At 36.7% G+C, this 66112-nt stretch overlaps 5 protein-coding genes and 1 pseudogene across 6 annotated transcripts; 4 read left to right on the top strand and 2 right to left on the bottom strand.

Annotated features, from left to right (window-relative positions):
- Positions 1–2597: 2597 nt before the first annotated feature.
- Positions 2598–6161, bottom strand: LOC121245829 (LOB domain-containing protein 31-like). The gene is made up of 2 exons (XM_041143702.1): positions 5755–6161; positions 2598–3099 (listed from the first exon to the last, which is right to left on the bottom strand). Exons 1-2 carry the CDS (start codon positions 6037–6039, stop codon positions 2776–2778), a joined length of 609 nt encoding a protein of 202 aa, XP_040999636.1. The 5' UTR covers positions 6040–6161; the 3' UTR covers positions 2598–2775.
- A 5240-nt stretch (positions 6162–11401) lies between these two features.
- LOC121247476 lies at positions 11402–14132 on the top strand (annotated as a pseudogene).
- A 3062-nt stretch (positions 14133–17194) lies between these two features.
- Positions 17195–27728, top strand: LOC121246661 (brefeldin A-inhibited guanine nucleotide-exchange protein 2-like). 2 transcript variants are annotated; one of them, XM_041144887.1, is made up of 12 exons: positions 17195–18643; positions 20335–20652; positions 20837–21182; positions 21283–21705; positions 21798–22087; positions 22765–23038; positions 23556–24055; positions 24166–24487; positions 24803–25184; positions 25420–26081; positions 26780–27388; positions 27431–27728. In XM_041144887.1, exons 1-12 carry the CDS (start codon positions 17472–17474, stop codon positions 27431–27433), a joined length of 5301 nt encoding a protein of 1766 aa, XP_041000821.1. In that variant the 5' UTR covers positions 17195–17471; the 3' UTR covers positions 27434–27728. The 2 variants fall into 2 exon arrangements, with proteins under 2 accessions (XP_041000821.1, XP_041000820.1); XM_041144886.1 differs by having other exon boundaries at positions 26780–27392; positions 27435–27728.
- A 9536-nt stretch (positions 27729–37264) lies between these two features.
- LOC121245760 (AT-hook motif nuclear-localized protein 22-like) lies at positions 37265–38796 on the top strand. The gene is given in 2 exon segments (XM_041143616.1): positions 37265–38129; positions 38132–38796. Coding segments are annotated over 2 exon segments (903 nt in total). The 5' UTR covers positions 37265–37717; the 3' UTR covers positions 38623–38796.
- A 4664-nt stretch (positions 38797–43460) lies between these two features.
- Positions 43461–53338, bottom strand: LOC121247893 (kinesin-like protein KIN-UB). Its single transcript, XM_041146358.1, is given in 20 exon segments — positions 43461–43885; positions 43965–44093; positions 44559–44702; positions 45256–45381; positions 45531–45656; positions 46330–46422; positions 46512–46650; positions 47055–47186; positions 47296–47430; positions 47867–47989; positions 48502–48705; positions 49117–49205; positions 49362–49511; positions 50327–50480; positions 50632–50853; positions 51007–51192; positions 51443–51544; positions 51546–51566; positions 51733–51833; positions 52997–53338. Coding segments are annotated over 20 exon segments (2724 nt in total). The 5' UTR covers positions 53184–53338; the 3' UTR covers positions 43461–43724.
- Positions 53339–58888: 5550 nt separating this feature from the next.
- On the top strand, positions 58889–61839 carry LOC121247475 (4-hydroxy-tetrahydrodipicolinate synthase, chloroplastic-like). Its single transcript, XM_041145814.1, is given in 5 exon segments — positions 58889–58941; positions 59303–59425; positions 60238–60318; positions 60796–61184; positions 61187–61839. Coding segments are annotated over 5 exon segments (1182 nt in total). The 3' UTR covers positions 61723–61839.
- The last annotated feature ends 4273 nt before the right edge of the window (positions 61840–66112 follow it).

The following is a 66112-nucleotide window of genomic DNA, read 5'->3' as shown; positions in this document are numbered from 1 at the left end:
TCGATTAATACGCTCGGTCACTTCCAGAATGTTTGGTGTTAATTCTTCAACTAGATCATTATGCCGCAAGTCTTGTTGAACTCTTCTAATATCCATGAATATTTTTTCTTTATCTTCTATTTCTACCATTCCTTTGTTCTAGACAAAAATTTTGGTTCTTTATGGTCTGGCTAGGGGTGAGCAAATTTTCGGACACCAAAGATGACCAGTTGGCGGGAGCCAGCCAGTGATGAGCTGCAGGCAGCTGGGGAACTTTGCTTTACAAAGTGTTTGACACTGGACGGCGTCCTTGGGGTGGTGTTGTGCACGTTTATGTAATTCATCAAGAAGGTCAGACATAACTTCCTGTCTTGCCCGAATCCTCAGAATTTGGATGTAACTGGCGCTTCTGTCATTTTACTCAATGGATCTAGTCTTCATGACTTTCTTGTATCATTTTCTAGCTCCTAACTTATAATAGGTGTTATCTTTTGTTACTACTTGTATACTTGGGCAGAGCCTTTTTACTTCTTTTAATAAAATTTTATCTTAAAAAAAAAATTTGGATGTTACTTTATCCAGTCATCTTAGATCATTGTAAGACATAAATAAGGCAAGACTGATTCACTTCCAAAACTTGGGGATCAGATCTTTCTGGAAACACTAGTCCCTGACTCATGTTGTGAACTCTATTCCACACAAGATTATAGCTTAGCAATCAGGTACTGCTAGAAGCCTATATTAATGGTTTTGTTTTTATATTTTCTGGGGTATTTCATATAGGTGTCTCTTCTTTTTGTATTAATTGTTGATAGCAAAACATTAATTGGGGTGATTGGATTGGATGCACCAAGAAGTATTTGAAAAGATTAAGTATGCCCTGTGACCCTGTCACCGAGAGTTATGTAAGCGGAATAAGTGCAAGGCGAAAGTAGTTGGAACCATATGTTTCTCTGCTGTGTCAAACTATTCCGATCCAGCTGCCTCAGTGCTTGACAGTAGCCGGCCATCCTAACAGCTTCTTTGTTTTAACATGCAGCAAGGGGCCTTTGAAGTGGGGTATTTATAACTGCATGATGTTGCCTAGGTATCACGATACTTGCTTTATTACCTCAATCAAACTCGGTCATTTCAGTTTGTGTACGAATGTTTCAAAGATGACATCATGATATTAAACTATATTTTGATGCAAGGATGATTTTTTGGTTGCTATCAATGTGGCATGTTCCTGCTAAAGCGTGCCATTGAACTCTTGCCGGACAGCCATTGTGAGTAGAAAGTAACTGTGGAAGTGTTTCACGGTTTCACCGGGAGGTAACGCATTCATTTTGCCCTGTGCTTTGATGTTATTGTACTGGTCTTTAGCCTGAAGTTTTTGTGTCTTGAACTGTGAAACAAAGGAGTGTTCTCTACATTGACAGAATGCAACTCTGTATTCACCGTTCGGTGAAGTGCATTTCAAAATATGTAATTGTCAAAGGTCAACATTTGGCAAGTATCTTCCTCCCCACCCGAAATAATTTAGGTCTAAATAGAAAACTATGTAGAGAAATTTGTGCACCACTTTATTAATGTTTCTAATACGAATGTCTCCCCCTATTATCCTCTTTTTTTAGAACATGCTTTCTACGTGAGGCCCATTTATTATGCATTTATGGCTGCCGGAAATGACAATAATTGCAGTGATTATTCACGTGAGTATATGAACACAACACTTTTTTTTGGATGAAAAATGATTTATACGCAATATTTAACACAACAACGTGTTAAATGAAGGATAATTTTGTAAAACACTATAAAATTAACATTACTTTACAAAATATCCTTATCTTATAATATTGTTGTGAAATATGTTGTGTATCAATACTCAACAAAGTCGGGACGTTGTTTCCGAACTCTTGGTATCAATAAGAAGAGAAATGATTTGTACAAATTTTAAATAGACAAGCCTTATGAAAGCCTTCGTAAAAAAGTAGATTTCACCTTAAAAAAATGTAAAAAAAAAATATTATTTATTAGTGACTCACTTTTTAAAAAAAAATATTTGTATGAGATTTGTCTATTTGGAGCATTACTCCAATAAAAATAAAAAAATTTATTAATTTCGATTTTCGTTCCATTGAGAGCTACTACACACGGCTAAAGGCTGGCAAGCCATCATCCAGGCACAGAACAATAATGTGGAAGTGGTTGTAGAATCCAAACCCAGTATAGGTACAACTGTCACAGGCATGAAGCAAGCCCATGAAGGATCGTGTAAAGTCCATTTTCGGGGGCTCGAGGAATTATACCATTTAAGTAAATCGTGGTAAAGTGAGGCCAATAATGAAGAAAGCACAGCTCATAAGCTCAATTATGCTTGCTTCATTGAATTAGGTACTGCAGTTAAAAGCAGTGCTCTTAATTATAATACATGCAGCGATAAGTGAGAACTCATTTTCATAGGAAACAAACAGGACCTTTTAACCTTTTTCTAGTCTTTGAGACGAAAGAAAAGCAGTCTTGCATTGTAACTGGTCTCAGCCTACCTATATGATTCAAGTTTTGCACTCTGGCTGAACTTTACACTTTGTTACAAGTTTTCTTTTGGATAGATCTAAATGCGGAATTAATGGTTGCAAATTTTGGTCATAAAATTGACAATGATAGCTACTTTGGCTGGGAAAGGGAGTGGATATAAGTTGAAATTAAACTTGTGGAAAAAAAGTAGGTACGATTTTCCAGAGACATTGCCAGCCAAAATGCCCAAAATGCATGTTGCCATTAATACATACATGCAAGAAGCTAGGATTTAATTTAATTAGGACTTGAAGGCCGGAATCTTACTCCGGGCAAGTACCTAGAGATGATTTCCCGAGCCAATACTTGGGCATTCCCAGCCTCCAGATCTCCATCCAATGAATTGAGAAAACTTGTTAGTTCTGTGGGAATTGGATGTGGTTGTACAGGATCAAAATGCATGGCTGAGTTAGAGTTAGATTGCAGGTCTGAAGTTGAACCCAAATCTGAGGAGGAATGGTGATTTGTAGGTGACGGGCTCTGAGAGTGCGGCGGAGGAAGGCGATGCAATGTGGCTAGGCGGGCTTGAACGAACGCCAACTCTGCCTGCAAATTCACTACCTACAAACATGAAATAATTAAGTTCTTTCTATATAATATATATATATTAGCATGTTAATTTGCAAAAAAAATTAGTTGTTTTCGCTTCAAAGCTAGCTGCTATGATCTAAAGCTTTAGCTAAGCTTTACCATGACAATATCTGGATGATATATGCCCTAGCAATTGAAACTAAAACAGAAAGTCTTTTCAGATTTTTTTTTTCGTGTTAGCTAGGCCCGTTTGGAACTTGATTCAGTTCAGTCTAAGTCTAACATACAAACACTTAACTTTCAAATTACTAAATTCATATCAACTTAAAACCTCTTTACACATGGGACCCACTATCTTTTTGAATTCAACACCTCTTTACACACGGAACTTACAGTTTTTTTCAACTTTCTATAAATACATCTAAACTCATCTTAACATTGAAACATATCTTAACTTATCTTAGGTGACTACACAAAACTCACTACTATGCATAAAGAACTTAACTTATCTCAACTTAACTCAATATCTAAATAGGGTCTAACTGATCAAGAACCATATATATGCTCCGTTTAGTGAAGAACAGACAAGTAATTCCATGGGACTATAAACATATTCATTGCATCGTTCTGCATCATGTTACTAAGAAAATCTCGAGGAGTACAAGATCCTAAGGGATCACCAGCTCTTTTTTCTTTCAGAAACAGAAACCGAAAGAAACAGAAGAAAATACCATATTTTTATTTGCTAGCTAGGTACGTAACATTAAGAGAGAACTAACATACAGAACAGCTTAAGAGAGAACAAACAAAAAAACTCCAACAAACAGAACAGATAGGTGAGACCACATTAATAGTTCATTGTTAAAAAATATATGATATCTATATATACATGTTTACGTCATATGATACACACATAAAGTACACTGATCGATTTAAAGGCAAAACTTTAGACTTTTACCACTTATTTGTAACCACGTGATCTTGAAGAAGAAGAAAAAACGACCCCTTTCTCTGATCTCGGTTAGTGCTTAATTGGGGAGATAATGTTCATAAAATATTCGATTCTACGCACCTAAACATCTGACATCAGAGGGTGATGGAATTCTACCTAATTAAAGCTAAGACGATGGACGGTGGTTATGTTCCCAATTAAATTGACCACAAAAAGGGTAATGGAAGATCAAATCAACAGTAAAAGCAATACGTATTTTCTATTTCACGATATCACTACTGACTGCATGCGCGCATGGGTAACCATGCTACCGTACATAGTTGTGGGTAAAACTCCAATCCAATAAAAGTTATGCTACCTCAATGATCGCCAGTAGTGCTTGCCTTATAACCGCAACTGCAAACAAAAGATTTCGATGCATCTTCACAAGCAGCAGTAATAACTCGCACAGCATCTGATAAAGGGGAAAAAAAAAAAGGTTTTCCCCTCGAGAAAACTCATACAGAATAATAATTAATTTTACCAAATTGAGACCAACCTATGGTAGTACTCCTTTCGTGCCAGCAATAATTGAAAATGGTGTCGTTCAAAACATGTTTATATTTATATATCATGCAATGAAATGTTATTATAAATTAAAAAATTATTCTCATCAATCACTATTCATTACTTCATAGCGTAGAGTGTGAAAGTGAATAGTAATTTATATATAGAATTCTCTTATAAATAATATACAGTTTCCTATTTCTTTGGTCGCTCGATATTGAAAGATTGTGAATCTATTATTAAAGATTACTAGATAAAATATGCCCTAGCTAGCGCTACAATACTGATTACCGAGAGAGAAAGTCAAAACGCAGGTATTTGTATAATCCTCGAGCTGCTAAGTTTGCAATTGGTAGCTTCGGAAAGCAACGCGAACCCATACTCGATCTGTCGATCAACCACCCAGTTCATGCAGGCGGCCGCCACCTCTCTCTCTCTCTCACACACGCGCGCACGCACTTCAGCGCGAAAGCTGTTATTCGAGAGATCATACGAGGAAAAACCCTAATATGATCTCTCTTCCTAAGGAAAGATAGCATGAGTTTCACGCACTTTTTATGGGTAATCCAAAACTACTTACACCTCAAAAGGAAACTGGCCTGCTTAACAGTACCTAGATAACAAGTTAACCCACACACACTCAAATATATATTATATATAGGCTCACGTACGTACGTTATCATGTTTATCTTAGAAAATGCAACTAAGAATGAAAAAACGTGTCAAGCTAACAGTCATATAGATGCATAATCTTATGATCATGTGAAAACCTTGACCAACTAGTGCATTTTTGTAGAAACCGATGGCACCGCCGCACTTTAGCATATTGCCCTGGACCATTCAATTCAACTTGGATTTTAGACAAACCCAGCAAAACTACGCACATTTCAAAATCTTCTAAAGCAAGAAAAACATGAAGCATAGCCCCTAACGGGTTACTTCTTCCACAGGAGCTACCAGTCTGCACATAATCCTTGACCAATTTCCCTTGCTTAAAAAAAATCAAGGAGAATATGCCACATGCAATTTATATTAAAAATACTTAAAAAAACGGGGGCAAAATAAAGCAAGTGATCAAGAAGAGAGCTGGCTGATCTCGAAAACCTAACCACCAAAATCTCCGACATGGAAAACGCTCTTTCAATTTTGGAACTACGTCAGACTTGCCCAAAGAAGGCAAAGCTCACCTGCTGTTGGAGAGTAAAGATGTGACCAACGCAGCCATACACGGGGTCTCTAACCCTAGACTCAGCCTCATAGCAAAGCGTAACGACGGCATCGAGCCGCTTATGTGCCGGAATGCGCAAGAGCAGTTTGGAAGCATTGCTAGCACCAAACACCTTGTGCACCGCAGCGAAGTGAGCTGTGCCTTGGTCCGAGTCAAAATAGGGCGCAAACACGCATCCGTTTATGCACTTGCGCCTAAGGAACTTGCAGGCGCCACAAGGCCCGCCTCCGTTGCTGGCACTCATCACTCTCTCCCTTTCGATCTTCTAATTTACAGAGTTATATCTTCTCTTCTCGGTGTTTAAGTTTGTGGGGTATATATATATATATATATATATAGAGAGAGAGAGAGAGAGAGAGAGAGAGAGAGAGGGCCAGCTATTTAGAGAGAAAAGGAGTTGGATTATATTGTTGCTGTGTTTGATTAGATAATTTGCGAGTTTTGGTGGTAGGTCATTTGAAAAGGACTGGTTGTTCTGTTCTAGTTTTTGCTCCATTTCCTTTCGTTCGATTTATATTTATATTTCTTTTTTTAAGGGATTAGGGGGTTTTTATTTTGGTTCAAACTTTAAAGCCACGGCAAGGGAGAGGGCAATTGGGAGCTGCTGCTGCTTGCGTGAAGCAAACATATATACGTGCGGGGACAGTATAAATCAACTTCCAACCGCCGCAGTTGATGCCACGTGCTAAACCCGGCCACCCCACTTGGGACAAACATCCTATCTTTTCCATCTATCTATTGATCTCTTGTCATTTCCATTTCAGCTAGCTCTCAGTCAGAGGGACTAGTACAGAGCTTCTATTGGTATACTTTTCTGGCTATGGATGTGGCCCCCTTAGTTCTTTGCTTCACCTCATGTATATTTGTGGTCAATTATATAGTACATTCAATGCTATTATCTTTCAGAACATTTTGGTTTACCTATTGCAACGTACTGGGTTATAAGTTGCAGCACTTCAAAACATGGGTTTTTTTTAGGACGTTCCTACGTCCACAGATGATTTCTACCGAAATTCTCTACCGATCATTTACAATCTTTTTTTTTTTTTACTTTTTCTTTTACTATTTTTTTAAACTATTTAAATATTTTTTAAAAATAAAAAAATCACATATTTATTTAAAAATACTTACTTAATTAGAAAAAACTAAAACAAATTCAATAAAAATCTTCTGTAGGCATAGTATTTTCCTTTTCTTTAACCCAAATATAGGAGTTGTACGTGATAGCAACTCTTGAATTGACGCGCCTTTTGCCAAAATGGCAAACGTTGTGGATACACCGGGTGGGTCTACGCCCACCGCTCCCAGCTCCCACCATTAGTTCTAATTTGAGGTTTTTTTTTTCAGTTTTTTTTTTTTTTTTTTTTTATGTAGTAATTAAGAAAATATTATTTAATAATATTGTAATTTTTTAAAAAAATATATTTAAAAATGTTAAAAAATGATGTGAAAAAAAATTTAATATTTATTTCACATCATTTTTAACACTTTTAAATATTTTTAAAATAAGAAAAAAAATCACAATATTATTAAACAACATTTTCTTAATTACTATGTAAAAAAACTAAGAAAAGATAAATAAATTGGAACGGGATCCCCGCCAGTAAGATCCCTATCATTTTCCCATTTTTCTTACATGTATTTTTTAATATTAAAAAAATATAATATTATTAAAAAATACTTCCTTCATCAATACTAAATAAAAAGAAGAAGTAAAAAATAAAATAAAAAATTCAAACGATAACAACGAGCGACAAGTTAATTGAGTGGTGAGAGTAGACCTAATTCAAGATAAGTTGCCTACAAATAAATTTTGGATCCAATAATCATTCAATTGTAACAAATTGAATAACACTCTACTACGTTTGTTCAATTTGTATAGCATTCAATATCACTCATCTCTTTTTTATTCGATAAATATATATTTATGTAAAAGTAAACTTTTTTTTTAAATTTTATGTATAATTATTTTTGTGTATTTTTTTATACATTTTATTAATGTGATTAATTGTAATATTTTTTAATATAAAATAATTATTTTAACCAATTATATTAATAAAATATGTAAAAAAATACATAAAAATATTATAAGTAGCAAAAATCAACCTTTATAATACGAAGGTTAAAAAGGGGGGATGGGTGGGGAAACCTTATAAATCGTTTTCATCATCACCCCTTTCCACAACTCCGGGCCCCGGGGAGTTCTGTCATTTTGTACGTGTACGCTATGAAAGTGAAGTGTACGGTCAATATGGATCCAAATGAAACTGATGGGGGTGGGGGGAACGGGGGAGATGGACAGGTAGCCTAGTCAAGCCCACACTGACTAGCACAAAAAACCATGCCTTGATGTAATTACAACACAACAAATCGTGACGCGTGTCAGTCTAAGGCATGGTCCCACTTACCGTCTCTATGAAGGAAGACGCGGTGAACAGCATAGACATGGCAGAATGCAACAGTCTCCCTGTCCCTCCCCAATCCCTCTCTTTGCTTAATTATTTGGACATTGACAAGTGACAACTCCTAATCATCGGCTGTTTGGCTTCATGGCTACTACTGACTGCGCAAAGAGAGAATAATACTCAAATTTAATAACATTATCAATTCGATATAATTTATTCGTACAAGAAAGGGAGTCTGATCTGGGAGAGTAGTTTTTTCTTTCCCTCAACATTGTAGCCAGAGATAGAAGAATTCGATTTCAAGTGGGTGTTGGGAAACAGATTGATCAAAGAAGCTTTGTAGTCTGAAAATACAAAACATTCTTGAAACTCTCTCTTTAAACAGATTGTTTTTGTCTCACTGAGTTATTTTTTTGTCTAAGCTCAGACACCAAATGATTAATGTGTTTTAACCATGAGAAGTAGTTATACTAGACAGTACGTGCACAAATCGCCCAACGCGCGCGCACGAAAGAAATTTACGACTTCGATGGTAAATGTTGTCATTGATGAGGCAACATGCACAAGTGCTAGAGGGTCCAACGTCCTGATTATGAGCTGGGCCGTTACGTACTTTCGTAGTCACCGACTCACACGTGGCGCTCCCACATTCGAGTAGCTCATGATGCTGCCCTGGCGCTTTGATTGCCGATCTTCGGATCGAGTTTGACCTTCATTAACTCAGATCGCCCATTTACGAATTGAATATGCAACTATCAGACAATACTGAATGGAATGAAAAAAATAGGGATCTCATGTCTCCTGTTAATCATGATTTGATCTTCTTCTATTCTTTTTTCCCCTTCCAAAGAAAACTTATGAAAATTACAATAAATTTGATCAGTTATATATATATATATATATTATATATATATATATATATATAATTAGGTGGTGTGTATATATATGAACGAAAGCCAAAAAAAAAAAAAAAAAACTGATTAATTATCATGTGGTTAAGATATCTCATATTTTAGGAGAGATCTGTTGTAGCAGAAGGCCAGCTCGATCTCACCTGTCAAAGGTCTCCAAATTATCTCAAAGAATGTTAGTACAATCTGTATAATGCCATTAGAAAAATTCTATACATCATACTTTCATCTCACTAAGTATGATCAATTATCACTATTAAATGATCATTTATTGCATGCTTCTTTATCATTTAATGGTGATAAATGTACTATATACTACTTAGTATGATTAAAATAAGATAAAAGTGTAGTATATATCATTGCTCATAGCTTGGCTCCTTAGAGCTATCTACTAGAATATTTGTCATCGTACGTTGCTATTTATTTGAGGATATAACCTGACAGATAATCGCTGATTGAACATATATATATTTGACATAATTACTCTTTAGATCACACGGTTTCATGAGTTTCCAACTTCTACAACTTCTGTTGCTAGACACCTCACATTACCAGTATACATATCATAGCAATGTACCTCCCACTCACTACTAGGGCCTCGTGATTGCTTGAGCTTGATTGACACTACTGTTATATAAGTTTTGCTATGTACAAGCAAGTTTATATACTAATCTGCGTATGAATATTGTTGTCTTTATATTCTAAATTCAAATTAATATTGTTTTCAATAAAATCTACTTTCTGATCAATCATATCGAATGAGTATGCATATTAGTACGCAGAATCACTTACAATTAGATTTTTTTCTTTTATATTGATTATTTGGAAATGTATGATCATTAGAAACATTAGCCACTACAATATATATATATATATATATATATATATATATATATATATATAGTTAACACAAATAATCTTAGAGTCGACCATTTGAAAATCCAATGGGGTCTTTTTGAAAGCCAGTTAATTAGCTTTTCTTTGGGTTTCCATATTTAAGAAAAGGAAAGGGAATGAAAAATCGTGTCATTTTCAACGTCGAGAGAGAGAATAAAAGAAGTGTTATTGACGTGTTTCATACTCATGCAAATAGCCTCTAGCAACCTGCACCAAAGAGATAAGAGGGATTCGGTGTGTTTTATATAGACCGAGTGGTCAATTGGTAAGTTTTGTCTTACGGTCCGACGCTCTCTAATCCTTGCTGGACTGCAGACCATTAGGATTTCAAATATGCTTGTATGGCAAATCTTGTGTTGAAAGGAATTAATATATCGGGCGAATATCATAGATGAGTATGACGCTAGATATTATTAATATTACTACTGGCCCGTTACATCATTAAATCATTATTAATGAAGGTTGGATTCAAATTCCGCATCATTACATTTTGACAGCCATGGCCTTGGTTCTGCTGGGTAGGCTTATGACTTTGAGTTATTTGTGATGTGAGATTCGGCTCATTTCCTTCGACGGAAAATTTGACCCAGAAAGAAGCTGGTGGCGTGTGTCTTTTGCCCTCCTCGCTTCTTAAAAACATGCAATGCTAGCCCATTGGGAGATTTGAATATTAAGTTGCGTTGAGTTAAAATGAGATGAGAGTTGAAAATTAAATAAAATATTGTTAAAATAAAATTTTTTTAATATTATTTTGTTTTGAGATTTAAAAAATTTGAATTATTTATAATATTTTGTTTGAAAGTTTAAAAATATTGTAATGATTAGATGAGATGAGTTAAGATCAACTCATTATATAAGCCGATAATTTAACTTCTAAAAATCCAATTAATTGTTTTCGTTTGCAAAGCAATTAAGATGATATAACCAACGTGCATGGCCTGGTGCTTCTATACACATGCCCTCATTCTTAACACAACTAGACACAGTTTAAGAGTGGAAGAGAGAGAGAGCGCAAGAGAGACGAATTTTGTTGAATAAATTCATGAGAGGAAGGAATACAAAAGAGAAAAAGAAATTAGTTGATCATAACAATAGCAAGGGTTTATTGCATGTTTGCTTAAAGCAATTAGTAGCTAAATGTAGTTAAGCCTTTGCTCTCTCGCATGGCTTTATAGACTTCTTCTATATCCTTTTTTATATCATTTATAAATTTCATTGAAAAAAAAAAACTAGGCAAAAAACCCACCCACCAAACCCTAAAACATCACCACCTCCTCTTGTTCTTGTTCTTCTTCCGTTTCTCAAGTACCAACCCAAAAATCCTAATTATTTGAGAGTCATATATCACATATTAGAGAGAGAGAGAATATCCTCTCCCAAAAGAAAAAAAAAAATGATTGCAAACCCTACGTATACTAGTTGTGGTGGTGGAGGCAGTGCTAGCGGTGGTGGTGGAGGTCCATACGATGCGCGCAAGACGTTCTTCTAGAGAAAGTGGGTGCCCGCATGTATATTTGTACCTTACTTCGACTCAGAGCAAGGGGCATCCTATTTCACAACTGTCCACAAGGTGTTTGGGGCTAGATTGCTAGTAATGTTTCCAAGCTTCCTTTGCATATTCCGGTGCATAAGCGGCTCCATGTGGTAGTTACAATATGTTATGAGGCAAAGGCAAAGGCAAATGCAAAGGCTTAGAGTCTTACAGATCCAATATATGGTTGTGTTGCTCACATCTTTTCTCTTCAACATCAGGTAGGTACAAGTTCCAATATTATATTGATGAAAAACTCTATGGATTAGCAATTAATCCCACACCCCACACTTGACGTGTGGGGTTTTATTTTTTTTTTCTTCTCTTCCATTTTTTTATTTTTCTTTTATTCATGTTTTCTTTTCTTCCCATTCTTTTTTACGTCCCATCCCATGAGCCGACGAAGCGCCCTCAGATGCAGAGTAGATTACCTCTTGAGTCGAAACCCCCTCAGACCCCATCTCCCTAGCAATTCCCTCCCAAAGCCTATGAATAGTGCCTTGCTCGTTCCCTCATGAAGGGCGGCGAAACAGAACTAGGAGTCATGGATGTTGGGTGGCGATGGGCAGAGGGAAGGCCGACGAGTCGTGGGTGATGGGCGACGAGTCGAGGGTGCATCGCGGGGTGGTGCTGGTGGAGGGAGGGCGACGCGAGTGCTGGGCGACGAAGGATTCCTGTGAATAGGTGGGTGGCGAAATGGTCCATGGGAAAAACAGGTGTGTGGCAATGGACAGAGGTCTTCCAATGAGTCGCTGGTGCTGGGCGACGGTTGGGACGGCAAAGCTCGTGGGTGCTATGCGACGAGAGGGAAGGGGACGCGGGATGCATGCAAAATTTATGGGAAGAGTAAAACCAACGATGCAAAACGAACGTTTTGCTTAAAAAAATAATAATAAATAAATCGACGTAAGGTGTGTAACTTCTGATGAGGAACAATGGTTGATCTGTAGTTAAATTCTATATTGATAAGGATGGTGTCTTGGTCTATATAACATTTGTTTATTGTACTTTGCTTTTATGAATTTCATAAGTTTTTTTATTATTGGAATTGTAAGTTAATATTTGAAAATAAGTGGCAATTAAGTGGGTCAATTTTCGCTTGAAAACTTCCATTTTTAGTAACCGTTTCGGTGCCTGGCCTGCGTATTATATATATATATATATATATATGTGTATGTATGTATGTATGTATATGTTTAGGGAGTATTTGTAATCAACTGAATTACCAAAATATTCGCATTGATCATTTCATTCAGAGCAATGAAGCACAATTTTCTTGGTCAACCAGCAAGTACTAGAAACTAAACTAAACAGAAATATTTACTGTTCTCTACTGAAATCAAGCTGGTCGATCTCGATTTAATTAACAAATCGTGGGGCCGATCGGCGTTTACAAATGGTTTTGCTGTTCATGTTAAGGAGAGAGTTGGATGCCCTTGTTCAGCTTTGTTTGGATTCTCTGTATTTGCTCTTTTCAGCTTTCAGTCTTTCTATTTCACTTACCAACAGACCAATTAAACCTTACACACACACACACATATATATATACACACACACAAGTATTAGAAAAAGTTACAAATAAAAAAGGTATTAGAAAAAGCCAGGGACAAGCTAGGCTTGGTCTGTCACTATCCATATGTCATAAGATAATTAAGAACCCTTAATTAATTTGTTCGCAACGCCATGTTGATCATCTGGTGCACTTACAGTACCAATTTCGTATAAACAAAAAAAAGAAGCCCAAAGTTGGTATAATTATATCAACTACGTAGAATGCATGGTTGATTAACTGATCATGATCATTTGTCGCTTGAATTAATGCAAGTAGTACTTTATCTTCTTTCGCCAACTTAATTAGGAAGCACTTTGATTCCATCTTCCTACTCTCAAGTACTGTTCTAATTTTACTAATTAAACTCCAAGACAAATATAAGATGAGAGTATAATTTATAAAAAAATGATATTTGTAGTTATTGAGTGTACAAGTATCGTATAATCTTTTTTTAAAAAATAAGTAAATACAATATCTACATAAAAAAAATTATTTTTTTAATAGTAAACCTCACTTTTTCTTAAAATAATTTTATAACGTTTACGCATTTCATGATTATATATAATATTACTCAAAATTTATAACCGAATATAAAAGTATTTTTTATACAGAAGGGTCTTTATAAAAAACTAAAATATCAACCCTGGGCAAATATATGTCGGACTACTATATCGATCAAAAGAAACGTGGTATGAATTTAGTTATTAATCACTATTGTTTCTTTCATATTTGGGCACTTACAATAATGATATTGTGTATTGCAGGCCCACCTTGCAAACATTGGAGCTATCGCAGGCCCACCTTGTTAGTGAATTTACAAACAGAGCTACCGTACTTTTCAAGCCCACCTTGCAACATTTGAGCTACTGGCCCCCGCCGCCCCCCCCCCCCCCCCCCCCCCCCCCCCCCCCCCCCCCCCCCCCCCCCCCCCCCCCAATCGCTGACCTCCCTTCCACCTCCTCCATGCCTGTTATTTATGTACGCACGCTAGCTTTATCGTCCATTTTCGATCCCATGGGACATGGGGCAACGACACATTGATCTACGTCAATCAAGAGGAGGTTGTTCATGAGTTGCTAATGGTGTTGACTCCCGACAATTGACACGCGAACTCGTCCATAGACATGGGTCTACACTACAAGGGTCAATGCATGTCGTGTTCGGCCGCTTCACCATTTCCACCCCTATTTTTAAATGAGTAATGCTACGAATTAGTCTTTGTTCATGGTTAATCCGTAGCACACCTTACGTGTGCATTTAAAAAAAAAAAAAATCCCGTTTTCCCCTCCCCACCCGATTCCCTCTCCCCCACTCGATTCTTTCTCTCGGCTCACTACCTCACCCAATCCCGCCGTGTGCCACTTGCAGTGCCATCGCCCACCACCATCGGCTCCTCCTCATGTCGGCAACCTCCAACCACCTTCAAACCTCTACAGAAGCCCCACGCATAGCGCCTCCACGCGTAACTCGAAATGAGTTCTCCTACACGGTTTGCCACTACTACCACCGCCGTCAGTAGCCTCTAGCCCCACCGTCAAGCACGACAATCCTCTCCCTCTTTCTCGAAATGGGTTTCACCCATATGGGTTTTGCCCTTTACAGAATCGTACGCCGGCACCCACGATTCCAGACCCCGAGAAGGGGTGGGGGAGAGGATACCGACGCCGGGTGGGGGTGAAGATGCCACGGGCGGCGGGTGGAGGTGGGGGGAGAGGATGGGCGAGGGGCAAGTACAGGGGGCTCGAGCGAGACGGGATATAGAGAGAGAGAAATGAAATGTGTGAAATGAGAGAAAAGTGAATTTTGTTGTGGGGGTGTTTTGATCTGGATGACTCAAAACAAAGGCTGCTCCTAATATTATTTCTTTTTAAATAAGATTGGACGACCTGATTTTAATTAACAAGTGCATCTCAAATTCGTGTTGATAAAATGCTATAAGGAGAACTTAATTTTAATTAATAGGACGGCAGTTTTAGTAACTAAGATATGCATATATATATATATATTCATTTTATTATTAAGAGATTAGGACTAATTTGAGAAGCCTAAATTTTGTGAGAAAAAACTATTTGCACCCTCTTCAGACATGGTATAAATAGCAAATTTTAAGTATCGAAAAACTCTATATGATCCCAATACTTTCTTACTTATTTACTGTACTCTAATAATATTTACTAACTTTGGTATCGGAGATTTCTCGACTCCAAAGTCGCAATATTTTTTACCTTGTGCATGGCTCGTTTTTGAAGACTTGAGTTGTTAGAACTTGACCAAAAGTTGTGCAAAACATGACATTAACATATGTTATATTAGGACCTATATGATCAACCTTCATTTTTTTAAAAAAAAATTAATATTGATAAGTCATAGTTGATAAGAAGCTATAAGCCTTAGATTGCGCGAAATTATGATGGAAAAAGAATGAATGATTGTAATCATGAACCTTCAAAATCATATTATGCATTGTTTCTCTAACTCTATCATGTTATGGCATGCTAATAAAATCACTTTCATGATATCCCCTCCAATCAATGAACTAATTTTATTTTAAATTCACTTGGATTAAATAATACTTATTTAAATTGAAATATAAGGTCTAGACAATAACAATCGTTATTTTGTAAATAAATAGAGATTATTTTTCATATTGACCCGTCATCGCCACATGTTATCATGTGTAGTGCCATGTCAACCGATACAAAAGTGTTTGTGTTTATAATAATAATAATAATAATAATAATAATAATAGATATAATTTAATTATAAATTATGTAAATGCCGCGCACTCATTTTAAAAAATTGTAGAGTTCAACATTAAAACATGAATTTTTTAATGTGAATCTCATATTTATTCATTTTTTTTAAAAATAGTGTGCGGCATTTATGCATTCTATGACTGTAAATATAATTTCTCTAATAATAATAATAACGACGATGACGTTTTTTATCATGTATGTTTTTATTTCAATGGTACTAGTTAATGTAAATGAGTTTAGGGTCGGTTTGGATTGAGACTCATCTCATTATTATTTACTACTTATTCACTAATTTTAATTTACAAATCATTTCAACTCATCTCTAAATTCAAATAGAGTGGTCAATGGGTGAAGTCATTTACATTTCATCACGTTAACTATGCAATGTTAATTGGTATTTTCAAAAGAGAAATGATAAATTCAAGATAGACAATGATGGAGTTTTTAAAAGGGTGGGTCTATGCCCACTGATGGGGCTCCCGCTATTGTATTTTTTGTTTTATATTTTTTTACATGATTTTTTTAACACTTTTAAATATTTTTTAAAAATAAAAAATTTCACAACATTATTAAAACACACCTACTTAATCATGAAGTAAAAAATAAAACTAAAAATTACCAGCGGAACCCCGACGGTGAGCATAGCATATCTCTTTTTAAAATAATTAGTTAAATAATTATAACAAAAGAAAGAACAACCGTCAGTAACATCATTAGAGTATTAGTATTGGATTTGCCATCTTATTCTTCAAATTATGACTAATATGTAGCTTTTTCACCTTTCGCTAATCATTCAAAACTTGAAGTCTATATTGGATTAATCATCACACTATTTATAATAATAAAATATTATTATTTTTTATTATTTATATTTTATTTTTATAATCTTCAATAACCTCCAACAATCATATTCATTTTCATTTTCACAATCTAACAATCTATAAGATAATAATCTCATATGTATATAGATGATAAAATTTCATATAAATAAAAATATCATATTTATAATATAATAATCTTAAAAAATACTTTTAGACTTGTTATAATTCTTTTCATATTTAAAAAAAAAATAAATTTCCTGTAACTTATAGTTTAGATAAAAATAATTTAACTAATTCAATATAAAATAAATATAGATAATATTTATTAAATTTAAAGATAAAAAAATATTTAACTAATTCAATGCAAATGCTGTTATCCTTAAACTCATCGAAGCTCTTTATAAACTCGAAGATCCTTTCAGTTTCATATTCAACGTAACGAGGGCATTTAAGACATTTAGAATTCAAACATGGACTTTGATGTAAATTAATATTCTAAAATCTCCACCCCTGATCAGTTCAAAGACAGGCCGAAGCTCACGCTTCCCTCTCTCCCACCTCACCAAAGTCCACAGGCCAAAGCCGCCAAACTCATCGCCCTTTCTCTGAGACTTTTATGCAACCAGAGCACTACTCTCATCTAGCGAACTCGTCGGCGTCATCGCCGATTCAGTGAGTCAACCCGCCGCCATCACTCAGCGCTCCTAACAACTGCATTTCATCGACGGATAAACTCACCCGACATCCACACTGACCCCAGATCTGACTCATTGAGCCTCCCCTTAAATCTTCCCAACTTGGGAATGGCTTCTTCGGAAGCCGATTCCCGGCTAAGTCAGGTCGTCTCCCCAGCCCTCGAGAAGATTATCAAGAACGCCTCATGGCGCAAGCACTCCAAGCTCGCTCTCGAGTGCAAATCCATCGTAGAAAAGCTCTCTTCCCCTTCGACGAACGAGACTCTGCCCGAGCCTGATTCCTCCGTCCCAGGCCCTCTCCACGACGGCGGACGCATCGAATATTCCCTCTCCGACTCCGAGTCCATCCTCAGCCCACTCATCAATGCCGCCAACTCCGGCGTCCTCAAAATCGCTGAACCCGCTGTCGATTGCATCCAAAAACTAATAGCCTACGGCTACCTACGCGGCGAGGCCGACTCCACCGGTGACGACGAGGCCAAGCTCTTATCCAAGATGATCGAGTCCGTCTGCAAATGCCACGATTTGGGCGACGATCAAATGGAATTGCTCGTTCTCAAGACGCTCTTATCAGCAGTGACCTCCATTCCGCTGCGAATCCACGGGGATTGCTTGCTTCAGATCGTGAGGACGAGCTATGATATCTACTTGGGGAGCAAAAGCATGGTGAACCAGACGACGGCCAAGGCATCCTTGATTCAAATGCTCGTGATCGTGTTCCCGAGAATGGAGGCGGACTCGTCGACGGTGCCGATTCAACCAATTTTGGTTGCCGAACTGATGGAACCGGCGGAGAAATCCGATGCGGACGGGTCTATGACAATGTTCGTCCAAGGGTTTATAACGAAGATCATGCAGGACATTGACGGGGTTCTGAATCCTGTTAGTCCAAGGAAGGTATCGTTGGGTGGTCATGACGGGGCATTCGAGACAAGGACGGTTGAGACGACGAACCCTGCTGATTTGTTGGATTCAACGGATAAAGATATGTTGGACGCTAAGTATTGGGAGATCAGTATGTATAAGACGGCGTTGGAGGGAAGGAAGGGTGAGTTAGCGAATGGGGAGGGTGAGAGGGATGAGGATTTGGAGCTTCAGATTGGAAATAAGCTGCGGAGGGACGCTTTTTTGGTGTTCCGGGCACTTTGCAAGTTGTCAATGAAGACGCCTCCCAAGGAGGCGCTGGCGGATCCCCAGTTGATGAAGGGGAAGATTGTGGCTTTGGAGTTGTTGAAGATTTTGTTGGAGAACGCCGGGGCTGTGTTTAGGACTAGTGACAGGTATCTCTTTCTCTCTCACACACCCACACGAAAAATACTGTGGTGCTCTTCCCACATTTCTTGCATAGAACTGCTGCAACACAAAAAGATTATATAAAAGTAAATTTGTAAATTAACGTGATTTTATGTGATATATTAGATCCTATTTTACAATAAAATATCTTTACAACTTGAGTATTATATCCACGTTAGTTTGTGAGCTTATTTTGGTGAAATAATTTGGCTAAATTTTTCTTTCTTCTATACAGATATATATGAATTACTTTGGGAAAGACAAGAAATTAAGCACCAATGAATGCAATATTGTGAACTAATATATAAGTATGTAGTTCTGTAACAAAGTCTTAATGATAGGTAAAGATTAATAATATCAAGGCTAAAATTATAATTTTTAACGGGCATTCAATTCATTATCAAGATACCGTCAACTTTGTTTCTCATATGTGCGCTCAAATTGTTTGGAAATGATGCTTGGCACGAGAATTTTGATTGGGAAAGTTAAAGGACTATTTTAGGGTTGGCAAGGAATAGGTTAGTGACTACGAATCATTGTAATTGGTAGAAGGCATGTGGTCAATAGTGAGTCTTAGGCAAAATTGCAGGTCTTTTTTGCCATATAGCATGTTAAAAACCCTTTGGAGAATCTCCAATCGGAGTTTAGATTTGTTGTGGTCGGCAGGAATATCATGCTTCTGACATTTTTTAATATCCTTGGTGCTGGGAGGTTTAGTTTGGCAATTTTTTGTCCTGGAACAAAGTAGGCGTTTATGGTGCTAGTTGTAAGCTTTCTAGTGCATTTCATTTGCTGCAAGGAGCTGTACTCGGAGCTTATATTTTTGGTACCTTCTTGGTTCAGGACAGTCTTGAGAAATGACAAGTGTCAAACGAAGAAGCTTGGTGCTTTTTCTATGAAAGCTAGATTCGCTTAATGTAGGCAATTTAGTCTTAAGCCAATAAAAAAATTTCTCCCTTTTTTTTTTTGCCCTTTTGAGGTTCACCCCACAGGATTATATTTTTTAATATTTGATTTAGCTGGGGAATTCTGAGTTGATTAGATATCATGATCCCAGGCTTTTTCTTTTGCCTGTAAATGGTGAATGCTAATGATGTGCCCAGGAAAAGAAGAGCTTACAAGTTTCTAAATTATAATATTTGCATTGCAATAAAAAAGTCAATAATATTGGTCGATCCATTCACCTAAGTGCCCTGACGCTGTTGGGATAAATCAATTTATGAAAAAATTAAATTGGACTTTGTTTCTTACTTATCTCTTGGCTTGATACGTGTTTAGGCGTTATGAAATGATGGGAGCATGGCTGCTTTACAAAAAGATCTGTGCAAATGTACCTTTTTTTTTTTTTTTTTTTATCAGCTATGCTATACTTGACAGCCAGTGTGTGAATCAGATTCGTACATGCATTCTGTCAAAAGTGAGCTGCATGGCTTGTAGGACCGCATTTTAGTTCTTGCTTTTCTTTAACTGACTAGTTAGTATGTTTGAGCATTTATTTCCCTGCTCGTCCTGCTTTGATTTCATTCAGTGGTGACCACATTTAATTATTTAGTTGCCTTTCTGAAAAGTAAAATTCACTTTTCTTGGTTCAACTTATGCATAGTTTTAGTGTTCTTTATCCCAACTGGTGAGGTTTCTAATATGAAATTTATGTTCTCATTTGTTTGTGGCAAAACAGGTTTTTAGGAGCCATTAAGCAGTACTTGTGTCTATCATTGTTGAAGAACAGTGCTTCGACTCTAATAATTGTTTTCCAGCTTTCTTGCTCCATTTTCATTAGTCTGGTGTCAAGATTTAGAGCTGGATTGAAAGCAGAAATTGGAGTATTTTTTCCTATGATTGTTCTTAGAGTTTTAGAAAACGTTGCCCAACCGAATTTTCAGCAGAAGATGATTGTGCTTCGGTTTCTTGAAAGGCTCTGTGTTGATTCACAAATCTTAGTGGACATCTTTATTAATTATGATTGTGATGTCAATTCATCAAACATATTTGAGAGGTATGTTAGTTTTCATCCTCCGAAATTTACGCTTTTTGATACAATTTTACAGAAGCATGTACAAGAACAAGAATTTCCACTAAACAACATATCTCATTGCTGTATTGTTACACTTCCCTTGATGCTTTGAGAATGATTGATTTGGTGTATGTATCCGTCTTTTCGGTTATGCGGATCTTTCCAGAATGGTCAATGGACTTCTTAAAACTGCACAAGGTGTCTCTCCCGGTGTAACCACCACATTGTTGCCACCGCAGGAGGTGACCATGAAACATGAAGCTATGAAGTGCTTAGTGGCTATTTTGAGATCAATGGGAGATTGGATGAATAAACAGTTGCATATTCCAGATCCTCATTCTACCAAGAAATTTGAAGCAGCAGATAACAGTCCTGAACCTGTAAGTCTTCCCATAGCAAATGGTAATGCGGATGAGCCTGTTGACGGGCCAGGTTCTCATTCTGAAGCTTCCAGCGAGGCTTCTGATGTTTTGACAATCGAGCAACGACGAGCTTACAAGCTGGAACTTCAGGCAAGAGAATATGTGATGTTTGGCATGCAAGCAGATCTCTCTCATGACCATTATTTAGTTGGCTATTTCCTATCCAATCTAATGTAAAATTTTGTGGCAGGAAGGTATATCTCTTTTTAATCGGAAACCTACAAAAGGGGTTGAATTTCTTATCAATGCAAGCAAGGTGGGCAATTCACCTGAGGAGATAGCATATTTTCTTAAAAATGGATCTGGGTTGAATAAGACTTTGATTGGTGATTATCTAGGAGAAAGGGAAGGTTTTCCACTGAAAGTAATGCATGCCTATGTGGATTCCTTTGAATTTCAAGGCATGGATTTTGATGAGGCAATCAGGGCCTTTCTTCAAGGCTTTAGGTTGCCTGGTGAGGCACAGAAGATTGATCGAATCATGGAGAAGTTTGCTGAGCGGTATTGCAAATGTAATCCGAAGGTTTTTACAAGTGCTGACACGGTCTATGTCCTTGCTTATTCCGTGATAATGCTCAATACTGATGCTCATAACCCCATGGTGAAGAACAAGGTGCGTTCACATTTCGTATTTGATCTAATCAGATGCTTCATACAGAATGATGATAAAGTCCTCTCTCCCTCGCCGGTCATTAAAATTTGCAGATGTCAGCTGATGATTTTATAAGAAACAATCGTGGCATAGATGATGGAAAAGATTTACCTGAGGAGTACCTGAGGTCACTCTTTGAACGAATATCAAGAAACGAGATAAAAATGAAAGATGATTTGGCTCCTCAACAAAAACAGTCTATGAACTCAAACAGACTTCTAGGCTTGGACAGTATCCTGAATATAGTGATACGAAAGCGCGAAGAAGACAGAGATATGGAGACCAGTGACGATCTTATTAGGCACATGCAAGAACAATTTAAAGAAAAAGCTCGCAAATCCGAGTAAGATGGACTTGCTTCTCTCTTATGTCCAACATTTTGTTGCTTTAACCAAATGTTTGCCGGTGCATACAACTAAAACCATATCATACCAAATATAAGGATCTTGGTTTGATAAATGTTGTTTTTCTACTGTGCTTTATCTAGTGAATATATCCTTTAAACCACTGAATCATACTACTCTTTTACTGGCATTTCAGCAGTGTTGTCCTAAAAGTTCAATAATCTGAGTAGAGCTACGTGTAGGATACTATTTTTCCTTTTCCCACTAAGACTTCCATTTTGAAGAAGCAAACAACTAAGGAGACATGTAGCTAATGATTTCTACTTAGTTGTTCATCATTTGAGTTTGAATTTTATACTTGCTGTTAACATCTGAATTTGTGGTATGAAAGAAATGGCTAGCGTGAGAGATGAGGGTACTTTGGGAAAATAAGATTTGTATAGCTTGAATTTTCGGTTGAACATTTTGAGATGGACTAGAATCATGAGGAAAATCTCTGTTGGATATGTATATCGGTATATCATTTTCAGATAGTCTCTTATTTTGCTGTTTCGTTGTTCTACTTGCCCAGAATCTAAATTTGTATTATATTCATTGTGACGTGTGACTTCATGTAATTTGAAGGAAACAACCTGATACTTTACTTCTTTATATGCACTTGCTGGGTGATTTGTAGGTCAGCTTATTATGCGGCAACCGACGTGGTGATCCTTAGATTCATGATTGAAGTATGCTGGGCTCCTATGTTGGCTGCCTTCAGTGTTCCACTTGACCAAAGTGACGATGAAATAGTAATAGCAATGTGCCTTGAAGGCTTCCAGTATGCTATCCATGTTACTGCTGTGATGTCCATGAAGACTCATAGAGATGCTTTTGTGACTTCCCTAGCAAAGTTTACCTCTCTCCACTCTCCCGCTGATATCAAGCAGAAAAACATAGATGCTATTAAGGTTGGTGGTCGATTTACTATTATAGATGCCATAAAGGATTAGAATAAACAAAAAATGATAATTGCTAATGATCCTACTCGAGTTATACAATGTCTGAGAGATTCTGTTTAACATAATCTACTTTGTATTTGATGGAATATGCAGTTTTTTTATAGTAAGATAAATTTTTCCCTCACTTCAATTAAATATCTCATGTGCTGAGCCCACTTATTTGGTGGAGTTAGACTCACACGTGAGGATGGCATCAGAATGCAAGTTAAAGATTAAATCTGCCTCTTCCTATTAGTTTAAGTTTTTGGGACAATTGGTTATTTAACATTGCCTACCCTACATGATATAGGATTCATCTTTACTTATCCCCCCCAAAAAAACAATGCCTACATCTTATATGAAAATGTACCCTATGACATTCATAATCTAGTTTTTCGAATAACATGGGCACTAGATTTTATAAAATTAAGCTCCTGGCCTTTGCTTATGGACCTGACAGTGTGTTTGGCATCTTTATTGTTAATAGGCAATAGTTAAAATTGCAGATGAAGATGGGAATTACTTGCAAGAAGCTTGGGAGCATATATTGACTTGTGTTTCTAGGTTTGAGTATCTACATCTCTTGGGGGAAGGTGCTCCTCCTGATGCAACCTTTTTTGCTTTTCCTCAGAATGGGTCTGAAAAATCTAGACAAGCTAAGTCCACAATCCTTCCTGTTTTGAAGAAAAAGGGACCTGGGAGAATTCAGAATGCAGCTTCTGCTGTAATGAGGGGTTCCTATGATAGTGCTGGTATTGGTGGCAATGCCTCAGGGGTGGTCTCATCTGAACAGAAGAACAACTTAAATTTGAACCTGTTAGAACAAGTTGGGAGCTCTGAAATGAATCTCATATTCACACGGAGTCAAAAGTTAAACAGTGAGGCAATAATAGACTTTATTAAGGCCCTTTGCAAGGTCTCTATGGAGGAATTGAGATCTGCATCTGATCCACGGGTTTTCAGCCTTACAAAGATTGTTGAGATTACGTATGAGTTGCCTTATTTTCTCTTGTTCCTCCTTGGGCATATCATTTTTTGTTCTCGTGATTTATTGGTATCTATTATATAACTTGGCCTGCTTTGTCTCCTTATAACAGGCAATATAACATGAACCGCATCCGGCTTGTGTGGTCAAGCATCTGGCTTGTGCTCTCTGATTTCTTTGTAACCACTGGCTGTTCTGGAAACCTTTCTGTTGCAATATTTGCAATGGATTCTTTACGCCAGTTGTCAATGAAGTTCTTAGACCTAGAAGAATTGGCTAACTATAATTTTCAAAATGAATTTATGAAGCCTTTTGTCACTGTAATGCGCAAGAGTAGTGCCGTTGAAATCAGAGAATTAGTCATCAGATGTGTCTCACAAATGGTGTTATCTCGTGTCAGCAATGTTAAATCTGGATGGAAGAGTATGTTCATGGTATGGAATCTATCCAACATATATTATTTTATTAAAAAGAATAAGGAAAATTATTTGTGCAAGCCTAGGGCACGCAAGCCTTGTGCAAGCCCTTTGAAAAGTAGGACCCACCTGGAAAAACCGACTTTTTTATGGTGGGTCCCACTTTTTTTCAATGGGCTTGCACACTATGGGTTTCTGTCTAGCATTACTCAGAAAAAATCTAGTCCTTGATAATTTTCTTTAGAAGTTATTTTTATTATTTGATTTGATTTGATAAATTATTCTTCTTGAGCTATTTTTAATACTTCTTGTTATCGTGTCAACTTTATTCAGGTCTTCACAACTGCAGCTTCTGATGACCACAAAAACATTGTCTTATTGGCCTTTGAAATAATTGAGAAGATTGTGCGAGACTACTTTCCATACATCACTGCGACCGAAACCACCACCTTTACGGACTGTGTCAATTGCCTGATTGCCTTCACTAATAACAGATTCAGTAAAGACATTAGCCTTAATGCCATTGCTTTTCTTCGGTTTTGTGCAACAAAACTTGTAGAAGAAGATATTGGCTCCTCATCAAGGAATAAGGACAAGGAAGCTTCTGCAAAGTTATCGCCATCTTCACCTAAATTCAGAAAAGATGGTATACAAGATAAGGGAGACACTGAAGATAAGGATGATCACATTTATTTCTGGTTTCCTTTGTTGGCTGGTAAGGAAGCTGCATTAGCTGTTAGTTCTCATGTTACCAATCACCGTTCCAAAAAAAAAAAAAAAAAGTTCTCACATTGCTAATCATTTTTATTTTCTTGAGATTTCAACCCTAAAGTTTTAAAGAAATGGCTCTAATTTCAAACAAACACGTGCTTTCATGTATAGAAAATTTTTTTGAACAAAAACATTTGTAAAAATTTGAATTAATAGTCTTGACTCTTCCCTCTGTGCAGGTTTGTCAGAACTCAGCTTTGACCCTAGGCCTGAAATCAGGAAGAGTGCCTTACAAGTGCTGTTTGATACTTTACGCAACCATGGTCACCATTTCTCACTTCCTTTGTGGGAACGAGTGTTTGAATCAGTTCTATTTCCAATATTTGACTACGTAAGGCATGCTATTGATCCTTCTCGGGGGAACTCACCAGGTCAGGGAACTGATAGTGACACAGGCGAGCTTGATCAAGATGCATGGCTCTATGAGACTTGCACATTGGCCCTCCAACTAGTTGTAGATCTCTTTGTCAAATTTTATAACACTGTCAATCCACTTTTGAAAAAAGTTTTGATGCTTCTGGTTAGCTTTATTAATCGCCCTCACCAAAGTCTTGCTGGTATTGGTATTGCCGCATTTGTCCGTTTGATGAGCAATGCTGGTGATCTATTTTCCGAGGACAAGTGGCTAGAAGTGGCTTTTTCGTTGAAACAAGCAGCTAATGCAACAGTTCCTGATTTCTTGTTCATTGTCAATGAACCTTCTTTATCTAGAGAAAATTATATAGAGTCTTCCGTGTCTGACATTCCTGATGGTGATTCAGAGAGCCTAAGGACACGCCATCTCTATGCTTCTTTATCTGATGCCAAGTGCCGCGCTGCTGTTCAACTTTTATTGATTCAGGTAGAATATTGCTCTGATGTTGCCAATTAGTACAGATGCCTTCCTACTACTGAAGATGAACATATGGTCGTGAAATGAGTTAATCTGCCTGTCAATATATCTGCTTTGCCCGATATTGATGTCTCTACAACAGGGTCCATAATCCAGCTAATAGAATTGTTTAATGTTTCTAAGAATAAGCAATGTTGAATCAGTGCATGCAATATATATATATATATATATATATATATTTTCAGATAAGTAAATCAATGCATGCGAAACTGTGAATGAAACTTTATATCAACAACATTTTTTTGAACTTGAAAATTCCAAGTTGCCTCAGAAACCAAAATTCTCTGGAAGCAAATGATTGCTCTGTGAGAATATGTATCTCAAACTAACGTCATTGACAGTTTATAATATGCCTCAGGGTGGAGTTCTCCACTGGTAATCATGTTCTATTTGATTCATTGAATCGATCTTCTAGTACTGATGCCATTGCCATCAATGTTGTGATTGTCAGAAAACATTTATAATCTAACAATTCTGAGAGAACTGAATTAGCTGTATGTAGAAATTTTTTACTTTCGTATCCTTGTGCATTTGTGAAGGGTGTATAAAAATTACAGAAACTATTTAGACAACATAGCATGTTAAAGATTACACTTTCAGAATGATTACCATGATTTTCATTTGTTTTTCATTATCAAAATTTGCAGGCAGTGATGGAAATCTACAACATGTATAGGTCTCACCTTTCAGCAAAAACTACCTTAATACTCTTCGACGCATTGCATGATGTGGCATCCCATGCTCATAAGATCAATAGTAATGCAATGCTACGATCAAAGCTTCAGGAGTTTGGTTCTATGACCCAAATGCAAGACCCTCCATTATTGCGGCTTGAGAATGAGTCTTACCAAATTTGCTTCACATTCATACAGAATCTTATACTGGATAGGCCTCCAAGTTATGATGAGGCCCAGGTGGAATCCTGCCTTGTTGACCTTTGCAAGGAGATCTTGCAGTTTTATATTGAAACTGCTCGGTCGGGACAGATATCTGAATCATCATCCATTGGGCAGCTTCATTGGAAAATTCCCTTAGGTTCTGGGAAACGGAGAGAGTTGGCTGCACGTGCGCCTCTCATTGTCACCACTCTCCAGGCCATCTGTAGACAGGAAGAGAGTTCATTGGAGAAGAACTTGGGTCGGTTCTTCCCCCTACTATCAAGCTTGATAAGTTGTGAACATGGGTCAAATGAGGTCCAGATAGCACTCAGTGATATGCTTAGTTCATCAGTGGGTCCGATTCTGCTTCGGTCTCGTTGATTTTAGTGTGATGGTATCCCATTGTTTTAAGATGCAGTATGATATTGTTACCCAAGTCTTATTTTATATTCTTTTTTATATTTTTCATTTTTTGATAATTGTATGAGAGTTGGGCCTTGTTTTGGTTTGGCTGGTGTTTCGGAACCTTCTGTACGTAGTAGTTTATTCAGGCGAGCGGCTCTTCCTAATAGATTGATAGATTTTTTCAGGAGTTCCGATGTTGTATGTTAGTGAAACATTCCTATTGACAAGGAATTCCAGAACAATAAATTCTTGTAAAGAAGTTGCTATGCAGCGCATTACAGATGGATGGATAAATTCTTTTTCGCATTTGTCGCATATTTGGATTAATATATTAGAGATGTCTGGAAATGTATGGACCTCGTAGGCATTGGTTAATTGTTTTCCTCGTGACTCTGTGATTGGAGCGTTCCCAATGTCTGGAAAGCATCTCTCGATTAAAAAGATTTGGTCGGATTTCTGTGGTTTGTTTGTTTTTTGTTTTTGGGTCTTGGGGCCGTCTAGGCTGATGATAATCATTGCAAGAAGAAATCAAAAAGAGGTTGTTACAAAGAGCCAGCACCTGCACATCCTCCATCTGCATTCTCGTTGTCGTTGTAAATACTATCTCCACCCTCGACGCAAACGGGGGATGAGAAGATATCAACCTTTGAGCTCCGTGAAATCCTTCTCTGCCTCGACATGAGAAGAAATCTACGGCCTTCAAGGAAGCTGAGAGAAATGGATTGCAACGGAGACACTAGGCATATTGATTTGGAGGAATTCACGGATGTCATTAATGACACTAGTAACAAGCTTGGAGTTGATGAGAACGAGGAAGGTCATCTCAGAGATGTGTTCTTCATCTTTGATGTTGATAGGAATGGACCCATCTCATTCTCTCCTAAAGAACTGCAGCGGGTTCTTATCAGCTAGCCTTGGATGTGATAAATGGAGTCTCAATGAAAGAACGTAGACGTATGATAAAAGCCGTCGATAAAAATGGAGATGGCTTTGTGGATTTTGAAGATTTTCGATCCACGATGATAGGAACCGCACTTGATTAAAGATGAAAAAAGAAAAAAGAAAAAGAAATATTTTGGCTACAAAAATAATTTCACAAACGAAAGTGGCTTGAGGTAACTCGTAAATTCAAAAAATATATGAATCCAATAGGACTTGGGCTACGACCCTATGGTGTATCTATTTCTTAGAAAGAAAAGAGGTTAAATTAGAGCTCCATCTGGTTCTACACCCCTAACCAAAACCAGGCCTGATCCAATCCATATCTTTTTAGCCCATTTTAGGTTGGGCCTTGGGCCATTCAAATGCAAACTCTCTAGTTTGACAGAACAGAACTCTCTCTCGACCGAATCCTCAGTTCATATTTCCTTGAATTCCTTCCCCCTTTTTTTTTCTGTACGGAGGGGCAGCAGCCATTCCTCAATCCCCACCTGTATTTTATATAAGTTTCTAATAGGATAACGCATACGGTTATAGCTAGCATACATCATTTGAGTCCATATTTTTTTCCTACATTCTCGAGAGAGAGAACAGAGATAGTACTTTAATTGATTGTGGTGTACGTTGAATATTTATTTGTATGCATAACTACACTCAACTGCCATTAATTGTTTATATCCCAACTCGATTTATCCATATTTCTTAATGAGCTAGCTATCTAAAGATCTACACTTGATTGCAGCAGCGAAGGACTTGTCGAATGCCATCATTTCATTCTGATCTCCAGCCCCCTTTTAAACTATTTTTGGGTTCCATGATAAACCATGGCCTATAAGTAATGCCTCAAAGTTATCAACAAAAGCTAGCACATTGTCTCGTTGATCATTTCCAATGTACAGGCAGAGCAGTCTTTCTGGTATTAAACTGCCCCCATGCATGGAACCCACTTTTCTCTTCTTCTTTTTTTCCAATTAATTACTAGTAAGAAAATATTTTTGGCACTTCCAAATAGGTTGGAACCTGACTGTCCGGACACTTAAAACATTTATTAAACGAACTAATTATTAACGTTCCCCCCCCCCCCCCCCCCCCCCCCCACCCCAAAAAAAAACTAGGATCAGAAGAATATCAAATTAATCAAGAAGTCATTGCAACATATATAACTAAAAAGGCGCTGAAGTTCCATTATTCTGTTACGTACCTCCTTCTAAACTATTGTTTTAAGAAACCCATTTGAAAGGGGTTTGCCATGTTCCAAACCTTTTACACTTTGTTCTAACAAAAGATGCTAATAGAAAGGCGAGAGGACTTTGGGGGGGGGGGGGGGGGGGGGGGGGGGGGGGGTGTTGTTGGATGGGGTTGTTATGTTATTTAGAAGCCTGGAAAGAAACCCATGTCTTCAAATTCAAATCGATACGAAAAGTAACCTTTGACGACGTTCGGTACTTCATTTGAAAGATCGATGTTGAACATGATCGAAGTAGGTGAAGGGATGACTAGCTAGCTAGAGTACTGACTGATTCCAAATCAATCACTATCTATCACATGGAAACCTTAGTTTTGGTCGGCTGTTTAGTTTCTAATTAAAATATTCCCATTGCTCGATGCTACTTTGGTTGATTAACTAAAGCTCGAAAATTAGCTAGCTAGCTTTCTATTGATTGGCCTTGCATCGAGGACAACAATTAGCGCAACAATCTCAAGCCACTTTGAGTGAAAAGCTAGCTAGCTAGCGGCTTCTGAGGGCTCAAGAACATGCAACATTATGTTATGTTAGATTCGAAGCAATTAATTAATAGGTGCCCTTCACATGATGGAAGTGATATTCTGCTCTCTTTCATGAGGCCGTGTGGTCCATACTCTCTTTGGATTAGCTTTACTAAAATCATTGTTTATTTGGACATGATAATGGGCCGGTAATTTTGATTTGTTTAATAAAAGAGACTCCATTAAGATAAGCATCGCAATGTACGTTGTCATTGCACCAGGACAAGAGTTGCTACAGTTTTCTATGCTTTTGTCCATTTCGTCTTCTTTCCAAAGGGAAGACTATGTCTTTTTTGAAGACTTCATATGTTCACAAGATAATTCAAAACGTACGTATATGTCCCTATTTTTGGGAGGGTGGTTTTAATGAACCCCGTTAGCTTTACGCTACTTTAACGTACAAATATTGATGTTTGCACCGAATAGTACTTTGGTGAACCCAAGAATTCTGGTCTTTAACAAACTTTAGAAAATGTCAATACAGACTATATATATATATATATTAACCATATTCGTGAAGTCTTTGCAAAACAAAACAAAATGGTGGGTAATTATGAGATCGATATTAATTAGAGATTGTGGTTATTGGTGATCATGACCATCGAGACGACTTGAATTTGTACCTTGGACAAGAGTTGTTGGGGCCGGGCAACGTTGACTGCTTAAGAAAACGATGGTTTGTTTGTATATGATGATGCATTTTCTCTGCCTCCATTTTTTTTTTTCTAAATTTGTTTATTCGTTGATAGACGGATGGATGGTTTGCTTTGCTGTGTTATGATCACTATGTCATGTTTATTGAGAGAGAGAGAGAGAGACAGAGAGACAGAGAGAGAGAGAGAGAGGAAGTAACGTGCGAGAAGAAGGCCGGCCGGTCGCTAATGAGAGGACCCCAAAGTTTGATTCTCTTTCGTCCAATCGCACCAATGTTTCTCCATTTGTTTATTAAAACTCTCTCTCTCTCTCTCTCTCTCTCTCAAAAGGGTGAAGGAAGCAGAGTTGGGCACAGTGACGTAACACTCGATGGGAAGGCATGCAGGATCAACGACATGCAGCCACGGCCATGAATTATGTGAAATTTGCCCTTAGAGTCTCAATACTCGGTACTAGCATGAGTGCCCTCTCGTTTATTTCACCAATTCTAAACGATTTTCCGCAATTTTTAAGTCATCATTAATCTCTCCATTTCGTTGTTAACCTTCGATCTCTAACCAGTTCTAGAATCGCAGTTTAATTAGTAGACACGACATTCATGTAATTAGCTAGCTAGTAGTTACACTGGCCTTTATGTTGTTTTTAGAAAGTACAACTTTTTAATTTAAAGGAATCCACCTCATAAACATTAATTGATCTCAAATTATAAACAAAATGAAAATTTTTCTGTATTTTCAAATAAAATAAATAGACGGTTTGAAAAGTTATTAAAATTCTACCTATTAAAGAGAAATATTTTAGTTATAAAGAGATCTTATAAAAGTAAACTCATAAATTGATATATCTTGATATGATACATTAAAATGTAAAGTTATTTTTATTGTAAAATAGATCTAACGTATTATATGAAATCATGTCAATAAATTATACTGATACCACCAATAACAAGAGATCAGAAATGACATTCAACAAAACATGAACTAATAACTATAATGATATATTTAATAAAGAACAAGAAAATGAGGACATATATAATGAGTGCAAGAAGTCAATAAAGAGATCACATACATGCCCAAAAGAACAATTATATGGGAATTTCTGAACTTGAATGTCCATACACTGTCGGATTAAACTCAGCATTACTATACAACTTCGATCTCCGTTAATTTTCCTGAAATTTCTAAGATACGGACACTGCCATTTTTTTAAAACATGTTTTAATTAACTTCAGTACGGCCTCTCGGCCACTAACAGAAAATTAAGGAAAACTGGAACAAAAAAATGAAAAAAGGGGTAAAAATTATCCAGAAAAAAGGTGGTGATCAGGAACGGGGCAAATCAAAGGTGACGCCGACAAGGAGCATCAAAAGGGGTGTATTCATTCACGAGGATTGATTGCAGTACTACTGCGTGTGGTCTATACGAATGAGTGTGCCGAAAGAAAGCGACACTGCACCCCTCGGACTCTCTCAGTACAACTCCCCCAATAAGCTTTCATTCGATGGCAATTCCTCTTTCGCACACAGAAAGGCCGCTCGTGCTATTAGTCTGTGTCTATCTGTCTCTGTCTCTGTCTCTGTCACTGTCACTTCCACACTCATCAGCACCTCTTCTGTTTCTCTCTCTCCTCATTCATTCATTCATTCATTCATCCATACCCACACGCACCGGTTTGCCATTCAACGTACAATACCATGGCCGATGCAGTCAAACCTAATTATGTGATATATCATTTATTTTTAACTGCTCTCCCATTTCCACCCGGCCTATGATCTGCTTACGTAATTCTGGAGTTACTGATTGACCCACCTAGCTGTTTACGTACTAGCTAGTTTTCAGTACTTGTGCCGATAATATAAATGCAAGCTTATAAATGTCATAACTTTCAAAGGCTTATAATCGGGTAATATCATTAATGTTGCTTGCCAGTTGGCATTGCAATCTGCAAAAGATTGATGTATCCGATCAGCCTAATTTCATACCATTCTATTTAGAAAAAAATTATCCAGAAATTTTATATTTTGAGCGCCTGAAGCTTTTGATATCAATTAAAAAATATTGATATTTTGACTTTTTTTTTAAAAAAAATAATCATGGACTAACACATTGACTTCTGTATAACAATTTTTTTTATTCAAAATTTCTTTATTATCATAAAAAATTCTATACATCAATTACTATTTACTTTCACATTCTATATTTATATCTTTTTTTTTTATTAAAGTATAAAAGTATTTTTAATAAATTATAAGATGTATCGTAATAAATAATGACTGATAAGAAAAATTATCGTTAATGGGATTCACCAATATATATTGTTGGAATGGTAACCAATAAATGAATGAGGTTAGTGGCGCATAGAAAAGTACAAAGATTGCTTGTTTGTTTGTTTGGCTATTCTTTTCAAAATATAAATCAATCTCATGTCGTTGGTAGATTTCATGATCTTTGACTTTTGGCTTACATTAACATGACTTGGTAGAGATCATCTCTATTTTGTTAAACCCTAATGGATGGATCTAATTCGTCTGGGTAATCATATACGCTTCTGTTTTCAAGATGATCTATAGACTGATCAGAACAAAAAGAGAATGTTAGAATAGAAGACCATCAAGACCATTAAAGACATGCACGATTTATTTACTTTTGAGTACACAGACGTTCCAGCTAGAAAATTTTGTTATCCATGGACATTGTGAGATTACAATTTCTTGGGGAGCAGGGTCAATTACTGAAAGTTTTGAAATTTAGGTAATTGATCACATCTAAAAGGCACATTTTTTTCCAAATCAAGCGATAAAAAATAGCTTTTTTTATTTTTTAAAAAACACGTAGTAGATGCATGACTGTAAATTTTGATGGCAGATTACCAACAAAAGAGCTAGGCCTTAAGAAACGTCAAAAGCTTCGGCAACATTAGAAAAAACAAAAATCAAATGTATAGTTATTTTGGGTATTTTTTGTGCACTTCACTAGTTAAATTAGTTGTCACTTTTTTTAATATAAAATAATTATTTTGATCAATCATATCAATAAAATACGTAAGAAATATGTAAAAGTAATTGTATATAACATTACAGAAAAAACGAAACAATTCAAATTAATTAGCGTGAACGTCCAATAATATTGAGAAGGAAGTCAAGGTCATCCGCCAAACATTAATCGTTCTCCAATTAACAACAATTCGTTGCATGTCTTTGTCGCCTAAGAAATTAAACTTCTTCATCTTCGAACAATGCTTATATATAGTTAGAAGGTGGATTAATATATATATATATATATATATATATATATCTATACACACCAATAGCTTAGCTATAGCTACGTCAGTCTAGTTCTGATATCTAAGAAGAATTAGCGCAACTCCAGAAGTCAAAAGCATAGCTTGTTACGTACGCCATGAATTATTTTATTTTTAATTCCAAATTAATAATTAAATATTTCAGATTCAAGATTTATTTCAAATTTGAATTCGGGTAAAATCCAAGGCATGTTCCAACAAACTTTCCAATTCCACTCTATAAATTGACCATTATATCCGCATGTCTTGTGGTTGTGGGTGTCACATCCAAAGTTCCCTCAATCGTTTACAATATAACTAATTTTCATCTATGCATGCGGCCCAATCAAATTGCTTGAATATTGAGCCGCTTATATATATCTATACACACTCATCTTGATCTCTCTGTAGCTACTTTGTAAGCAGCTAGCGGCCTTCTAACTATAAAAATATGTAAAAACATGACATTTTGAGGGTAAGGATTTTTAGATTATATATTATATTAAATTTTATTATATATATAGTTGGCCAACAAGTGAATCGACTCTATTTTATATATCTAAGGCTATATTTGATGTTGAGCTGAGTTGAATTTTTTATGAATAGTAGTGAGTTAAGATGATAGAATGAGTTTTGTGGGGTCTACTTAAAATGAGTTTAGATGTATGAGAAGTTAAAAAAGATTGTGTGTCCCATGTGTAAAGAAATGTTGAATTAAAAAAGGTTGTGGGTCTCACGTGTAAAGATGTTTTGAATTAAGATAAATTTTATAATTTGAGAGTTGGATGTTTTGATGTTAGACTTAATTTAAAATTAGACTAAATTGAATTGAACTCAAATGAGTTTAACAACCAAACTAGGCCTAAGTCATCTTTAAACAATCTAAACTTAATTTGGCACATTCGGCCCTTACAACTTTCAAAATTGATAATATTTGTCAAAACTATGAAATTGTAGGTTAGTGTTAATTTGAAAGATATACACTATTTATAGGGATGGAAACCGACCATAAAGGCTCGATTTTTGGCAAAAACCGCCGCTGATCAATGAAAGTCATTTTCATGGAAGAGGACCGGCCGATGGGGAGGAGAAATACCGGCCGTACCAATTCTAGCGATTCTCAGTTTGTTCTCGGTGGTGTAGAGGTTCGTCTAAGAGAGGAGAGAGAGAGAAAGAACGTGTTTTTCATTCTCCTTTTCTTAGCCGGAGAGATTCTTTCTGATCTCCATTGTTTTTTCTGCCATTTTTTTGTGTCACGATGTTTATAAATTTTTCTTTTGCTCTCTTTCTACTCTGCCTACGAACAATCTACTGTCTTTCGATGATTGAATATCTGCTTGTGTCTTACCACATCACCCTCCAGTCGCTCATCAATTAGTATATATAGGGTACGTAGAAGTGCCACAATATGTCCGATTCGTGAAGTTCACGTGCAACTTGGCTCGCCCGTGCCACCATGCGGCGTTGCATCTTATAATTGTGTCTAGTGGTTACATCATGCTATACTTGTTGTGTCTTACCACATCACTCTCCATGTTTTTGTACGTTATACTTGTTGCAACGGGTGTTTGTCGTTATATCATGCTAGATCAAATCCACCTTATCCCCCATATATACTAGTTGCAACGGGCATAAGTGGAAACCAACGGGTGTACGTTATACCAATTTATTAGTATCATATATCTTTATACTCTTACAGTAATAAAAATGCTCTGAAAATGGCTGGCATCTGCTCAGAGTCAATAAAGTAAGGCCTCTCTGTACGTAGATAGTAAAAAAGAGGAATAGAGGAAGATGCGCTTGTGGTGGTACCTCCACCTAATACTTCGTGAAAAAGATGAACGGGGGAAGAGCCACGTCTCTCACAATCAGCTGACCCTCACTTTAAACATCGACATCACAGAGAGAGAGAGAGAGACGCCCCCAAGACACGCCCTGACTCTCCTGACCCGATATGTTTGTTGAGTGGGCCAACTGCAATTTCCCATGACCCATATGCGCCTACTTCTTTCCCTCTTAATTAGCTTGTTCTATATGAATGCCCATATTCATGCACCCATTTACGAAATGCCACTCCTGTGACTGAAACTTGCAAATATATATGCAATGGAGTAACGGACCCGGCAAGGCTGCAACTTCTAATTTAGAGCAGCAGACAACAAAAGCACGTCAAGTTCTTCCCTGCTTCAGTTTCAGTTTCAGTTTAACTTATTTTCGATCGTCTTGTATATATAATATCTTCCACAAAAACATAAAATTTACGGACCCTTTTCTTTTCGACGTTGCAAATGACCAAAACTTTGGGCGAACTGTGTGCATGCTGGATTCAGACTATCTAGCTAGAGTTGCTTTCGACGCATAAATGAAATCAGGTGAGAATCTTGGTAACCCGGGGATCTGCAAATTTCAGTAAAGATATAAGAGAAGAAGCTGTTTAAAGAGATTTTTAATTTTTTTCAGTTACGTAATATATAATATGGCTTTAAATTAAGCTTGACTTTTCTGAAGCTGCTAAACTGCAAAGTCCTCAATATATGTGAAGCATGAAAAAGTTTCTAAAAGTAAGTATATGGTGAAATTAATTTTTAGTTACAGAAATGTCAGAGAGATCGAGTTGGAACAGTTCTGAAATATCTCTTTTTCTCTTTCTTTTTTTTTTTTTTTCCTTCTTGCATGTTACAGTACGGTTGAAATGGGTGAAACAATTCTATATAATGGCTTGGACGATGAAACAGTACTGAAAACAAGAACAAACCCACGAAAAAGATCTAAGGTAGTACTCCAGAAGATTAATGGACTTATTTTTGTACTCAACTCTAAATTTGACAAATTATTTGTAGATGATAAAAGCGGAAAGTTCTTTAGCAATTTGGTTTCAAGTAAGTCCGTAACAATATTAATTACTTCTCGGAACCAGAAGCAATAAGGGAGAGGGAGAGATCAAGGTGAGGAGCAGATCAGGAAAAGATAGAGATTTTCAACAAGCAAACGAAGGACAAGATGATCTTAAACTGCAGGCTTTTAATGCTGGCTACCGCGGAGTGTTGTTGTAGGCGAGAGAGAGCAATGAACATGGGGTGTTGGGGCCCCCAAGCGAGGGTGGGGAGAGATAAAGGCAAGGGGCCCGCATCACCGCCCATGCGCACGCTGTCTTACCAAAACCAAACCCATCATCGATCCGATTCCTTAGACCTAACCCTAACCCAACATCCACACTATTACCCAGAAAGCTAAAACAAAAAAAAAAGACCCACCTCAAACCCCTACCCAAACACACTTCTCTAACTCTCTTCTTACCCTTTTTCTGGTTCTCCATTTTCTCTCCCAAACCCTTACCCAACTACTTTAACCATCATAGAACAGACCTCGCAATGAGAAACAAAGCTTCAAAAGTGGGTAAAGAGAGGAAAGATGGCTGATTCAGCTGAAATTTTGGTGGGTGTGCCGAAAAGCCTTTCTTTCTTGTTCTCTTTTCTGGTTGAAGGTTAGTATCATTTTATTCTTCGAAACTCCAAAAAAAAAAAAAAAAAAAACTCCAGAAAGAAAGTCGCCAAGCTAGAAGTAGAGTGAAAACCAACAACACAACCCCTTTGCTCTCTCTATTTGCTTGGGTTTTGTAAGCTTGAGCTAATTAGCTTGGGTTTGAGGGTAACAAAGCTGTAATGGATCCGATCACAGCACATGGCCGTCCTCTCCCTCCGCCTTTCCTATCCAGAGATCTTCATCTACACCCCCACCATCAATTCCAAAACCACCAACCCCAAAATTCCGAGGAGGAACAAAGCGGTAATGTTAGCTTAAACCGCGGGCTGAAACGAGATCACGATGAAAACAACACCAACAACGTCACTGCCACAACCACTGAAAGCAAGGAATTTGGCTCAGGCTCCACCGGAGAGGGAGAAATTAATCGAAGACCCCGAGGCAGACCCGCTGGCTCCAAGAACAAGCCCAAGCCGCCCATCATAATCACCCGCGATAGTGCAAATGCCCTCCGATCCCATGTCGTTGAAGTCGCTAGTGGTTGTGATATCATGGAAAGCGTTTCCACTTTCGCTAGGCGGAGACAAAGGGGGTTTGCATTATGAGTGGGAGTGGCACTGTCACTAATGTCACCCTCAGGCAGCCTGCTGCAGCCGGTGCAGTTGTGACTTTACATGGAAGATTTGAGATTTTATCTCTGTCAGGGTCCTTTTTACCCCCACCTGCGCCACCGGCCGCCTCGGGGTTGACCATATATCTAGCCGGCGGTCAAGGCCAGGTGGTTGGCGGTAGCGTGGTTGGTCCGCTTCTGGCATCTGGCCCAGTTGTTATAATGGCAGCATCATTTGGTAATGCAGCATATGAGAGGCTTCCTTTAGACGAGGAAGAGCCACCGGTGCCAATTCCGGGAAGTGGATCTCTCGGATCCCCAGGAGTTGTCGGGCAACAACAGCCACAGCAGCAGCAGCAACTACTACCTGATCCTAATTCATCTCTTTTTCATGGCATGCCCCAAAATCTTCTAAATTCATGCCAGTTACCGTCTGAGGCCTACTGGGGTGGCACGGGTCGTCCTCCCTATTAACAATACGAAAACTGTGTTCTGATTTCTACCTCTTTGTGACTGGTTTTCAATCAGCTTTGATTCTTCTTTTACAAGTTAGTCATGTTCAATTAAGATGTTAATTATGCTATTCGTCTGTCTTTGATTGAAGGATGTACAAATTTTATGAATTTTTGGCGGGTTGATTTTATCTGAGCTAGCTCGATCCTCCAGTTCACCCCAAGTAATATATCTCAGAGGTCAATCAGCAGTATACCGAAGGATGGCAATCCATAATTATTTCTCTCTATTCTTTCATTTATTGCAGTTTCTGGTAACTTGCATGATAACCTAATTGTTCGTTCACTCTACAGAGGCTCGGAAAGCAGACACATGATCTAGACCTCGAGGGGTTTTATTCTTTATTTTTTGTTTTAAGACTCTAAATTTCTCATTAATTCCACTACATAATCTAAACGGCCCTGAAGAACAACTTATTCAACTTAACAAACACAATTTCTTGGATTACATGCTTCGTTTCTACAATTTCTAGAAAAAAAAAATATTATTCTCAATATTTCTTAGCACTTGCTCGTAAAAGCACACACTTTTATCTCTTCTCTCTCTCTCTCTCTCTCTCTCTCAGTACCCATCATTACACCAGACCTCCCTTTTCATTTCACGGTACACTTTCAAACTTGTTATCTTATTATTGGAATCATAGCAGGTTCATTTAAGTTGGTGCTGCTTTAAGGTTGGTGGAGGAGGTGCAGAAGTCTTAATTTAAAGAAAATAAGGTCACGGGAGGCCATAGGCGTAGGGTTCTCTGTCACTCTGACGAATTAGGGTTTATTATATGGAGGCAGAGATGTAAGTTGTATACTGGATCACACGTGCACTGCTCTGTAGAAAGCTCCTTTCCGAGGCTGCAACCAGAACAAACAGACCTTAAGCAAGCGTTAAAGTTACTGATCTCTCTCTCTCCCTCTCTTCCCTTTGGCAGCAGAGATCTAAAGGGCTGTAGTGATTCGACAAAGGTAGTAAAATATAAATACATATAGTTTTTGTCTTGATTATGCAATGGATGCTCTTGAAACCCTAGCCACCTCTGGTTCTCTGCACAGGAAGTAACCCAGTTCTGATGCCAACATTTACTTCTTTTTTCCCCTTATTTTATGAGAAACTTATCTGGACTCTCATTTGTTGCACTTGAACATATCTTCTGTTGATCATCAGAGTTTCCCGCAGACATCTTTCTTACTGAGCATCACCAGAGAATTTTTTTTTTCCCCACAGATTTCCCCACTCCCCCATAAATACTAAATAAAATGTATTTTTAACATGATGCCAGCCAAATATTCGCTTGTTTTGTTATATCATTTTGTTACGTCTTCCACTTTATTATAAATCTTCAAATGCTTATAGATATTCATATTGATCCAGCTTGATTATTATCTTTCCAAGCATGCATGCATTTGGATATATTAAGACTTGGAGGCCGATATAGGGCCATGTTCTTGCTCTTCGTGGAGTGTGACTCCTGGAAAGTGGAAAGTAAGCCCCTTTATGTTCTCTTTGCGGGAATATAATGCGTGCGTGGGCCAGGAAATTGCCAAACTTTGTTTCCCTCGTAGTCTATGGCCTCAGGCGTTCTGTTAATTTCTTAATACATGTGTGGTCATACTCATAGTCGAGAAGTACCTTTTAACATAGCTGGAATCCGGCTTTTGATATTAGAAATTAATGCAGATTTGTGGGTAGTATGTCGCATAAATGGGTCATACTGTACTTTGAGATAATCTTTTGCCGTTCCTTCCTAGTATGATGAGCATCATTGGGTTCTTTTCACTACTACAGTCAAATGATTATGGGCACATATATATATATATATATATATATATATATATATATCATATATGTATATATATATCATATATGTATGTATGTGTATATATATACACACACACTTACTGGGTCTTAAATTTATGATCTTTTTTTTTTTTTTAAATACTACCTAGACTACACATTATAAAATGAAAAAATATATTCCTCATCTCAGCTTCCACCATTTCATGATGTGGCATTAAATGATAGGTTCACAAGTAAAATGTAATAAATAATTTTCAATCACCTAATACCACATCATAGGATGATGGAAATTGAGATGATGAGTAGCATTACTCTTCTAAAATTGTAAATATCATAATTGGGATGGATTTCTTATTGGTACTCTTGATCAAAATTAGGATTCCAAACACGGATCGATTGATCAAGTGTTGGCTTTAAGTTTAAACTTACCCGTGCTCATGTATTGATGATCATTGGTTAAAGCATGAAACAGCCGTAAGCTGATAAGAATTTTGACTCTGGGGATGGACCGTATACAATTCTCATCAACGCAATGATTTTTTTTTTTCCCAAACTTAATTAACTATAGATTTAAATAAAATAAAAAAAATGGCATCGTATTTTCTCTTACGTGTTTTTTTATTATATACGTACAATTAGTTTTTTTTTTAATAATTCTCTTTGTACCTATATTCTTTCTCTTAAATAAATGAATCGTAAAGTACATATATGATAAAATTATATAATAAAAGGTCAAACGTCGATGGTCACAAGGCCACACAACTTCCTACACGTTGAAATGTCTGATCTACATGCATACTCACCTATATATGTTAATTTTTACTTATTGCGCCACTCTGTCGATCTTGCGGTAAGGCGCTATATTTTCTAGAGGCAGCTCGAATAAAGGCCGTACGTTAAGTGGTCACTTTTGAAACTTAACATTTAGTGGCGGTTGCAAACCTTCGTATTAAGGCGAATAGGGCGGCTGGGTTCGTGACTAGTACTGGAACTTTTCAGAAATCTGAACTTATATGGACTAGGCAGTTATCTTAATTAACAGGGCCAGCTGTTTTAAAATCATCAATAACGTTTATGTTATACATCTTAGCAAGTTTTGGTTAAAAGAATGACGGCATCTCAATTTTATTAATTATCCTCGCTTATATATACTATATCCTTTATACATATAATGAAACTTGAGGGTTACAAGGAGAAAAGTAAAGGCCAAAGCCCAAATTCCTAAAAAGGAATAAAGACCTTATATAGAGATTACAAAAAGAATAAAGAAAAACCTATAAAATTTAGTGCTTAATAGTAGGAAGACCTGCATGAACCAATAGTGATCATGCAGGTCCCAGAGCCATCATTGGGTTTAGGTCCAAAGTCACTTCTTAATTATCTTACCAATAATGGTAATGGCAGTAGTATTAGGACCTTCAGATCTTGCTCTATTATGAGGTAGCCATTATTCTCAAAAGAGAAGAGATGGTAACAAACGAGCAAGTAAATTAAATTGGTTAGAACCCTTGAAAGAAGACCACCAATGAATAGCAGTGTTTTTTCAACGGTTAGAGTCTAGAAGAAAATGACCAAAAACAGAACATAAATAATACCAAATACTCTTTGCAAGGGAGCAGTCCAAAAGGACATGGTTAGCATATTCAATAGAGCCTTTAGAACAAAAAGAGCATTTAGAAGTCATGTGAATCCCACTTTATTGAACTATATCATCGAGGAGAATTCCGATCCATTATGCCACAGTTTCTAGACAAAGTTCAAAATTTTGGTAAGGAGACTTGATTTCAAATAAAACTCAAGGCATTGATAGGAGGGGAGTGGTCCCGAAAAAGGTTCCAAGCAGAATTGGAAGAAAAATTACCATCATGATAATGTTTCTAAACTCCAATATCACAACCATGTTTAAGAGTGATAGGGAAGTGTTTAACTTCATGAAGCAGAGTGGTGTCACCCCAAATTAGAGATGATAGGTATTTTCCATCCAGTAGATGAACAAATAGTTTTCAATTCTCAAACCAATGTGTAAAGTACATCATCCATATAATTTAAATAGTAAGATTTAATTTTAAAATTTATCTTCCAATCAAATCAGATTATATATGTCATTAAACACTTTATTAAATATACTATTCGCATACCCGGCTTGAAAATAAATTTTTTTCTTTCTTGGCTACCATTAAAGTTCTTATTTAGAGATGTAAGGTTATTTTTCGGGATTTGACTTTGGTCCAATTCTTATTATTTGAGAGACGTCTCATAACAAAACACAATGAATCCATAACACTTCCTGTCGGAATGGAATTTTCAAGCCTTGTGTCTGATGGCTCTTTTATTAACGCAATTGTTATATATGATCACAATTATCAAGAAAATAAATTAAAAAAAAAAAAAAAACCGTACGTATGATCAAGTAAACGATGACCATAAATTGGGCCTTTGGGTCTTGCCCCATTAATTATTTCCCTTGATTATGTCATTCCATATATATGATTTACGAGGATCTACTTTATGTCGGTGAAGTAATTAATCATAGGTTACAAGTCTTCCCCGTTCTCAGTCCTAATTAATGAACCTTGCTTAAGTGTCAAACCATATGTATAAGATATTTATCTGGTACAAATAAATCGTCAATTTGGTCAGACGACACCAGAATCTTTGAAATCAAATCTACCGAAATCAAACTATAATATATATTGTAATAAAAAATAATTTTTTAAATTGTAAATCATTAATCTTCCTCAATATTCTGACGTTACGGATAAGCTTATCTGGGTCCTCAATATATCGGGTATTCATTGTATTCTACACATGAAATCCTCCTACGTACCGGGTATTGATTTGATCAATCGCTAGTCTCAGATGGGGGATTCCTCTAGAACAAAAGGGTTTCAACCCAAAAATGGGTTCCTCCAGGTACACGAAAAACAAAAGACACATGGGTGTTGGACATGCGTCGGTCCCAATTTAAAGAACTGAGGATTCAATGAATTAAATTTTCCTTTTTTTATTTTCTTTTTCCTTATCATTTTCTTTTACATTAAGCTGCTGCTACGGTCATGGATGCTCAACAAAGAGAATAAAAAGATTGATTACAAGACCCACTCACCTTCGAACAAAGTCGGAGTGGGTAGTGTGTAACAGCTTTTATGTAGCATGCATGGGGAGTGAGATCCCCCTCCTCTACCAAGCGTTAGGGGAAGTTTTCTCACATTTATCACACGCACCAACTTGATTTGAGCAACAATTAAGAGAAGCTATTCCCATGATTCTGAGAATCAATAATCTATCCGTAACCGCCGCAATTCAGATCGAAAGGTCGGGCTGGAAATCAATGTCCTACGGGCAAGACTCCTTATGTCCTCTCGGGAGCAATCGCGTGAGATACGAACTAGCTCCCAGAGTGCACCTCCACTAATCATGTCCTTTGCATTTACTTCTGCAATTTATAAACCCAGACTTCTAAAGGAACAAGTCCCGGATATTTAAACTATTCAATAAGTAAAAAGAAGTTGTACCGTGTTGTGCCAAGTGGCAGAGTGCAAGCTCAATATGACGCCTGATTGGTGCAGCTTCATCATTAGCATTTTGTACAATCCATGGAAGTGCACCATCTTCTATCAAAAGAGATCTACAGCTATTTGTCCCTATAACGAGGCACCATATCGATTAAACTACACATAAGTAGAAAGACTTTGACATTAACAATAAATAGTTACCACATCCATTTCATGTCGATAAGATGTGCTATGGCAGATGCATGCATGATCTATATCACAATGGTAAAGAGAAAAAGATGCTGCTACAAATCCAAAAGTGAGGCACAAGTACATTTATCAAAATTGTCACTGCAACGTACAATTGCTTTTGCTAGAGTTATAAAAATTATCTCAACCATACACATATAATTGGGATAGAAAAACTGAATTGTCATTTAATTTTTCTTCTTTTTTCTCAGATTGGTTGGTGGAGAAAAACTCGGATAGGTTGGGATATTTACTTAACATCAATCAGTTTGAATATTTTATCCAATTCCATACCACCGCTAAGGTGATGGGCAGACAACTCCAGAAGCATCATTTGACTTGTGTGAGACCATTTGAGGTACCTACCTTGAGTAGAGGCCCGGGACTCGCATTTTGCAAAGTTAGCAATTCCACGTGCAACTTGAGACAGAACGTCAGGATGTCCACATCTCACAATTCCTAGCAAGGCCTTAATACCACCTTCAGACTTCAGCTTCATTCGTAGCTTATCTACAGGATGAAGGGGGTGGAAAAAAGAGAGAAGAAAAAATAAAAATCAACAAATCATGATTCAGACTAAAAACACAAGCATACTGGAACATGGGAAGGCCAAAAACTCAAATGAGTAAAGCAACGAAAAAGGGAAATATATTCTACAAAAGGTTATGAAACAGAGCAACAGGCATCAACAAGATCAACTAAGCCTCTACCTGCTGATTAAAACACAACAGAAAAAGGTAAAAAAATTAAAGGTTATATTCTTTGTTAAAATATATGGAAACTAACTGCAACATTTCTATTTTCATCCACTAGGTTTCATCATTAGTAAGTAATTTAAAAACAAAGAAGAGAGTAATCAGTGGGTCCAGAAAGAATATTATGGTACGTATAATGTTTCAAAGCATCTCTTCCTTCAATGCAAAGGTTCAGGACTTTATGTGCTTCCTGATTTATGTAAAAAAATTCTTTCCACTTTTGTAACACATACTTCCCATAAGCTAAAGGGCCAATAGGGACAAAAACATAACAAAAAAATCGAGAAAATGCAAAAAATACAGTATACCGTTGCCACATAGATTAGCAATAGCTCCAGCAACCATGCGTAAGGTTTGAGGATCCTCAGCATCAGCTGCTGTCATTGATAAAAGACTAATCCCTCCTTCGGCCATTATAAGTTCTTGATTGGCTTCTGCTATGCCAAAAAGGAAGCAACATAAAAAACTGATATTCCAAAGTGAACAAATCCCAACCCAATTGTAACAAAATTCAAAAAGAAAGAACAGAGATCCAACCCTCTCAAACATAGAGAGAGCAAGAGAGAGAGAGAGCAGAAAGTACCATTCATTGCAAGATTGGCAATTGCACCAGCTGCTACTCTGCGAACAGTTTCATCCTCAAAGCTTCTAAGTAGCACCAGCAAGGAAGTAAGACCCCCAGCTTCAACAATCTTTTTCTGGTTCACTTCTGCTTTTTGCATGGTGAGCACAAGTCATTTCTAACATCAAACTAAAAACAGGCTACAAGAGGAAATGCATCTAAAGAAAACCAATATGCATTCTAGGATATGGAATTACTTCAAAAATTAAAGAAGATTCTCCGGGATCCTGAAATGATCTCCCTCACTCAACCTTATGAGATGAAAGCAATACACCCTATCAATTCATTGGGCAGGGTAGAATAAAAAATGGATAAAAATGAGAATCGGGTTATAAGATCACTTCCGTCATCAATTTGGGGAGTTCTCAAGGGATCCCATATTAGTTTGCATATATCATCATAATATATGAAAGGTACATTAAATATAATGTATCATACTTGAAATGTAAATTTGGCTTCCCTCATTATTCTTCAAGAACTGGGATGTTGCCCATATAAGAATCAGAACAAAACAAGCAAGCATCATTTCTAAGTCATACAAAAACAGAGGTTGGAAATAATACACAAAATTTATGGAAAAAGAAGATTGGCATGAGGCTCCAACTCTATTTGCTCATTTTACCGCTTTTTTAATGATAGTGATTATAAAAGTTCTCCTAACAAACATGACATTCAATCTATGCTAGTTATACAACAAACATAGATAGTACATGTGGGCATATATCTAATAACAAAGCAAACCCCAAAAAAAGCTACCTACCTTCAGCTGCTAGGTTGGCCACTACTTTTACAGCATGAATCTGTACATTGGCATCTTCTGACTCGAGTAGTGCCAAGATCTTTTGCAATCCAACTATTAAATTAATTGGTAAAAAAAAATAAGAGAAACAATGATTACGTATAGGCCCAAATGAGATAAAGCTTTCAAAATTCTTCTATTACCTTGCTCAAAGAGTGTTGCAATTGATGCCTTCTGTCCATTTACAGCATCTTTAAGTTGGGGATGCCTAAATGGAGACATGGAAGAATCTAGACCAGTGTATGCATTTCCAGACCCACCTCTGTCAAGATACCTTTTCATCTACAAACATAAAACAAAAGAAAATGGAATTAAATTTCTCTAAGATACACATGTAATATAGCTAACACTTCAAAGGGACAAGAATCCTCTTTTCCATCATAACTAGTAACCTAAAACATTTACTCTACTAAACAAGGAGGTATTTCACTCAAAAACATATCTTTTTCTCTCTCAGAATTGTCATTTAAGGAAGTAGATCTGGGAAAATCTAGCAAGCTCTCATGATATTCCCCATTCATGTCTAAATTGTTATAAAACTCCAAGATTATAAAAACCATGGATCCATTATGCTCTCATACAATTTGGGCAGTTAAAATCTCAAATAACTCCACAATGGAGATAAAATCAAAATCAATCATGGAAACATCAACATATAAACTACAAACGAAATTTAATCCAAATACCTGATCAGCTTCAAAAGTCAGTTGCAGCAACTGACTTCGTAGTATTATTATTTCTTCTTCAAGTTTCTTCTTCTGATGAGCCTCATCCTCGAGAATTTTGTGAAGCTTCAAAACCTCAACACTTCCACCTGCCTAGTACACCGAGACAAACCCTTATATGCCATAAATTGCATGCTTGGAAGTTGACAAGATCCAGATGCTTTTATTACAGATACTTCTTTAAGCAAGCCAAGGACCATACCTCTGACTGCCAATCTTGCCCTTGTTGACATTTACAATTTTTTACTTCTTCTTCAGCCACTTTTCTTAGTTTAATTTCCTTTTCAAGCAACTTTTTTAACTCAACAAGTTCCTCAGCAGCAGAGAGGCCAGGCCCCTGAACAGTAAACAAAATATACAAGATGATCTTTTATTTTTTATAAGTATAGTATGATCATTCTAGAATAGGTTATACTCTAATATGCCATAATTAGAGACTACTTTTGACCTGAGCTTATGGACCAGACATTCACCGCCACCCCACCACCAAAAAAACACAGGAGGGTGCTGATGGATATAACCTCAACAGAATAAACGGTCACATTATGCTCCAACTTAGAACGAAAATTGCCTCTGTATTTCACGATAAAAGATTCTAGAGAGTCACATATGCAAAAGACAGTCATGAGACACACAAATGGGTCCAATTTGATGTTGAAAATAACAAGGTGAATGTCTATCATCTCAAAAGCATCCTATGACAAACAATCATTCCAAATTCCTCTTTCAAGAATACAACAACATAACAGACAAAATGTTCCAAAAGGAAGTACCTGTCCAATGCAATTACTGTCCGCGAAGACATCAAGATCACGCTGTTGCTGATTCAACACCAACTTCTCCTCCAGCTGCTTGACTGATTCCATATAATCCATCTGGCATTTTAGCCTCTCCTTCTGAAAAAAAGATGATACAGAAATTAACAGCAAACAAATACAAATAAGAAGAAGAAAAAAAGCTAAGAACTTCAATGCTCCAGAAATCTTTGCAACTGAAGGCCATGAAAGAAAAGAAGGGAGAGGAAAATGCTCTAACATGGATTCCTTTCTAGAGCATTTTTATGCTTCACCCCCCCCCCCCCCCCCCCTCCCCTTTTCTCTAGCTCTTTGGGAGATCCAAATGAAGGCTACGCCGGGCATGACAACAATTAACTGCAAATTGGCCCCCAAAGCCCCAGCTAGTTTGTTTGGACTAGCGCTTGACATTCTTCCGCTCGTCCGAATGGATTAGAATTTAAACCACCAACCACCAAGTATGATGCAGCAGTATTCTAACATTTTTTTTTTTTATAAGTAAACATAGTTCATGATCACACACACAAACACCCCAACATCTACATATATATTTGAAGAAAAAATTCAAACTTATCACAGATAAGAGTGCTGTTCAAATAAATAGCCCAACAAACCTCTAATGCATCTGCAAAGCTTCTCTCGACCTCAGAGACTCGATTTTCCGCTTCTGTATTTATTCTTTCTACCTCATCCTCAAAAGCTTTCTGCTGCCTTTCATTTTCTGCAATGAGCTTGTCCAGTTGTACTTCAAGCCTCCTAGACAAACTTTTGTAATCAAATTCCTCCTTTATTTTCAACATGTTCTCTACCTTCATAGCCTGTGATTGATGGCACATCCAATAATTATTCTTGCAGACGCATAATATGAACTCTCGATACAGTTGCCAGTTATATAAAGGGTGAAGACTAGGCATTGATAAAAACCAAATGATTTTTTTTTTTATATAAGTAAAGGAAGAAGCTATTAAAAAAGATAAGTAAAGGTTCAACATTCCAGCAAAGGGCCATCTAAAATATAATAGCATAAATAAAAGAGTGACTTGGTTTGTGGTAAGTTACAAAAAACATTGAGAGCATCACATATATTGGACACTTTTTTTTTTTTTATAAGTAAATAGATAGCTTTATTGAATAGAATGAAACTAGGCAATGCCCAAGTACACAGGAAGTACACATGTATTGGACACTTTGAAGCTAATCTTTGAAGCCTTCTAAATATAAGAACTAACCCTTTGTCCAAACAGTATGGTGCTTGTTGTCTCTCCCCGATGGCGTGGGGATGGACCAATAGTGACAATTAATGATGTCCTCGCTGTGCCTGTGAGAAAATAACCAATGTGAAGCATAGCCTATCTTAAAATATATAGATCCTTGATTAGCTTCAATGTGCACATCCGAATCATGTGAGTGTCTCAGACACTAATTTGACCATTAAATCAGGATCACATATTGACATGAGTATGAAAGATATCACCTCCAAATGAATCTCTAAGCAACCTCGTAAGTTTTGAATCACGAATTGGAACATGAGCACTATTCTCTGCTAGAGCATTTATGCACTTCCCCAATGCACTAAGTGAGAGGTTGATAGACTTAGCTTCCTCTAACATATGTCCCTCACTTCCTGCGGTAAAGGATGAGAGACAATGTCACAACAAAACTAATGAGTCTAACTCATATACAAAAGCATCAGAGTTGACATAAAGCAGATTCATCAAAAGCCATATAAGGCCCATAAGCCATTGCAATTTCATAGCTGTGCAAAATTCAGGATGTGGACATTCGATGTCAAAACATTCTGGGCGGTAGATAACAATCACTCACAAAAAAACAAAACGCATTCTATTTTCTAGCAAGATTTCCATCTAAAACAAAAGTCTTTCTAAAGTAGCACTGTTCAAATTTTCTCCGCACTACTTTTTTCATGTATCATTTCCCTTCATGTTTTACTGGACACAAAATAGTCCATCTCTGGTGGCCCTGCACATTTTGTCTCCAACACTCCCACAAGTCAAAATTCCAAGTAAGACATAAACCTGATGCCAGCTTGTGAAGCTTTTACAGATATTGATGTGGCCTTAATTGTAGGATGTCTGATTCCACAGCAAAAAAATAAAATAAAAGGTGCCAACTGCTCGAGAAACGTGGGGCCTTGATCTCTTCAAGTTATGGAAATATTTTTTAAAAATCCAATAGCAACTTCAGCACCATTTACATGCATGAAAATTTCAATCATCCCAAAACAAAACAATTGATATGGTTTGCCTCCAGAACAAAATTGTAAACCATGGTACCATTACAGGCATGTAAATGCACAAGAACCCAGCTGTGTCCACGGATGGAAAGCTACCCCAAATTGTGTAGTCCAGTAGACTATTATTATAAAAACAAATAACCATGTCGAATAACTATGAGAGAGGTCATGAGTGGGGCATACACCTGACTTGTGGATACGCTCTGACCCTGCTAGATCTACTACAACTAGCTTGCTTTTCCGAACAAGTGGCTTTAAAGGTTTGGCCAAGTGAGAGATGTCACCATTTTCACTGGAAATGATATCTGCTCCATCCATGAAAGTCCTTTTAACATGGACCTGTACAAAGGAACTAAAATGCATCAAGATCTACGTTGAGTAATCCACACCAGTAAAGAATTACCAACTGGATTCATGAAATGTTGTTGCAAGAGCATAAAAAAGTATATAATTGAGAATTTATTGTATAATTGATAGCTGATGATTTCACCATCAGAATAGCATGACTACGAGAAGACTCAGTATTCAATTTTGTGTTAGCAGCGATTCGATGAGTTTCCCCTATTCTTAGCAGCTCCAGAAAACTCTGCTGGTCCCTGATTTCTACAAGAGTTGCCCTTGGTAGTGAAACATCACCAATTTTTGGATCTTCCACAATAGGAATGTTATCATTTGCAGGATTGAGCAGGTCTTGCAGGGCCTCCATGTAAAGCTACATATGTTTGTTGAGAAAAAAAACAGTCATTTAGTAGACAGGACAAGATTAAAGAATTTATTTTGAAAACAGAATCTTTATGTTTACACCAATGGTGAATAAGAAGTGAGAATATAAGATTCCCTTATGAAGAAATGCAACCAGAACAACCTGCAAATATGAGACGGAGACAGAATCAGTCTCAGGAGAAATTTCTGCTAAAATATCCTCCATAGAGCGAACCATGATTCCGCGATCAGCTGTATCTTGCTCTCCCAGTCGTCCAAGAGTAAAAGTTTTACCGGTACCAGTCTGACCATAAGCCATCACAGTTCCATTGTACCCATCTAAAACACTCTACAAAATCATGGCCACATTATCAGATTGCTGCCAAAATTATGACACGATAATAGGAACATGTGACAGGAGATTTGATTCATATAAACTTAACGTGAAGAAAGGTAGTGAGCACTTCCCAGAACTAATATAATAGTACCGGCAGGTGAGAGGTACCAAATCATCTATAATAAACCAACTTTTTATTTAAAAGAGAAACATCTTAAGGAAGTTCCCCTGACAATCAAGATATGTAACACAAATAACAGACCTCTACAACAGGCTTAGCAACAACTTCATAGACACGCTTCTGGGATGCAAATTCAGTAAGAACCTCGTCAAATTCATAAGTGTCTGAATCCCAGTTGTTTTTTCCGAAGTTTCAACCTTTTGAGCTGAGGTAGAGCAAATCCCAAAATGATTATACACCACAACCAAGTAATAAAATACCAGAAAGCTAAAAAATTAAGAGAGAAAACATGCAAGGGAAGACGCGACAACACAACTACTAAGGGCACATGCAGAATCTAAAAATTGAAACTAGACTCCCACTAGGAGCACCTCTGGCTGCAACTCCACACAATCAGCAAAATCTGCATCTGCCGCCAATTCTTCAGCATTTCGAGGTCGTAGTCTTATAGCCACTCGAACTCTTCCAGATACTGTTTGGAAAAAAAAAGCAACAATTGGCATCCCGAAATCCATTACTTTTTCATTCATGTGGAGGTCATTATACATACAGAAAACATATGTTGCATGTATACATACAAAAATATATAATACACATATTTGGACAGTTGCCACTTGAGCCAAGGGCTAAGAGCAACAAAAGGAGTGGGAATGGGAAAGCTCAAAAAATGTTAACACTTCTTAACTCTGAAAAGTTAATACAAAAATAGCAAAGTGCGTCTTTGAACGTTTGCAGAACATATCAACGCTCTAAATCCACCACCTAGAAATGGACTGTCAAATAAAATATAAGCTATTACCACAACTTGGTAAAATCAGTGGAGGGCCAAATATTCCCTCATAGAGAACGGGCCGAACCTACGACTATAAAGGCCCACGGACCAAAGGATGAAGGCCCGCACAACAATGACCAAAGGGCCAGCGGCCCAATGCACCAGTATGGGATTCAAACCCAACTGTCATTAATCACGAATTAATGACATAACGAACAAGATAACATCCGACGTGACATCCGCCCGTGACACTCGCTCAGGGTATTATTTCCCTCCAGCATAACAGCTTATTCGAGGCCCCAACAATCCGCAATCCAGCAAGGATCAGAGAAGGTCAAGCCATGAGACAAGCCACCTCATCACACACCCAACCCATATAAATAGAGGTCAAAGGACTCATCACACACCCAACCCATATAAATAGAGATCAAAGGACACGTCTGAGGTAACTTCTGAACCCTCTAAAATTTAAAATATACTCCACACTCTACACTGATTTAGGCATCAGAGGTGTCCCCTACCACATCTAACCCCTCTCATCTTCTTGTTGCAGGTAACTGGAAGTCGTTAAGTAGAGATATGAAATACGTTCGTAACAATCAGGGTAAGCGTTTCTCAATAATCCTTCGAAATCTTCCAGAGTTCATTGATACTCCAACACATGCGAGGGCATCAATCTCAAAAGCTAAAAAAAAAAACACTTGAAATGATAATAATAACACGAGCATAATCTTCAAATTACCTCGATCAAAAATCGTAAAATAACGATTACAAAAAAAAATGAAATTGCATTGCAATAGATAAGAATGTAGAAATATGAAGTTACGAATTGGACCGTTTTCGGAGAATGGAATGAAACTCACCTCCGTCGCCGTCCTTGGAAGCGAAAGAGGCGGGGCTACTGCGGCGGAGGACGGATCCCGAAGAGTGAGACGGAGTAAGCCTGGATTTAAACGACGACGATTTGATGTTCGCTACCTGGACTGGCCGATCCACCTTCATGCCACTACTTCCCCTGTGAGCTCCATTTCTATATGCACTCGAAGCCATAAGAAAAAGAAAATTAAGAAAAAACTGAAAATCAGTACATTCTCCTCCGATACTCAAAACAGTCCCTCCTCCATTAAAATGAAGAAATCCGGGCAGAGAGAGGAGTTTGATTGGTGCTTCGGATTTGGTGTTTGGGTGGTTTCAAAGCACATTTTCAAACATATATTAAGTAAGAAAAAGACGTGCAACACCGGAAAGAGACAGGGGTGGGAGGACCCGGAGGAGTCCCACCGTCTCAGATCGGTGGGTCCCACTATTTTTATAGTTTTGGATTAGGGGACGAAATTACGAAAATGTCTTCACAAATACTTACTGTTCATTACTTCATAGAACATCCTCAATAGACTAGCTAAACGTAAAAGATATTTTTGTTGAATGTAAGAGAAATTTGACTTTTAGCTATTTCATTCACACAAATCTTTACATTAGAATAATTATTTTTTTCATTATATAATAATAAAATAATATAAGATGAATTTGGTTTTAGTTATTCACATCAAATCTCTATATTGAATTATTCATTTATTCATTATATAGTAATGAGTAACTAATAATTTCAAAAATATTTAATTTTTTAATTATTAATTTATTTTATTTTATCATATTTTACTATTCTACCTATTATATATTAATTAATAATCATATTTTAATTAAATTAATATATCACTAACTCAAATTAATATATCAATTGTGATAAAATTTGTGATAGAAAGAAAGAGAAAGATAAATAATTGATAAAATATGTATTTGATATATATATAGTAACCTTCAAATTTAGAAAAATTTTTGAAAGTCATTGTAGGAATTTAACTAATCCATTGTGAGCATATTTTGCTCTCTAATAGCTAAATACTCAATAGATTTAACTTTTATCTGATCCATTGAGAATGTTTTTAGCACCACATGCATTGCTGTAACACCTGTCTAATGCTACGCCACATTCAAAAAATTTTATTTGGCTTTATACGTATGAAAAGCTACTTGAGATTTAACGAGTAATTTTAAAACATGTTATGAGCTCAAATTTTATTTTAACAGAGTATGGATTTTATTGAGTTTAATATTAGGTTAAATTATTTAATGAATCAAGTGAGACCTATTTACTTGGAAATTGGCTTAAAAAATTTACAGGATGAGTTAATACTATTTTAGCAATTGTATTGAGACCCATGAAAATACGGGCAAGCCAAAAAATAGATGAGGTGGACTGCTATAACCAACCCAACCCAGTTAATAAGACTCATAACCGGTTGCTCTAAATTGAGAGACCTGACATCCAAAATTTTAGAAACTCCCTAACACGCACGACTCCATTTCCATGCACATGCATGTTGTTATGAGGTGGCTTGAATTCTGATTGAACAGTGCAAGTGTCGTAGGTTCGCTCGAGCGGAGGTTCACTCAGCTCGAGCGAAGTCAGACAGAGAGCTTCGCTCAACTTTCGCTCGACATTCAGCTCGAGCGAATTCAGACAGAGAGCTTCGCTCAAGTATCGCTCGACATTCAGCTCGAGCAATATCCAAGTCAGAGAGCTTCGCTCGACACTCGCTCGACACCCAGCTTGAGCGAGTTCAGGCAGAGAGCTTCGCTCGACTCTCGCACAACTGTTGGCTTGAGCGAAGTGCAGAATATCTACGTTCGCTCGACACTCGCTCGACGTTCGCTCGAGCCAATGTTCACAAAAGTGAATTCTCACTTTTCCTATAAATATCAAACGGCGCCTCTCTCATTACTTACTTCTTCAGAATTCATTTGGCATTTGTTTTAGTGTTTTTCTTGAGAGAGAAGTCTAGAGTGAGTTTGAGAGATAACTTCCTTGTGAAGTTTTGTTGTATTGATTTGTACTCCATCTCTGTTGATAGTGAAATCTTTGATACCGACCCCACCAGTGGACGTAGGCTCGTTTTGAGTCGAACCACTTAATTCTTGGTGTTCTTTCTGTGTGATTGTCATCAATTTCTTTCGTTTAGTTCCGCTATTATACTTCGTGTTAGTCCTAGCTACACTTATTCCCAACACATGTTTTCCTTCTCTTAGGGTTTTCAACAGCAGCTATATATACCACATGTTAGATAAAACAATTGTCTTTCTCCTAGAATAGGGTTGCCGCAAATCTCCATTAAAGCCACCCCTTCCATGCACGTCATTGCACTGTGAATAACCAACCAGCACCTTTTCATAACCAACGCCACCTCTCAGGCTGCACTTTTTTCTTTTATCATTTTATTTTTCTTATATTCCAGCGTCCAACATAGTACTACCGTGAAACAACCGCACTGCCCTTTCCCTTTTCCCCATAATGAAGCTGTAGCATCAAGCGGCCGCTATTGGAAACTTGCACATCCTCTTCATCATAGAAGCCAACCCAACACGTCCACAACACCAACCAGTCCAAAATAAAACCACCATGTGATAGCCCACACGAAACCGGCAGCCACATGTATAGAAAATCAAAGGCATCTATGTTTTTGCTCCTCAAAATAGAGCACCTACTTCTCCATCGTGAGCCACTGCAAACCATCATCACTGAGAGCCAAATATGTTAGAAACCGCATAGAAATCGTCGCCAAAAGCTTCCTGTCACCCCAAACCATCCCAAGCCTTCTTGCTATCTCACGGTGAACTTTCTCTCTCCCTCACGTCATGCTCTCTCTCTCTCTCTCTCTCCTCTCTATCTCCCACTTTCATCACTATCTCTTTCTCTAAGTGCTCTTCCACCTCGCTGACCATCCACGACCGCCGCCTAGTCACTTGCTCCGCCGCACACCTACTTCCCTCTCGATAAGCCTCAGACGTACCACCCATCTCTAGTATCTACCTTGTTTTCAAAATAGGAAATATTTCTTTAGTCTCCCGTAAAGCTTGGCATAAAGTGGAGTAATTTTTTATAAAATTAAATTTATACCCTTCGAGTTACAAGCCAAAGTTCGAACTTGTATTTTTACGTTAAGCATGATTTTTACCATGGGCCTCAGTTGGTTTGCAGAAAATTAGTATAATATTTTTAATAGGCCTAGTCTCATTTTATATTGGTACAAAAATTTTATTTTACAATTACTATATTAGTCGGAAGAATTAAATGGATATCGATGAAATTTGGGAAGTAATGATATTTGAAATTTGGGAAGTAATGATATTTGAGGGTTAAGAGAATTTTAGACATTTAAGAAAAATATGTTATTCTAGCATTTCATTTCAGGTTTAAGTATCGAAATACGTGTTCAATCGAAAATTTACGGAAGCTAAGTGACTATTTTATATGTGATAATTAATATTTGTTAAGCATTGTTGTAAAAAAATTTTGAAAACTAAAAAATTCAGGTAAACAAAGTTTTTATGCTAGACTTTGCATAAAACGATTGGACTATGGTTGATTTTATGAAAAATTTGCATGTTTTGTTACGAAAAGAAAAACTTGAAAACAACCTCAGTCATTTTATCTGTATTTGCATGAAATTTCATTTAAGAAGAGAGAATATTTTCGGTCATGACTGGTGTATACATGAGCTATTTTTGGCATTATGTTTCTTAACTATGCAAAAAGAGCGAATATGAAGATTTATGCATGATTATATAAAGATGATCCGAATCTATTCCATACTCTAATATGAAATGGTGTGATTTCTGAAAACCTCTGGTATGACATTTTGTTTATGTTCTGATCTGTTCTGACCTTACCATATGTGTAAAACTGTGACCTTTGTTCAGGTTGGTACTAACTTTTCTGTTTTCGATTCACCCACCTTTGAAAGCAAAATGATTTTCTACGTAGTCCTTCCTGTGTGGACACTCGGGGCTCCGAGAATAATAAGGAAAAGATTTCACATTCTGTTTATACTCAGTTGGCTATCGTTGTTTGCACAACCCTATCACGAGAGTTAAACATGGAATTCTGTTCTGATGTAATATTTCAGTTTTGCTTTGCCAAAGGAATTATGAATAAGAGTATTTTTTTAACTTCAACGCTGATATTTTTTACAACATGTTATGATTCTGCATTCTAAAAATAAAAATGTATTGTTTTGTATTCTGAACTCTGTAAATGTTCATGTTTACATATTAGTATATATTATTTACTTACTGAGTTGTTGATAACTCATCCCTTATCTCCACAATATTTTTCAAATAATTTTGATAATTCAGTTGTAAATAAAGAGTATGAAGCGTTAGTAAAATTTGATGATCGTAGAGGAATAAGTGTCAAATGGTACAAGTATTTATTGGAGAGTCTTATTTAGTAGATTTATTATTCTATGTTATTTTGGTATTCTGAGTCATAGATACGTCTAAGTCTTTGTGGAGTTTTTAATTTATTTTATTGAGGTATTTATTTGGCGTCTATGTGGAGGAACATGAATATTTGTGTTGAACAGATAAGTTGATATTTTTATGGAGTATTTTAAATTGTGTTATTAGAGATGATTTTAGGTATCAAAAGCTAACTCTCCGAACTTCCGAAATCGAGGCATTATTGTCGCCGCTATTTTTTGTGTATAAATTGTGTACCCCTATTATTATTGTTTACGAGAGTTATTGAGAAGTGTTAGATATAGTTTTAATAATATAAGTTGCGCATACTTATTTTAATAAAAGTGAAGTTTATTATTGAAAAAACAGTTTTTTATCTAAATTTATTTATTGTTTAAAAATAAAAGTACGCGAGATTTAAATATATTATTTTTGTTTAATAACCAATCGGCCGCAAAATGTGCTTATTTGTTGTAGCGTGCAAGAAGTGCAGAAGAAAAGGGAATAATAATAAAATGATTTTTTCCTTGGGACACAATCCCTTATGGCTCGGCATATACATTAGGGCAACAGCCTTCCACGTCCATTCATTTGCTTCCTTCAGTAATTAATTAAAATAACAAGAGACACATATTTATCATGTCTAAGAGAGATTTATCATATATAAGAGAAAAGCTATTTTGCCTCCAAATGAACTGTTTGATAATTTTTTTTTCATTTAATGATTAAAGAATTGATTTTAAGTATATTGATATATTTTTTTAATTTTTAAAAATATTTAAATATATTAAAAAATATATAAATAAAAAAAAATTACAAAAACAACTAGCGCTATGTCTGACCCGTCCTCAATATATAAATGGCGGTTGCCTAAGTGATGAACAAACTGCAGAAACTAGGAAATCCATACATTATGAAAATCATCAATTAAATGCGGAGATTTGGCGTAATGATTAGACAGTGCAGAAAGCAACTTTACTTAGTTTTTAATGAATAAATATAAGCCTGCATGGTAAGCAAAAGAACAAAAAGTTTCCGATTGCCAATGTTTAAGGTAGTCCCCACATGTAATTCAAATGCTCGTGAGGCGCCAAACAAGGGATTTGACTTCAAATTACAAATAAAATTTCTATAACAACCCCTACCAAATATTATACAATAAAAATTTAGATGAGTAACGTTGCATTTGGATGTTAAGATAATCAATAATATATATTTCTGAATCTTGCTTAAAAAATAAAAAATAATCAATAATCTGTAAATAATAATAATATAAAACTACTTCACTTTTGTTTTTTTTTTTTTTTTTCTAAGCTAAAACTACTTCACTTTATCAAACAAACCCTATATTCTGGTTGGGTTTATCAGATAAAAAAAAAAAAAAAAATCTTCCTTGACTGACGACGTGACATCCCCCGTTGACGCATGTTACTTGACTTCCTTTTGAAGATAAAACCATGTCGTCTACGACTCTACAGCTTAAACTGCGAAGGGTGGTGTCCATGAAGTTGTACGCTCTGACTGCGAGTGGGACACTTCTTGTTAATTAATCTCTGTCCATTCACTGTCACGCTCAAAACGCTGCCACTCGGTGCAACAAAACCCTAAAACACTGCCTCCCTCGGTTACCTTAACCCCACCTGCTCGGCTGCTCCTCTCTCGAAGCAAATCCAACCACTCGCTCTTCCAATCTGACGGCATGACCCACCTCTTTTAACAAACACCGTTCGCCGCGACCCTCGCCGCCGACATTTCCACTACGGTTGTTATTCCCGTCACTATTCATTGAAAAATACCACTTCTGCCACCCCCGGCACTTCTCATATTCGCGTTTTGAATCCCTAAGAACGACGTTACCGAGCTTTTTACAGACCTTCAATTTATCGGATCGGGTTATCGGGTACCTTGAACTTGAAGAGCTATAGCTTGTGTTCGATTCTGAGGGGCTCTGCTCTCCAGTCTCCGCGTCCCCATTATGGGGATAACTATAGGAGGTTAATCTGATTAATTTAATCCATTATCTAACTATTCATTTATTGACTTATAAACGTTTTCTTATTTATATTCGTGTATTTTAGCCGTTTTTAGGCTTTAGTTTTTTATTTTTATTTTGAAGAGGCTTTAGTTATTTATTAAACAAACCGGAGCCGTTTCCTTTCTATATTAGTTTTTATCGTTCCATTAACGCCAGCTAAATGACTTTTTTGTGTTATAATTATTATTGTTTAGTGTTATGGCGTTCAGTCCACGAAATTGTAATGACAGGCAGAGTTTAATCAACTTCGATGATTTCTTCTATACGGGTTTCTTCGGTCTTGTTTACGATGTGTGCTACTTTCAGCTGTTTTTTCGTTGCATACCATGAATCAGGAGAAATCTTGTACATCATGTCCATGTGTGTTTTGTTGATGTTTTCAGTGAAGAATTTATCTTTGCTAGTAATTAAATTGGGCTCGGTTGGTTGTAATTGACGGTATCCGAAAAACATTTTTGGTGAAAAGTCTTTGTTTTAATCCACAAGCTTTTTGTTTGTTTTGGTGCTTCAATATTTCATCTTGAATCGAGAACATTTTGTTTACTGACCTCCTCCGGCTTTTTTTCCGTCGAGACTTTAAGCTAGAAAGATTCCTGCATTTAGCGCTAGACCTCAGTATCGATAATCGACTGAAGCGCAATTTCTATATGTTTGTACCATGGACAATCGTTTTGCTGGTCTAATGTTAGATGGAAAGATGCCACTTCTTCTTGCCACAAACTCTTTTTTGTTTAGTTTACTAATCACATTTTCTCAATTGCTATGAGGTAGGAATCCAGAATGGAGGTCTCCGCAAGCGGCTCTAATACCTAATTTCCATCTTCCAATGCGCAGTTTGGAGGTTAAAAATAGGTACACTATGAATATATATTTCCTGCGTGGGTGCAATTGTCATATCAGATATCTAAATGGTAGCCATCTGTTGTGGCATAACTTTTTAATGTCTAAGTGTGGGTGTAAGTGTGTATGGTATACTTGTATTTTAAGAGGAAACACTTCTGCTTTGATTAGGAACATTTGCATGTTACCTGTATTTTGTGTTTTTAAAGCCTCCAAGATTTATTAAAGCTTGAATTATCGGCTTGTACTTTATTCCTGAATTGTTTAAATAGATGTTAAGATATAATTGAAATATATAAATCTACCCCTTCCTATCACCTTAAGCTTTTGAGAAAGTGGTAATTTCACATGGTATCAAAACAGAGGTCCTGAGTTATTTACTGACATAGTTGGTGCAACTGTTGATGTTGAGATATCGGCTTCTCTTTTTTAGAGAATTATTGCCATAGATGGTTATTTGTGCCCTAAGGCCTCTGACCATGTTTGCAGGACATCGGCAGAGGATATAAAGTCTCTTAGATTGATAACAGCAATCAAAACTCCATACCTACCTGATGGTAGATTTGATCTAGAAGCATATGATGATTTGTTGAACATGCAGATTGTCAATGGAGCTGAAGGTGTTATTGTCGGTGGCACAACTGGTGAAGGCCAATTGATGAGCTGGGATGAACATATAATGCTTATTGGCCATACAGTCAACTGTTTTGGAGGAAAAGTCAAGGTAATTGGAAACACCGGAAGCAATTCCACAAGGGAAGCAATTCATGCCTCTGAACAGGGTTTTGCTGTTGGGATGCATGCTGCTCTTCACATTAATCCTTACTATGGCAAAACCTCGTTGGAGGGCATGGTTTCTCACTTTGAAAGTGTACTATCTATGGCCCCAGCATCATTTACAATGTGCCTTCACGGACTGGCCAAGATATTCCCCCACGTGTGGTTCAAACTATAGCCCAGAGTGCCAACTTGGCTGGTGTCAAGGAGTGTGTTGGAAATGATCGGGTTGAACTGTATTCAGAGAATAGGATAGTGGTGTGGAGTGGGAATGATGATCAATGCCATGATGCTAGATGGAGCCATGGGGCAACTGGGGTGATATCTGTTACTAGCAACTTGGTTCCTGGTTTGATGAGGGAACTCGTGTTTGGAGGAAAGAACCCGTCACTGAATGCGAAGCTCATGCCTCTGATTGAGTGGCTCTTTCAGGAGCCAAATCCTATTGGCTTAAACACAGCTCTTGCTCAACTTGGAGTCGTAAGGCCAATTTTCAGGCTCCCATACGTGCCTCTTCCTCTGGCAAAGAGGGTAAAATTTGTTGATTTGGTGGAGGAAATTGGACGGGAGAATTTTGTCGGAGAAAAAGATGTTCAGGTTCTTGATGACGATGACTTTATACTAGTCCGTCGGTATTAACCTATTTTTCTTGCTCTAGATCCTTGTTTTGGGTTTAGAAGTGCTAGTTGGAGTTTTTTTTTTTTTTTTTTTGGATTTTTTACCCATTATAAAGTCATAATGCAGTTTCTTGATGCATTTGGTAGTTTTAACTTATTATGACAATGGATATATATGTGTGTGTGTGTGTGTGTGTGTGTGTGTGTGTATTCTTTTAATCGGCAGTTATGGCAATGAATCTGGAGTGTTTTATCACTGCTAAAGTGTACGAGGCATTTGGACTGATATTCCTGATGTAGCTCTGAACCTGTGATGATTTGGTAGGCCTGAATGTTTTTAGAGTGAGTGGGTTGCTGCCTGTTGGTGCTTCTATCAAAGTACTGACTGTAATTGATTTGCTTAAGAAGATGGAGCTCTTCGAATGTCTTGCTGGATCTGATAGTGGAACCAAAAACTTTGCGTGCTGTACCTCAAAAAAAAAAGAAAAAAAACCTTTGCGTGTTGTCTCGTTCAAACTGTTAACGGGGGGGCAACGCAGTACGGACGCGACGATTGGTCGTTGTATGCTGTTGAGGCTTAGCTATTGGGCCAGAAGGCCCACTTTAGCATAGCGAATTGTTTCCTGAGCCTGAAGTGGCTCGTGCCTGGACTCTGAACGTCGAAAACCTGGATTATAAGGCTGCATTAATTTCCTCTTCCATTTCTCTTTCAATTCTTAATTTGGCTTTCTAGTTAAAGGGTTTTGGCTGAGGCAGTGAGATTTTGTTGTTGACTTTAATTCACTTTTACATTGCAATCCTCTAAACGAAAATAGACATTTTGGTTGACTTTAATGATAATCAGACAATAACTTTCTCCAAAGTCGAAGTCTTTTTTTTTTTTCCTTTAAATAACCTTCCAAATCAGAAGTTATATTCATGAATCATGATTAATTAAATTACTGTTGAGCCAAAGCAGGACTTCTTATGTAATCCATCATCCTTTCATTATGCTAACAATGCTCAGATTACATTAGACTAAGAGAAGTGTTATAGAAGATTACACAAAAGTAAATTTACATGATCGATTAGATCTATTTTACTTGGTTTTATATGATCGATTAGATCTATTTTATAATAACAATAGCTTCACAATCTAACGTATCACATCATATCATGTCACGTCACTTTGTGAGTTTACTTTGTCGCTAAAGTATTTCTCACTATCATATTCTGAACATGCTCTGAAAACCCTTTCTAAAAACTCAGTAACGAAAGATTATATTCCATTAACGGTGCATATAGTTGTAACATCACTACGTTCTAATACTCATAAAAAAACACATACATAATCAAGCCATTCATGGAAGGCCAATATCATTATTAGTTAACCCATTTCTTCGTCTTCTTCTTCCCTGCCATAATCATTTCAGTTACCAAGTCTAATTTAAGCTAAGAAAACCAAAAGAAAAAATAGAAGAAAAAAAGAGGAGAGAGGATTCATTGAGATCACTGCCCCTCAACAGACTAAAGAACTAAGGTTCCCTATTCCTTCGTAAATCTTTTTGTTTTCTGCATAGCAGCGTAGCAATACCACGGTATGTGTTCATGTTTGTGATTGTTGTTGCTGTTTCTCCTGGGGGAGCTTTTTCTGGAGCTGAAATAACAGGGTCTGGTTCTCTTGCTGAAGCAGCACAGCTTGCTGTCTCAGCTTCTCGTTCTCTTCTATGATGCTTCGGTTCTCCAGGTACAATTTCAAGTTCTTGACTTCCATCTCTGCCTTCGCTATCCTCAGCCTTTTCTTCTCTTTTGCTTCTTTCAATAGTCTTCTTTTCCTGTTAATTTACACGTATATAACTCTGTTGAGAGAGAGAGAGAGAGAGAGAGAGAGCTGAGTTGTGGAGGAAATAACCTGCTAAGCCGTCCGACTCGAAGGTTTTGTGGCTTTGACGACCGTGGAAGGCAAAAACCAGAACACAGGGAACTACGTGGGATGGATGAAGGGTAAATGCACATCTTTTTTCCCCCTAAAATTTTGTTTCTTTGTTGGAGAAAATAGGGTACCTTACAGGAGCTAACCAGAGAGATGGGGTTGTTTATAGGCAAGTGAATAAAGATCGGCAGCGAATAAAAATGTGGGTTGTAAGCGACAGCTCTTGGACTTTAAATAGGACACTTATGACTACGAACCATGTAGCTGTCCGCCTGTCACACCGTTTATAAATGCACATGAGAGAGAGAGAGATAGAGTTTGGCAAAAGAAAAATATTTGGTTTACAAATAAATTTTATAAAAGTAAACCAACTTATATCAATTTGTAATATGTCTTTGTAGAGATAGTACTTCTCTCCACTTAAATGTTGGCGCATGGACTCATAGTTACGTAAGCGGATGTGAAATCATCGTTTATTTCAAAAATTTAAATTAATAAAAAGAAAGATTATTATGTTTATTATATAACATAAATACATGTGAAAAAAAGAAGAAGAAAATAGCTTCACTATGTATACATCGGCTTCATTCGATGAATACAGTTTTTTTACTTAAAAAAAATAGCTTCCCCTCATTTATTTTAGGAGATACATAAAATGAGATGAGATGAGATAATAAATTTGTGAATAATAGTAAAAAAATTATGAATAATAGTAAAAAAGTTTAAATTATGATGTTTAATGGAGTTTTAAGAAATAAGAGAAAAAAAATTGAATAAAAATATATATTATAAAGTTAAAATATTGTTATGATATAATTTTTGTTTTGTTATTTGAAAAAGTTGAATTATTTTTTATTTAAAAGTTTAAAAAAGTCGTAATGATTAGTTTAAAAATATTTTTGTTTGAGCGATATTTGGATAATGAGATTATATTAGATGAGATGAGATGAAAATTATTGGACTCCTAAACTGGACAATGGGTTGAATCACATTGAACAAAGTAGTAGGGTTAGTTTTATCTGAGTCTCAGTATATTTAATTAAATATTTTATATACGTTAAGTCTAGGGGTGTAAATTTAAACTAGAAAACTGGAAAACCAGTCTGGTCCTGACCGGTTCAGTTGAACCGGTCCGATCCGGAACCGGTTCTTAGAATATGAAAACCGGCCGGTTCCAGTCCAGTTCTAATTTTAAGATTTTTCAGACCGGACTGGACAGGACCGGACCAGTTGATAAAAAATATATATATAAAATAATATTGGTATTATTGTATATATAAATTTTATACAAAATATTATATATATATATATAAGTTTTATATATTATGTATAATTATAAATTTTTATGTGAAATTTTTATATATAATATATATAATTATATATATTCATATATGAAATAATTTCTTATTATAATTTATAAATTATTACATAAAATGTTAATATTAAGTCACTAAAAATTTATAACTAATACTAATAGTCTAATATAGACTAATGACTATAGTTATACTTATAATTAATACTATAAGTTTTTACTAAAAGTTTATAACTAATACTAATATTAAATATATAGTTTATAACTAATACTAATATATAACTTATAACTATACCAATAGTCTAATATTAATACTATTATATATGAATAAAAGTATAAAACATATTTTTTTAAATCATTTTTTTTTATAAACAAATTTTTAACGACAAATTGTGAAACTTACATTTTAAAAAAATCGAAAAATCAGACCGGACCAGAAACAGGTAAAACCGGAAGTACCGGTTTAGGAGGGTAACCGGTGCGTAATTGGTTTTGAAAAATACAAAACCGGTACATACCGATTCGATCCTAGATTTTGTTTAAAACCGGATCAGATCGGACCGATTACACCCTTAGTTAAGTCTACTTATTAAGAGAGTTTGCCAACGCATAAGAGAGGGAATAAAAATAAAAATTAAATTAATTATCTTGATCTTTTGAATCAAAGTGATGATTTCTGAGTAACTTTTTTGAATTCTAGAACATTTCTCCTTCAGTTTGAAGACCGTCGGGATCCTTCTTCTACATGACGTAAAGGCTTATGTCTATCATGGGAAGACGACGTCGACATGATCTTCGGGGGGTTAAGGTTGGCATTAGTCTCTGTCATTGATTCGAGTCTGCTTATCTCTATCTCGTTCGTGAACTTAGCCATTACAAAGCCATATAATAGCACTCAGTACTGAGTCTAATGCAACCCACTAAGGTATATTGGTTTAATTTACCAGAATTCTTGCCTGCAAATTACTGGGGCTACATGAGCTCCCATTAATGACTTTCTGTGTATCTTGATGATGACGATGGTAATGGCTCGATCTGTCGTTTCCTGATCATGCTTGTCTACATGAAATTAAATCTATGTCGTATAATTAGCTATGAACGTACAGCAAATGATCAAAAAAGTTATTACTTTTTTTCGTCATGCTCAGTGATCATTTGCATCCATTTAAAAAGAATAGGTTTTTTGTA

The sequence above is a fragment of the Juglans microcarpa x Juglans regia genome, chromosome 1S (assembly GCF_004785595.1).
Source record: "Juglans microcarpa x Juglans regia isolate MS1-56 chromosome 1S, Jm3101_v1.0, whole genome shotgun sequence".
In the NCBI taxonomy this organism is placed as follows: domain Eukaryota; kingdom Viridiplantae; phylum Streptophyta; class Magnoliopsida; order Fagales; family Juglandaceae; genus Juglans; species Juglans microcarpa x Juglans regia.
This window is presented reverse-complemented; position numbering and strand designations above follow the sequence as displayed.

Excerpts from the sequence above, each read along its gene's own strand:
- LOC121245829 (XM_041143702.1), bottom strand. The coding sequence starts at position 6,039 with ATGAGTGCCAGCAACGGAGGCGGGCCTTGTGGCGCCTGCAAGTTCCTT. Across the intron at positions 3,100-5,754 it reads TCTTTACTCTCCAACAGCAG|GTAGTGAATTTGCAGGCAGA; the intron begins GTGAGCTTTGCC and ends TCATGTTTGTAG.
- LOC121246661 (XM_041144887.1), top strand. The coding sequence starts at position 17,472 with ATGGCTTCTTCGGAAGCCGATTCCCGGCTAAGTCAGGTCGTCTCCCCA. Across the intron at positions 21,183-21,282 it reads CTTACAAGCTGGAACTTCAG|GAAGGTATATCTCTTTTTAA; the intron begins GCAAGAGAATAT and ends ATTTTGTGGCAG. Across the intron at positions 26,082-26,779 it reads TTCAACTTTTATTGATTCAG|GCAGTGATGGAAATCTACAA; the intron begins GTAGAATATTGC and ends CAAAATTTGCAG.